We start from the raw sequence: 72,089 nt of genomic DNA on the forward strand, positions 1-72,089 counted from the left end.
ATTCATCTCCATAAGAGGTTAAATGCCACTATTGCCAATGCAAATCTCTGTGTATGTTTGACTTGGGAATTAGCTGTCTAACATTGTTTCAGCTTTCATGTGTAGTTTCATCTTATGCCAGCATATTCAGCTAGCTTAAAGATCAAATGCAAGATCTGTGCAGGGATTTCCATTCATGGCTGCCTGGGACGTGCATTTCCATCCCTGAATTAGGCTGTGGGATTATCACTTCCTCAGGGATTCCTTCAAGGCTGCTATGAAATTCATAGTTTGTATCTTGCCACATAAACCCAGAAAGCTTTCTGGTGTCATATCCTACTGCAGCATTGTTAACAGCAGGCTAAAACACACCAAAATACTTCCAGATTAAAACAGTGGGGAAAACAACTGGCAGATATTCAACCTTCAAATTGTTTCTGTCTTTACTGCTAGGGTGAATCACTTCACTGAGTAAAAAATTCACTCTAGTTTCAGCTGACAGCACCAAACAAGACTGCAGAGCCAGGTCAAATATGCCATTAAACTCAAGGAATTGTATTTTGTCTATGGTCAAGATAGATCTTTCAAGTAATTTTGCGAGCAAAATATAATTTAAGTGCATGATTGTGCTAATACTGTATCCCCACATGGCCCCATAACAAGACACCACAAGACTTGTAAATTTTATGCAGGCAGAAAGAGCTCATTCTTAAACTGAAATGTTGAGAAAACTTCCTGAATGGTTAGCAAGACAGAGAAACATAACAGACAGTATATGGAAGAGAAGTGTTCTCAGCCAGAAATTAGAGCACAATTCTACTAATTCAAAAAAATTTTTTTTTTTTCAAAAAAACATTCTGTCTCTCTGCAGAGCCTGTGGTGGTTAAAAGCACCATCTTCTCAAACTTCAAATTAAATAATTGTGCAAAATTTCTTTTTCCTCAGTACTTAGTTTTTTTCAATAAAATACTGAAAACTTTTACTTGAAATAGAAGAAGAAGCAAAAAAGTCTCAGTCTTCCAGTATCTTGGTGTTGATGTTCATTTACTTGCCAAAGAACCTTTCCCTCAGAGGAGGAGAACTGGGATCTTCTTAATCACTTCCCATGTGTACTGGCAAATTCTCTTTTTTACTTTTATTTTTTTTCTCCACACAAAAGACGTGAACTACATTCATTTTCATTACAAAATTTTATAAAATCATATTGTATTTTATTAATGACTAATCATTAGACTCAAAGGAAGGAAAAGCTACATAATGCTCTGAGACTTGATTTATTCCATAAATTTGTGTTGGACTGTGACAGTGCATGACATCTTTGTATGACATCTGCATAAGGTTCCCTTTCCAAGGGAGAGCTGTAGATGTTTCCTTTCATTTGGTAATATTGATCCCATCCCATTTGTACTAAACTTCATCCTTATGCTGTCAGAGAGATGTGGGATGACTGCTCTACTCTCTGTATATAATGCTAATTGGGTGAGAACACTGAAGGCAGCATCCTATCAGTGGCTACATTACTTATGGTTTATTTCCTAGGGAAGGGAAGAACAATTTAAATATAGGAATTGAAATGTATTTACACATTCCATAGTAAATTTAATCTGTTATAAATCAGCTCAGCTACAGAAAAGAGCTGCTTGTCACACAGCTGTGGCTGCTTCTCCCTGCCTTCTGTTTCTGCCAGTCCTAGTGTTCATCTGGTAAATCACATCAGGGAACAAATCCAGCAGAAAACTGTTGTTTTGGTTTTTTTTCCCCAAATCTGAGTTTTCATTCAGATAAACTCCCTATTTCAGCTCATTCATGGCTGCACAAACAGCAGTGATGGCATGAGGGAGTGAGGCAGTACAAAAAACCCATGGTGTAAGACAAAGTGGGACTCACCCTTTTAGCAGCAGCAGCCATTTATCCTGCTTAAGTTCATCACGGACCTGTGGCACCACCAGTTAAGTGGTGCCAGTCACAATATGGATTATCTAACTTTCCTGCTATTACTTTCCCAAGTCAATTAGTGGCCAATTCCAACTAAGCCAATGTAAGCCATTCTTAACAGGGAAAAAAAAGCTGTTTGGGTAATTTATGCTGTTCACTCAAACATGCATGCATACACAGAAATGCAGAGGCAGCAACAGCAACATCTACATGATCCTATAGGAAATTCCTGACAGTAATAACAGCTGGTCTGACCAGCCTCTGTTGAGAAAGTTCTGTAATATTGTAAAAATCATTCAGTTCAACTGTGTTGAAATTTTACATAGCCTTTGGAAAGAAAAACCACTTGGGTAGATGTCAAAAACCTAAGTAGCAAGCCAAAGAGCATAAAAAAATAAACAACTCTCAGGCTGGCTAGTATTAGGTCTTTCTGCCCAGTATGCTCAACATTTAATGAATTAAACACACTCTGAGACATCCCAGTCTAGATTGCCCAGGGTCTTCCCTTTCCTCAGAGAAATGTAGGTCACCCTGACTGAGAGTTTTCCTTCACAGAAGTCTATAATTCCAAGATTTCAATAAATGTTCATGGAGGTTCATTGTTTTTCATTATTTTCCATAATATTCTGCCTAGCTGATTTAACATTGCCCAACATGGTTAGAGATCTAGTCTTAACCCAAAGCTGGAATTTTGGAATCCAAAGATTTCCAGTCAGCAGATATTTTGGCTGCACTGACCAGAGTTGAGCAGACCCTGAGCAGGTTTTCGAAGTGCTCCCAGGAGTACTCAGATTTTCTTCAACCTTGCTTCTGATTGTTCCAATGTTACATCCAGTCTCTAGGCATTTATTTATTCTGAAGATTTTAGAAATACAGAGTATCTACAGAGCAACACAATTGGTATGAAACACTAATATACCAAAACCCAGCATATTTTATCCACACTTCAGCTCTCAGTGTAGTAGTTCACTTGCATTTTGGGAGAGTGCCATAAGATACAGGCCACCGACCTATAGTTCCTGGCATGAGCACAAGAGGAATTCTGTGCATCAATAAAGTAGCGCCACATTTTCCTACCACACTTACCCATATAGGCTACCTGATCTGTTGTCAGAACTAACTGCGCTGAACACCCCTAACTAATGGTTATCCATCTCCTCTGTTTGCAGGGCTTGATTGAAATGCTCAGGACCAGCGCTTTGGTTGGCTCCACTCTTATCTTACTTGAAGCTGATAAAAGGAGTGTGTCTACCCTTACTGCCGCTCCTCACAAATCCCTGGACAGAAGCAATTACTCTCTGGCAGATTCTGTCAACAACAAACAGCAGCACTTTTCTGCAGTGTCACACCAATCTCACCTCTGGTGCAGTCAGGCAACAGCAGCATCTGAGCAGTTTTCTCTGTCCCCATCCCTCTTCATGCCTTGGTGGTGAGGCTATAGGGAGAAGGAAGAAACAAGGCATCAAAAGCAAGAAATGTTTACCAACTGCTTTACAATTCTTCCAGGTTGTTGGCTCTTGCAGTTACAGGAATGGCTTCTGATTTAAGCATAGTGCAGAGAATGTGAAAATTAATAAAAATTTCTTCACCAGCAGCTGCATTTTGAATGTTACTACTAGGATAGGGCTGGGAATTTGGTAATCAAAAAACTCTTCAGGAAAACTACACTGACACTGCATTTTAGTAAAAAAAAAAAACTTTATGTGATGTTCCTGTATTTACGTATCTCTGTTTATGTTTTTTCTGCCTTCCATCTGTGGAATGGGGAAACAGGAAGCTAAATAGTAAATATAGTAAATGACAGCATTTAAGCATCTAAATATTGTAACTTAAAGTGATAGTACCAGTTAGACCCAAACAAAAATAATGTTTTTTTCCTAATGCACTAGCAAATAAACCCTAGAACAAATGTAACTACTGCTCGTCTTTTTAAAGTCTAAACACTAGCCCCATTATACATTTAGAGAATTCAAATGAAAACAAAAGTTGTTCAAATTGTAAGTATTTTCCAAAACCAAATATTTTTCAAGTGTGGATAATACATATATGTTTTCTGAATTCATGCAAAAATGACATCTCTTTCATTTGTGTGAAATATTTTATAGTCTTAATTCAGAACAGTATCTGTTGTTATGACAGTACTTTAAAATATGATAGGTTTTAAATAAGCACCTAAACTTTAATATGTTTTGTTTAGAAGTCCTTGTCAATCACAGCAGGTAGGGGCAGACAGCATAATGGTGAGAGTAATCTGTCTATTCAAAGTTGCTGCTATTTAAGATAGGAAAACCAAAATCTCTTCCTGAATTAACATGTTGTGATTTTTATCATAACAGACTTTCTGTGAAAATCTTACCTACAAATGTTAGGATAAAAGCTCTGGTGCTGATTTAGATGAATTGCATACAAATGTACATCACAGACTCTCAGTTCTGAAAGGCATGATACTTCAATACAAGTCTGGAACAAGAATATAAATCCGTTTAAGTTAGTAGCATAAAACACATCATGAAACAAGATGCCATGAAGCTAGAGGGTTAGCTTGTATCTACAAGAAAATGGTTGAGTTTAGAACAATTGGAGCAAATTATTGTAGCAGCATAGGGAATGTCTTATCCCCTAAGACATGTGTAGCAGGTATTCCCTGCAGAAACAGCCATTTTAATTCTTCAGCAATTCTCTTCTGTCCTCTTGTTGAAGACCAGTGTACCCACAGGAGACACAAAGGAGCGTATCATCATAAAATCATAGAATGTGCTGGAGCTGGAAGGGACCCCCAAAGATCATTGAGTTCCAACACCCCTGCCATAGTCAGGGACACTTACCACTAGATGAGGTTGCTAAGGGCCTCATCCAGCCTATCCTTGAATACCACCAGGGATAGGTAATCCACAACTTCTCTGGGCAATCTGTGTCAGGGCCTCTACATCATCACAGTAAAGAATATCTTCGTAATAGCTAATCTAAATCTGCCCTTTTTCAGTTTAAAACCATTGTCTTTTGTCCTGTCAGTATCTCACCATATTAAAAGGTCCTCACCTTCCTTTTTTTTCCAGTTCCTTTAAGGTATTGGAAGATCATAATGAGGGCTTTCCAGAGCCTTCTCTTCTCCAGACAGAACTGCCCCAAATTTCTCTGCCAGTCTTCATAGGAGAGAGGCTCTATTCCTCAGAACACGTTGTGGCTTTCTCTGGACCTACTCTAACAGGTCCACATCCCTCCTGTGCTGGGGACCCCGGAGTTGGATGCAGTGCTCCAAGTGGGGTCTCAGAAGGGCAGAGCAGAGGGGCAGAATCCCCTCCCTCAATCTCTAGTACACAAATTGATGCAGACTAGGATGGTTTTGGCTTTCTGGTATGCAAGCACATGATGTTGGATCATGTCCAGCTTTTATCTTCTAGAATCCCCAACTCCACAAGTATGGTCTCAGTAAGTTCTTCTCCCCACTTGTTCTCATGTCTGGGATTGCCCCAGCCCACATGCAGCTCCTTGCACATGGACTAGTTGAGCTTCATAAGGTTCTCATGGGCCTTATTCTCAAGCATGTCCAGGTCCCTTTGGATGGCATCCCATCCTTCTGTTGTGTCAACTGCACTGCTCAATTTGTGACATTTGCAGACTTGCTGAGATTGCACTCAATCCCACTGTCTGTGTCATTGAGGTAAACACTGCAGAACAGTGGTCCCAAAACAGAACATGAGAGACATCACTCATCACCAGCCTCCACCTCAACACGGAGGAATCGACCACAACTCTCTGCACCCAGCCAGCCAGCCAGCCAGCCAGCTCTTTATCCATTGAATTGTCCATCCATCAAATCCAGATGTCTCCAATTTGGAGATAAAGAGCTTCTAAATAGTTTCTAGCTCTTGATTGCAGCGTTCCAGTTGTATGACTTTTCCCAGTGTTTCCATGATAGCAATTACAGCATAGTTTTCTAATTTCACAATAGTTTCCATATTTTCTTGTTTGTTACCCATGCTGTGTACAGTTGTGTAAAAGCTCGTGTCTTAAAAACACTCTCCATCTGCTTTAGTGACAGGAGAGTTGACTTTAATTAGGACAGCTATCTTTGTAAATCAAGCCAGCCTTAGTACCAAATTGGATGAGAAGTTATCACAGCTTCCAAACCATTAGTTCAGATGGGGCAAATCAGACAAGTGACAGCCACAGGGACATAGAAAACTGTCTTTAGTCAGTGCAGTCATTTCTTCAGTGAGGTCTGACCCATACTTCTGATGTGATCTTGTATCTAGCCACGGTGAAATTTGTACTAGCTTGGTTTGCAGTAACACAGTGAAAACATCTCTCTTCTAACACCCCTCCAAAACAGACCAAGTTGTATTGCTTCAGTTTCCTGTCACAACTTAACTAAAGGCCATGTGCACTCGGTGGTATAAAATGTGGGAATGTGATGAGAGCTGTTTTTTTAGCACTGCCCAGCTGCAGGTCTTTTTGCTCATGATACTGAGCCATGGCAAAGCCATGTGAGTGGTCCTAACCCATTTCAGTACACACAGTAAATTATATACAGGTATCTGCTGATACTGCATGAACTCAGACGAGGAATACCCATTAATGGGCCTAATTTTACTAACAGTAAACATTTTCAGAAAATGTTTCAAAAGGTTATTAACAGCTCTGGTGGGACAACAATCCTCCCTCAAGGACCTTATACTGCTTTTTCCAGTATTTTTAGTAGAAATCTCAAAAGCAGGTTTTAAGGATCTCTGCTGCAAAGTAGTACAATCTCATAAAGCCAATGCCTAGTGGAAAACCCTGACAGAGACAAGGCATGTAGAGCTGGGGCTTTGTAACCTTCCTTATATATCCCTGCTCCAGTTTATGATATACCTATTGCAGTTCTGTAGAACGTTTGTTTGTTTGTTTGATTGTTTGCTTATTTATTTGTTTTTCCTATGCACTAGTACAAAGTTTTCAGTCTTAATAAATATACTGGACCTGAGATCTTCCTGCCTTGGGCTTTTGGTTGTGCTCATGGGCTCTTAAGTCTCCCCCCAGCAGTAGGTGCCCCCACCTTGCTCCACCCTTCAGCAGTGCGTGTAAATCGGGGGCTGGCCAGGGAGTCCCAGCCCGGAGGGATGTTCCCGGCTCCCGGCCAGGGCTCAGCCAGCGGTACGGCTGGCGCCTAAGTCTTGCTGTAAACTGGACAGCAGGAAGAAAGTTTCGTCAGTCCTGCTTTCTCTTTCCATCAGTGTCTGCGGTGTGAAGACTGCTACAATTAGCGCAACAGCCTGAAGTAGAGGGCTCTAGACATCTTTCTTCTGCTCAAGCAGAAGTAGCCGGAGGACCTCACGGCTACTTCAGGCTGCAGAAAAATGTACTGGGGAAATCATATCAGGTAAGTTCGCTTGAGATGTCGGGACTTTCTCTAGCTAGGGATGCTTATTCCTTTTAAAAGTTCACACGCTCACCATTCGTTTTAGTGTTTGTGTCTTATTAGCACAAATTTATCTCTGGTTTGATTTTTTTTTCTCCTTTTTTTTTTTTTTTTTAATTTTTTTACAGAATTCTTTTCACTGTGACTCTGGTCTGGCAGGCTGTTCATTTAGAAAAAGGTTAGGGAAACTTCATGTTTCTCCCCGCCCCGCTGTGTTTTTCTACAATTACAGTGTGCATTTCTTCATTACAAACTACCCTTCCTTTACACATTTGCACTTCTTGTCAAGGCCCTGAAAAAGAAGAATGGAAAGAAGATGTGAAAAGTCTCAATGCTACAGCACAAAAGCAGCAGCCCAAGAACGAAGGGACTTTTATAAATGCGCTCAGTGATATGAATCATAGTTATGAAAGTAGAAAGCAACAGAGTTCCAGGTCTTTCGTACCTTTCACTGGAATTACAGAGAGTAAGTAACATTATTTTTGTAAACAATGACATAAAATTACTTTTGAAAAATATAATATAGTGATGCTTTAACTGTTGTCCTGGAAGATTCCAGCCTGTTGGTTTTCTGTGACCACCCATTTAAATTACACCCACGGCCACTTAGTAATGGTGATAAAAATTTAAGGTAGAACTGAAAATCTCTCACTTGCAAAATGCGTTAAGGAAAAACAAGGAAGAATACTAAGAATGAAGAAATGTTTGGCACTTCGTTTTTACAAGAGCATCTGTAAAATTTTGTAACATTCTGTTCATTTTTTAGAATTCACGATATTTAATGACTATAAAAATGTTAATTTTATGAAAAAGGTTTGAGCTACCTGAAAGCAACAGTACTAACAGGGGAAAAAAATAAAAGTATTCTGTTTCCTCCCATATATATAAAGTTTTAGATTGGTGTTCAATCCCAGGACTCTGAGAAAGGCTTAAAGGAGCATTCCCCCCACTTCAAAACCAAGTAACTTCCCAGTTTTTATTCAAAAATAAGTATCACTTCCCAATAAAAATGCCCCATTTCTTAGTGAGCTTTTAACCTGCATCTGTCAAAGTGAAATATTTCACTTGAACACATCCTGCTGCTACAGAATTTGCCAGGCGTTGTTTCTTCACCATGCTGTAATCCCTAGTAGCTTGTTTCTAATCCTTAACTAAACAAACTGGGCTTAGCTGAACAAACACTCCTAACAGGCATATAATTTTATTGTCTCTAAAGACAATAAAACTAGATATCCTTAAGAGACTTTGGGAACTGGAGAGACCTGAGAGAACAAGTGAGGGAAAAGGTGAGGTTCAGTGCCCCTGAGATGCTTGTTAACCTCTGTAATATTGTCTTGCAGGTAAAAAACTGAACAGACGCTGCTGCCAGAATGGAGGGACTTGTATCCTGGGGACCTTCTGTGCCTGCCTAAAGCACTTCAGTGGCAGATACTGTGAATATGATGAGCGGCAAAGGTGAAAAAAAAAAAGCCAGACCAAAACCAGAGGGAATGAGTGTGGTGCTCTGGATGGTTATTTTCTGTGGTCGGGTCAGGGATATACCAAATGTCTCCCTTGTCATTGACAGCAACTGCGGCAGCATTCCCCACGGCGTCTGGGTGCTGAAGGACTGTTGGCTTTGTCGGTGTGGCTATGGTACACTGCACTGTCTCTCAGAAATAAGGCAGAGTAACTGCGGTAAGAAATGGCATTACGTCGAACATTTTTATCCCGTGGGTGACAGAATTGCCTTCTGCAGTGGTGGGGCACTTGGAGGATGCAGTGTGTTCACTAGTTGGACTTCTACAGTGGATTGCTCTGCTTTAGAGAATGCATTAGTGAGACAGTAAAAAACACAGGTCTTGACAGTATAGTACATCACATAAGACACTTTTGGATACTAAACTAAACTAAATTAAATCCAAGCACAAAACATGTTTCCTAGATAGAGAAAAACCAGTAGTGTATATGCGTGTGGAGGAAGCAGAAACTGGTATTTCACTAGAGAAAAAAGTTGTGTCTACTTAATACACAGAATCATCAATCATCATGCTTAAATGACACAAAACTAATCTGAATCTTTTTTTTAAGATCTGTATCTCAGTCTTCAGAATATTCTTGTATGAGTTTTAAGTCTGAACACACTGCTCACAAAAAAATATGTAACCATTATCCTGATCAGTGTAAAGTAGTGCCACCTCAAAAGAACTATATAATTTTAAGTCAAGTCTTGTTATGTCAGCCTGTGAAATTCCCTGAATAAATGGTTGAATATTTTTGAAAACAGTGTATCAACTAGCATAAGGATTTAAAGAATTGTTATACTGGTATTATTTTCCATGGAGAACTGACTGATCCAGACTATTCTCAATACTCTTGAGATCACTAATAAGGATATAATAATATTTTCTCTTCAGTGGCAAAATCAGTGTAAAATATTCTTGCCCTTTCCACCTATAATATCTCAATCACATCTTGTGCTTTCCTTCAGTTGTGCCAACATCACTCCTTAGCAGGGTAAGAAAACAACAAACCTAAAGGGTTTCAAGATTCATTTGCACCCCAAGCAGTCTCTTGTTTCCTGACCAGATTCCTACCTGAGTAGCTGTGCCTTGAAGCTGTGACTTCTAAGTTGTAGCACCAACTCAGATGTAAATCAAAGCATTAAAAAGGTGACATTCCTACCTTTGTAACCCTAAAAAGAAGAAAAAAAAAATCTACCAGAACCACTTTTTCCTTGAAGCCTTCTGTATTGAGCAGTTATATGTGTCACACAACTTGCTCATTAAACTCTTTACATGTTCACCTTTGAATCAGCCCTATTGTTCCTTATTACAGGGGCGAAAGACATAATGGGCCTCCCTATGCTCAGTAAAAGCAGTCAACTGCTTACTACTTTTAAACTCAGCTTAAGAAAGACAATAAAGTTCTCAGCGGAGAATCCTCTGAGCAAAAACTCTGTGGCTTTCACGGATATGAGGGTATGGCTTCTCTGCTAAAAGCAAAGTCCCTAGTTAAAGGAAGGGTTAAAAGTCGACATTCAGGCTTGAGTGCTTACGTCTTGTGAAGTTCTTCCTCTTGCTTTTGCGTGGTATTTACTTTTGATTATTCTGAGATTAATTCCTGCAAGAGCTGATAAGTGCTATCAGTTGCTCCTCAAACGATCATTGATGGGACATCTATTTACATCTCTCCCCTGAGAATAGTCCCTTTGATTGGCTTTAACAGCTGATACCTTTAACTTAAGTACCTGTGAGATGTCAGAGGACTTTTCAAGTATGTTGAAAAACCTATGTTTTCAAATTTACGTATTTACTCATTAACCATTTTATTTTCTTGATTTTATTTCTTTTAAGAACTGACAACGGAAACAGAGGAAATTATCAGACTGTATTCTAATGGTTTAAGATTACAGCAAACAGTGTTCTCAGTCACTTGCCTGCTCGCCATCCTCCTGGAGTTCTGCTAGCTGGCAGTTGTGAAACTGGACAAGGGGAAATACTCAGGGTTGATATAACCCTCACCATGAATCATACATTTCTTCTATGAGCTACAGAAGACTTCTACCTGCATGTTGGAGGCAGATTAAGATGTATTAGTTAATGTTGAAATATCTGGGTTATTATAAATTCAGATTATATGAACGTGAAGTATTTATTATTATATTATTATATTAATACTGCTATCAATGTCTGATTCTAACGATTCTTTATTTTCAAAATACTGCTCTTCCAGTGGAAGCAAACCCCCCCCCCAATATTTTATGCCTGAAGTATTGTAAGTTATAGTAATTTTTTTTGTACACAGTACAACTCTTATAACAAATAAAACTGATTTAATTTCTGAAAACTTTATGTTTAACTTTATTTAAACTTGAAAATTCTTATCTACCATTTGTTATTATATTTTTTCTTGTAAGAAAAGTTCAGGGTAGAATGAGCAAACAGAAATTTGATACCATAAGGAGGGATTTAAGAGTAGATATCTTTCAAGCCCTAATATAGAGAATTGTAAAAGTTACATCATTTTTCTTATTTATTACAGCAAAATTGTACATATGCATAATCTGCACGGCAGGAATCATATGTCTATTAAGAACACAGAAGTGATGGTTATTTGTCTTTTGGGTGTTTACTTCATATTCTAGAAATATGAGTGTCTCTTTTTTAAAAAATTACAGTAAAGAGCAACTTTAACTTTTTCCACAGTAATGTTGTCTTGATTTATATATAATTTTAAAATTAGTATATCTAGGCTGTAAAATATAAAATGTTTGTAAGTGCATTTTAATGTAAATTTATAAAGCAGAAACAGGTTTGTTTTGGAAAAAAATTGTATCTCTATCCTTTTGGAGTGGAGATACCACATAGAAACAATCAGATTCATAATTTTATAGACTAAAAAGACATTACTGATAAAGAAAATTCTTAAGGTCTTTTAAAAGTTAAATATATTTAATCTTTATATTTTTTTATTTATTTGGTGCTGCAAATCGAGACAATCCAGTTCTTAAGCAGAAAAGGATGCAATACCAACAAATGACATAATGTAGTGCTTGCCTTTAAATACATGACTACTCAGAATCAGACTTTTATAGGGAGTCATTGTGTAAAAACATATTCATGTTCAATACTGCAAGTATTTAGACTACTCCTTTCCAAACTGTAGACTTGAGAGACAAGGCTTCTCACTCTTCACATAAGATACACTAGACTAGAAATGGTCCTTTTCCCTTTATTTCACACAAACTGGTCTGTACCCATTAGTCTGGGTTTCCACAGACCATCTTGGGATAATTAAATATCAAAGAGAACAGCTGGAGGAAAATAGTTGTCCCTTTATTTAACAGATGCTGAAATTTCAGGAATGCTATTATGAAATCATCTTGGCTTGCCATAAAGCATACCTGAGAAGTCTGTAAGCAATACAGCTTGTAATGTGCTTCAATAGTCTTTACTTTTTAAAGGAAAATACATAGTACAGTAAAAATACATCTGAATTAATTTTTTTTAATCCCTGCAGAAAATATACAGAGGCATTAAAGATTGCAATTAACAAAAGAAAAAAGTGTTTTAATACAGGTTTTACAACAGAGCAGCTATTTCTGTTTCAATAATACCCACAGCAGATTTAATCATGAAAAACTGAACTGGAATAACTCTGTATGTAGATGAGCCTATGTACCTGCAAAAGTCATCCCGATGAGATTATTCATTTTGGGGTTGGTCTGATTTGCAGGATTAGACCAACTGAAATGTCTAGAAAAAAAAATATTTTCCTGCCAAACCAAAACATTAGTACAGGGCACCAGATTAGATGCATGGTTCTGTTTCTACAGTCTCAAAGCATTGCATGGGGAACTTAAGTAGTTTTAATCATGTCAGTGCAATTTTTTACTGACTCTGAATGCCAAATTTGAGAGACTTTTTCTGTTTGATTTTAAGAAAACACTTCCCTTTCTCTCTACCTTATTCCATTGCATTCTGTTACTGGAAAATCTGAAAATTCTGCTTCAGGATGGTTTTATATCAACCATACTATGGCAAAACTACTCCCTCAGTGTCAGTTAGTTGTGGATGAGATTCATCTTATCTTGGTGTCAGAGCTCTAGAGATTGGTGAGGCATAAGTAGAAGTTCAGTCTGTGTTCCTCACATGCTTCTGAAGCAGAGGCAGCTATAGGAGTTGAGTTAGAAGAAAAAACTATCTCCTTAAGTTAAAGAAAAACAAGAAGAATGGAAAAAGAAAAAACATGCAGAAGCTGTCCCATGCATAGTTCTCATTTGCAAATAAAAATGTAACTTAGAAGGGAGGAAAACAGAAAGCACTGAGGAACAAAGGAAAGCATGCAGTCACAATCTTTGCTTAGGTTAAAACTGTCTCCGCTTTTATCTGTCTCCAGCTGTCTGCAAGAACAGATAAAAGACAGCATTATTTTCCTCCCCTGTTACCATCTAGGCCTGGCCAACCTCCTAACAGTGCAATTACAGGCACTTTGCTAAGGTTTGTTTATAGCAAACAGCAATGCTTACTCTTCAGCCTCATGCTAACTTACAAACCACTCTGTCAAACATGGCACATACCAGCAAAGTAGACATCTGTCGCTACAAGATCATGCCTGTGCCTTCTCTATATGCAGCCACATTTGGGCAGGGGGAAGACCCCCAAAGAGAAGTATTTATCGGATGATCCACAGGGTCCCAGAGCCCAAGATCTTTTCCTCCTCACAGTTGACTCCAAAACTAAAACAAATGGTGCTGCCTGCAGCTGGCCTCAGTGACTTCGCCCTTCCAATTGCTCCAGCCTCCATCACTCCTAGGGACATGCCACAGCTGATAAGAGCCCAAACTGGGTAAGACTGTGGTGGAGAGGCTGCCTTCTCTGTGGCCAAGAGCCCTGGAGCTGGAGCTCTGCTGCTAGGCACAGCAAGGGGATGCTGCCATCTGCCCTTAACACACTGCCCATTTAAAGGGACTAATTTTGCATAAGGCCACGTAGTGCACCAAGGTGCACACACAAACCTGTAAAAGCTAACTTTCAGGTACCAGATACTGAGGAAGTGTCACTTATGTGTCTCTCTCAGTATCTGAAGGTTATCTCTTGAGATGACTTTATTCCCATCAAGGAGATAGGGGTTCCTGTTGCCCCTGAGAAGTGTTAATGGTACCTATAGGTGCCAATCGCCTTCTCTCACCTAGATAGAAGCCAGCCAAAACAAAATTAGAAGTAATTTCCCACTCTTATTTATCCAGATTTATTTGGGGGTCCTTTGTGGTTTTAATCGGCGTATTTGAGATTGCTAAGGTTGTATTTTGCAATTCATGTTTTATTAACTCTTATAGTGTGTCAGGCTATACATCTGGGTTATTACACCCACAAATTTCATATACCTGAGTAAACATACAGCAACTTTATATTTCGTCTTCCATCAGCTGGAAGGGTAATACAATACAGCAGGCTGGCTCACGTGTTGAGCAGCCCTGTGAATTAGAATCATACAATATTCTGAGTTGGAAGGTACCCATAAGGATCATCAAGTCCAACTCCTGTATCCATACAGAAGAACCTAAAAGTTAAAGCATATATTTAGGAGCATTTTCCAAAGTTATAGGTGTATTTCTCATGGAGGCCTATCTAGCTACCCTGCAATCATCATCTGTAATTCACCGTCTGCCTTATCTTTTACAGCACAGTCATGTACAAGCATGGGAGACTTAATGACAACACAGCAGCTGTATACTTGCCCTCTCCAAAATTACCTAGCTTTGTGAGTACTCCTTCTGATTGCAAAGCACCTTCTTGGTCAGAGAAAATACTAAAACCTGTAATTCCCTCCACATTTGGCTGATTGACCTTGCCCTTGGCTTATGTTGCTGTATGGGTGACTTCTTCATAAGGTTGTGAAGCTGCTATATGTCACTGGAATAAAACCAGATGCCTTGTGCATGCTGGATCTAGCACTTGTCTTCAGGTACGTGTTAGTACAGAAATAGCCTTAATTAGCAGCTGTCTTCATCTGCTGCAACCCAACTATATCTTTACAAAACAATAATTTATAATCCAGCCGGTGAGACTTCGGTTCAGATATTATTTGTTTGATAACATTTGGATGAAATGCTGGGAAAGTACTATGAGGACAGAAGCACTGGTAAAGTCTCAAAAGCAAACAGCCAGAAAGGCACTGGCATTACAGTTAAACGAAGCACACTGTCCAGCTGAGCCTCCAGCAGCTGGTCCCAAGGACTCAGATCTCTTTCTCTGACAGCTGAGATACTTCCCTGAGCTTCACACTTTGTCTGGGGCATAGCTTGTCACCTTTCACGGGCTTTCTGTGAGCAGAAATAGACATACAACCTGTGAAGTTCCAAATCAAAGGAGTGGGTCTGGCAGGACTATGACAGTAATTTTCAACCTATCCACAAAGAGTTTGTCACTGGACAGCAAATAGTGATGAACATTAAATTCCTTTGTAGGAACAGCACATAACATCCTGCATCTCTTACCAGCAATGCATCTTTCTGCCTGTTCTCTACAATACTATGTTTGTATCTTCCAAATAAACAGGAAGATTCCTGTGATCCATCCTACTTATAAATCATTGCACAAGGTTATAAACAAGAATAAATCTCATACATATATGAGAAACAAAGAAACAGATAGTTCTGTCTCCTGTGCTGACATTAAAGCTCTTGTCAAATTCTAGAAAGTTTTGTAGGGAAAACTGTGCTTAACTTCTTTCAAAAAGTATGAAAAGGACTATCAGGAAAAAAATTAATTAAAGATAAAGAAGTGGTACAATGCTGAAAAGACAATATTTGCAAGAGCACCTTTATGCACAACAAGCAGACAGTCAGGATCAGAAAGAAAAATTGGTGTTGAAGAACCTTCCTACCTGACTCTGTACTCTTTTAAAGAGTGTTTCTTGGATGAAAAGCTTTTTAAAAAAACTCAAAAGATTATCAGGCTTGTCAAGTCCCATGCTTATGTGTCGGTCTTGTTCTTCCAGTCCCAGCATTATATTTTCTCACCTCAAATTTGTTTAATACAGTACCAGTACTGAAGCTACTTCTCGCATAAGAAGGAAATCTCTCCTGGAAAGCAAAGTGTCTGTACACCTCAATTAGCTTTGAAGGTATGTTATGGAGGCCATGTAATGTTAAAATGGATTGAGCTCTGTTTTCCTGTCTGTCAGGCTGGTGTTGGTTTGCTAAATTGTGCCAATAACATTTATGATGCATTTTGGTAACAGAGACAGAAATTTCTTATTGTTTTTAACATCAGTCTTTAGTGGAAATAAGAAATACTGCAGCATGCTCCTTGCTCTGTGTCTCTGCCTTCCACTGTTCTTCACAGAGGCTGTACCCAAGTACTCTCTGTGTGGACACTCTCTGTGTGGAAAAAGACTTGTGCAGCTACGCTCTACAGTACATCTCCAACAGTGCAATAACCTGAAACAAAGGTCAATTAAGTACATTCTTACGTGTGTTCACCTTTTATCTGAGCACGCATGATATGCCTATCACTAGCTATGCTAACCAAAAACAACTGCAAAAGTTCAACAGTGGTAAAATATATGGTCCAACAGCTCAGAGAATCACAGAAAAGGGAATCACCCATGCAGGTACAACTAAGTAGCAAATATGAATTCCAGGAGCCAAGTGTATATACCCAATGTTGCAACTTTCTCAAGTAGTTTGAGTAGACAACAAGACCACAGAGGCATGTGTCTATTGTCATCTTTGTAGTTGTATCATCCACTGTCAGATAGGTCCACTCACTTATCCATCCAAAACATTCTTTTCTCATTCTATTGGCTTAATTCCCAGATAGACAATCTTTGCTGACATAGGGATGTAACAGAGACATGCAGCAAAAGTGAAGGGGAGCCCACAGTTATGCAACTACTGCTTTAATGTTAACAGCTTAGTTAGAAAGATTGTCAGTGTTAGCTTCAAAAGAAGACATCAACATGCAGAGACAATGTAAATACTAAATGCCAATGGGCAAAAAATCTGCTCCTGAATTTCCATTATAGTATCTAAGCTGTACAAAATCCCATGAGAACAAGAGAAAAATATCATTATTTACTTGGCAGTAGTGACACCATTAATGGAATATTACATCCATTTTATCATCTTCTCTTTGTAAATTATACTGAAATTTATAGACGTTTTAGGGAAAAAATTAGACAGTTATGATTTAACATATAAAAATAGACACTCCAAAGGAAAATGTAACAAATTCAGTTAATTATGAAAGTAAGAATTATGAGTAACTTGTTCTCCCAGAGCATCACATGGGAAGATACTCAAGCCCATAAGTTTATTGAACTGACGAGCCATTTTCATTGTTTTACACAGAAGTACCCCAATGCAGACAGTGTAGCTTTCACCAGGAGACAAACATGCCAGTGTTAACATCAGTCTTAAGAATTTAGATTCACTTAGTATTTGCAGAAAGACTGCATGTTAGAAGTCTATCAAGCCAATCAACTGGCACTGTGGCATGAATGTTGGGGTGTGTGTATGTGTCCAGCAAACGAGTGCTTGGAGCAGGCTTTTGTGGCAGCAAGGTCTCTGGCCACAGGCTTTGATGTCACAATCAATGGAGGTTCCACAAGTGAAGAAAGAGAAATCTTGAAGAAAACAAGAGAAGATGAGACATTATTAGGTAGCTATGGGCTGATTCATAGTAAACAGTAACATTAAAAGCCATGTACATGAATTGCAATCAGCACTTTAGTGTGCCTACAAACCCTGACCGAGGGTGAGATTTTTCTGTGCCGGGCGCTGTATAAGTGTATAAGTGTATAAGTGTATAAGTGAGGAATGAACCTGTCCTCAGCAACTGATGCACTGAGGGATTTGTTTCCTACAGTTTCCTACAGTTAACAAAGTATCTGCCACTGCAGTCTGGCTCCATCCTCCCAGGCAAAATCCTTAGCATGCACACACTCCTATTTCAGTCATGTTTCATCAGTCCTGTTGGTTTTACTGTTTATTTTCCATCTCCTCTATACTGCACCTCAGTAACATCAGTATAGGCACCAGTCACCAGGAGATGGCATCATTAGAAGTTAACAACACAGACTCTTAAACTTTGCAGTTAGATACAAGTGTGAGACTGAATGTAGCACTAACGACTGAATTCCTGAGCCTCACAGTACTGCTAAAAACTAACATTCCCAAAGCAAACCATAGCAAGTATTTGAATGCAAGGTGTGAATTTCTAAAATGTAATTTTCAAAAGATGAAGCTGCTATTATCTGGTGCTTTGGCTACTAACCATGTATCTCTCTGTATGAATTAAAACTAAGCATATTGTCAACACTTAGCAAAGACTATTCTTACTATGGAATCCATGAGAGATAACTTTTCCTAGGTGACTAAAAAAAAAGAAAAATCTTGGTCTGGTAAAAGGAGCATACAATTACATAAATGCTTTCACAGACAACATTTATAAAAGTTATGGGAAATAATATAAAATTGTTCGAGTGTTTTTCATATCACCATTCTACTCATGTTAAATCAAACTTGCAGAAAGTGAATAAGCGTGATCTGACCTACTGCAGGGATGAATAGTGATTCTTGTATCACTGTGCAAAGTCTCAGAGAAAGTGAAATAATTGCCTTTAATCTTACTGTTCTATCAAAGAGAATAAGGAACCCACTTGCTGGGTTAAGTGTGTCAGAAAGACAAATTATACCAGCTCTGTGTGCATGGATTCTGAGGTGTTGAATACTAATTTTGAAGGAATTTTATCAGATAGCCAGATGAAAAGAAGTAACAGGGACTTGTTACTTTTCAAGAGTATATGCTTTCCCTGCCTGCTGGCAATTAAAGTTTGACAGCTTTTCAAGATAAACATATAAAATAGGCTTGAACATATTTGTTTGTAAAATATTCTGGTCTTAGGAAATTTTATAGAGTGGAGGTAGAAAAAAGAAACTATTGTATTTTGATAACATCAGGTAGAGACATCATAAATAAGTATATGATGATAGCTTAATTAAAGTACTTCACAGAACTCAGTCTTATAGATTGATGATAAAGAGGAAAATGTGTCAGTGTGTGAAATAACATTCCTGAGAGATAAATTAGTTATCTGTGGCATTTATTGTTTTTCCTCAACATTCTCATGCACTGATCTTGATATTCTGCATATGTAATTATCTTATATATAATAAACATATTTCTTTAATAATTCAAAATATACTGAAACAGGCACTGTCACATTGGCTGCCTGGTCTCTTTTACTGTATCTTTCTGCTCCTAAATACTGATGAGAACTGCTGCTAGGCAAACTAAAGGGTTGCTTTAAATTGATAAAAAGCTATGAGTAAATAGCTCTGCCTGTGATAACACTTTCAGGAACTAAGAGTAAAATAGTTATGTCAGTTAAAAGAGTATGTTAGTTATACCAGTGTATCTCAAATCACAGAATTATTAAGGTGAGGAAAGAACATATGATGCTCTGGGTGGTGAACTTTCTTTTAGTGAGTTGATGCAGAGTTTGTGCTGGATGTCCATTTTCCAACTTCACACAATATCTTTAAGGGTACAGCTAGGCTAACACCATACCTGTGCACCCATTTAAAAGCAGGCAGCACAAAAACCTACAGGTTTTTATCTGTTCTTCCAAGCATCTTTCACATATTGCTATAATAGTATCTCACTACCTATTTGTTCTCTCCTTGCCACAGTCTGCCTACAAACCCACATACATCCCACAAGTGCCACCCATTCATTTCTAAACAGCACAGTCCACTCATCTTCAATTTTGATATGTGAAAGTGTTTTCTGCCCAAAATGCTTCTAGCTGTCTCATGGAGCTGACATGCTTACAGGTCTATGAAGGATCATCTCTCACAGAGTCTGCCCTCTCCTACAAATTTAGATTAAGCTTAAAAGATCCAAGATCTGATTCCTACTCATTCCATAAAGAAAAGGCACTAAGAAGAGCCAAGGGAGCTGAGTTTCAGGAGCAGCCTGACGATAAAGTAGGCAAAGATCAGCTCTAGAAGCCAAAAAGCCAGCTCTAAGAGTTGATCAAACAAGACATTTGAGTAACTCTTCTTTTAAGGTCAGGTTTAAGAGGCAATTTAGGAAAGAAAAAGTGCAGAAGTAATAATATACTTCTAAACCTAGTAAATGCTACTCATCATCCTTAATCTAATCAACAGAAACGTAACATAACAGAAAGGAATTTTTCAGTTATGGCTGAAAATTGCAACACATTATTTTATAGATTGTGGGTAGGATGGATTCATTCTGGTTGAAGGGTCTATGTTTCCCCACAGACTGTCTTGCAGGATATTTCTTTGGTCCCCTTTTTATTCTTCACCAGCATTTGTATTTCAGGAAGGAAAAACAACCCAGAATATACAACTAATATGGTTTTAAACCAATTTTAGTAACCTAGCTAACAAAATCACCCAAATTTCTCCTTGCATAAGTGGTTGTGGTGACCACGAGCATGGAAACTCATTGCAAAGATAAATCTGGACAGGAGAGGTCAGTTCATATCTACCTGGTACATATAGTATGTGGTAGAATCCTGAAACATCCCTTCTTCTTGTTTAGTGAGGCCTAAAAATGTTGAGATATGTACAAAACACACAGGAATATATTATGGCTACAGGGTTGAGGTCACAGGGAACAGGGCCTATGTTACTTGAAGAAGGAGTCATTAACCTGTGTGTTAGGTTTGCACATTTTTTTATTACTTCGTGTTTTTTGCCTTGGTGCATGCAGTCACCTGGTGCAGCCAGTTAGAGGAGCAGCTCAAGGACACAGGCTCACAAGCTGTTGGTAGATAACTTCAGCTCCAGCTAATGATGAAACCATGGCAGAAAAGGAGGAAGTGGTCATATAAGAGTAGCCACTTTGCAGAAATGTAACAGGAGCTCATCGTTGTAAAGAGGAGGTACTGCCTATCAAATTCCCCGAAAGTCTCAATGTCCTTGCAAATAAATGGTGAACTCTCTTAAAATCTTAAAAAATTAAGTTTCAAAATAATGGCACTATTGAAAATAAGTTTCAAAATAATGGACTATTGAAAAATACCTACAAATGATGAACATAAACAAGATCTGGTTTTGTGATGAGAATCACAGATGTCTTTCAACTGCCTACACAAGATCATGAGTATGAAGTCAAATGGGGGAGTAACAAGGGATTCAAGCTGCACCCTTAGCACTGCCAGCCTTCTTGTCAGGATGGTACTGATTTCATGGGGCTTACTTTATATTGAAGGAGGTTTCTATTTCAGGCCTATTCAGGCCTATTTCTTTTATAGGGTCATTGGTTTATGTAGTTACCTTAACACCAGTATGTAAGAGGGATGTTTTGACTCTGCATCAGCAGTCTCCTTGGTCCATATGGCTTTTCATTTTCAGAGCTCTCATGACTCACCAATGTGTGTTCTGGTTGCTGACCCCAAGGTTCCAAGTATATTTCCACAACTTGTGGCACAATTTGGAAAAAGGATAGATGCAACAGGAGAACAAACCACTTAAAGACTTCTCAAAGATTTCCACACTTTCTTGTTTTCACCCTACTAGTCTAAAGCACTCAAGCTGATGCTCTTCCACTAGGAATTTCTACAATCATCCAATACCTTCTTCCATGAGGTAGCTCTCTGATAAGAAAGTCAGGGACTGATTCAGATGCCTGACATCTACTTGAAGGACATGTACAGCAAATGTACAGCATTAATGGTAGCCAGAAGGCAACAGATACGTTATACTGTCCAATAGGGTCAGGTTCTCTCATCCCATTAAAATAGGTATTTTCCCAGAAATTATTGATCTGGTAAATTTTTATATACATGTACAACATAATGGCTAGAAACTTTGAGCATTTAGCTTATAGGAAGGACTGGAGAGAGAGAGAAGAAGAAAGAAAAACATACTTGCTTTGAACATAAAATAGTATAGCAAATGTATTTGCTGAGTGGTGAAGCCCTGTGGGTACTATGTTGTCCTGATCAGAAGTGACAGTGACACAAATGCTGACAAGAACAATCTTCCCTTCAAGATAAAAAAATTCAAAACACAGGTGGAAAACAAAAAGTATATTTTCTCCTGCTGCTTGTAGGTCTTGTTTCAGACATAAATAACCTATAAATATTTAGAAGTTCCTAATTTTGCTGGTTCATTTAATGAAGTTGTTAATTTTTCTGCAAACCTAGCAGAAGAAGATTGTCCTTATCCTCTCTTGTTCGATGGAGTCATAGAATCTTAGTGTCTTTGTGTTGGAAGGGATGTTCAAAGCCATCTAATCCTATGCCCCTGCCATAAGCACTAATACCTTTCACTAGATCAGGTCCCTTAGAGCCCTGTCCAGCATGATATTGAATGTTTCCAGGGATAGGTCACCTACCATGTACTTGGGCAATCTGTTCCAGTATTTCACTAGCCTCATCATAAAAATAATCTTCCTGTATTTTGAATATTGAATATACTGGGTTTGAAGTTTGAATATACTGGGTTTCATTCTAAAACCATTAGCCCTTGTTCTTCTACAACAGGTCCTACTAAAAAGACGTTAAGCTAGCCATGACCCTTCCCTTGTCCACTGATGTAGTCACTCCATCACAGAAGGCCACTGGTCAGTTAGGAAGGACTTGCCCTTAGTGAAGTCATGCTAGTTGTCTTGATTCACCTCCCCATTCTCCATGTGCATAAGCACAGCTTCTTGGAGGATCTGTTCCATGATCTTCCCAGACACAGAGGTGATGCTGACGGGTCAGTAGGTTCCAGGATCTTCCTTTTTATCCATTTTAAAGACCAGGTGCATTGTCTCCCTTCTTCCAGTTACCTGGAACTCCACTAGACTGCCATGACTTTTCAAATATCATGGAGAGTGGCTTGGTGGCTACATCAGCCAGTTTCCTCAGGGATTTTCTGAGATACATCATGTGAGGTCCCAAAAACTAATGTACGTTCAGGTTCCTCAGGTGAACGTGAACCAGAGCCTTACTTACAATGGGAAGGACTTTGCTCCTACAGTCCCTCTCTTGAAGTCCACTGGTGGCAGAGGTGTAGGAAGAGAGAAGGCCATTGAAAACTGAGGCAAAAATGTTGTTGAATACCTCAGCTGTCTCTTCATCCATTGTTGCCCATCTGCCAGTCATACCAGTCCCATCAGGATCGGATCCATCCAGACTTGTAGTTAGAATAATAAAAGGCAGATTGGCATCTTCTGTCAAAGCTTTTCTTAAGCCACCTCTTGGTGACTTTCCCCATATCTGATCTGTGTGCTTCATCCATCAAGATCCATTAATCTACACTATGCAGACAACAAAGTGCTCAGCTGCAGAATAGCAGTTGACACAAGTAGGATATAAGCACAGGCCAGGAACAGGACATTTAGTGACCACCACCATACCTCTCCACTAACATTTCTGTGTACACAAGGAAGGAAGACAAGATGATAGTCCAGGAAGCAAAGGTAAGTATGGGGATGTACTTTGACAATACACCTAAACAGACACAGCTCTGAAGAATTTTCTAATATTTAATCTTGCACTCAGTTCCTGGAAGAAGTTATTTCTGGGTAAATCAGCACTATAACAACTTTAGCATAGGTCAAACTTGTACTGAAGAAATTTTCTCTTCAAGTTAAAGACTTTATAAAATACATTCTGTGAAGGTTCTTGTAGTAAACACTAGGGATATAATAACTCCTTATATGAATTTGATTGATATGTCTGACACAGTAAACATTTTAAAATTTTATCATCAGTACCTGTGTATACAACAGACAAAGAAAGAATTTATTCTGTTCATGTTCAGAAAAATGTTTGTAGCTGATGCAACGTATCATTTCCTTTTTTTGTTGCATTTAAAGTTACTGTGGTACTCTTTCAACAACTATGAACAAAAGGTTCAACTTCTGATACAAAATATTGGGCATTTAAATCCATACTTAGGAAGAGGCCTAAATGGTCTAATTTGCCATAGCAGTCACACTTAAAATTATCTATCATCTAATTTAGTTTGCATTAGCTATATACATTAATGCAAAGGAAAAAAAAAACAAAAAACAAAAAAAAAACAGCATTTCTACTGGCTTTCATCCCTCCTTAAAGTCATCTGTTTCACAGATGACATATCTATGTCTCCAAGCTGGTTGACTAAAGGAGCAGAACTTCTGCAGTGCTGGGGTTGCCAGGGTCTGCTACAGTGTGATGGCCCAGGCAACTCCTTGCTGTAGTGTAGTTTAATGATCTTAGGTTTTACTTAACACATACCTGGTGCCTTTGTAATCTTGTCAGCAATCTTTGCTCAATGAGCAAAATGACTTTTATAATGGCAGCTTCTGGCAGCTAATGGTCGTTTCAGGTCTGTGTTTAAAAGAAACATGTTGGTCATAGCCTTTCATATTCGAATTACTTTTCATTGCTGGATTGAGTGCAAGAGTTAAACCAGATTTCTTTCCAGGAAGCACACAAAAGGCAGAATGGGTCCTCAGATCCCACATTCATGCTCAAACTCTTTGGCCAACCAGAATAAAGTCTGGTCTGCTTTTTTAATGCAGATACAGTCCTAACTGGAGCCAAGAAGCAGCAAAAGGCAGCCTGCTTATCATCTCATTTAGCTGACATGGTGAAGCCCTGAGACACACATCTATGATACATTGGTAGAAGCAAAGTAAGTACATCTGTGCTTGGTTCTAAGTAGAGTTTGAGTTAAAACTGGGATTCAGCTCGTGCACAGCAAGGGTACAGCTACATTATCCTTGAGGTACTGACAAAGAAACTGCAACCACAAATTTGTCCACAACCATGCAAATCAGTTTCAAAAGCTTCTATCATCCTTTTTCTTAGCTTACTTTACCTTCTTCCCAAGTAAAATAGTTCAAACTCATCCAAAGATGTCTTGAGCTTCCACAGAGAAAACAGTGAAGTAACATTTGCCTCTATAAGAGGTACAGAGTGCTCAAATATTTAAGTTCTATGGGATATTAAAAGATGACAAAAAGTCATGCAATCAATACACTGCCCTAAATTTCTACTCCCCTGTCATCAAAGTATCTGACATCATCACATGGAAACTAGTACCAACAGCAAAATCCCTCTGAACTTTCGTTAATTTGTTAGCAGTAAGTTTGATGTCTTGAACAGCTCCAGTTCAACCCATTCAACTATTTCTAACTGAAGCACCTAAAATTTGGCTGTATATGAACTATAATGTTATTAAAAAACCCTTAAGATGCTGTTTACTCCACTGAGATATTGTTCCTCTCCACAATTTTTCTGCCCCAACTCCAGCTCAACCAATATGTGCACTGGAGCAGGATCTGCATTGGCTGATTTTAACAGATGATCAAAAATCTCTTTCTTACACTCATTAAACTGATGCCTAAGGGTGTCTAGAACAATTTTTTTCCTAACTCCTGTGTCATAATAAGATGGAAAATCATCCATGTCAAAATTGCAGGCAAATTCAACACATCATAGAAGCCTTTCTGGACAGGTCACTATAGAATTTCGTTTGGACTGGAAGGTAGGGTCAAACACATAGAAATGCTAGGACAGAGCAGGTGACGCCGGCAGCCTTTTCCTTCCTTTGCAGTAAACTTCTCCCCTGCAGAGCACAAAGTCAGGCTAATTACACTTCCATAGGGAGCATCTGTGTATCTAGCAGCTCCAGTGTCTAAATTTCAGCTTGATACAATTTAAACTGCTTGAAAATTTTACAGTTCTGGAAAAAATAGAAGCATGGAAAAGCTTCAGGCAGGCAACTAATAAGAGCATTACGAAAAGCTACTAGTGGATCTTACATATCTAATTTTTCTGATTGCACAAAGGCAATATCATGATCACAATAAACATTAAGCAGCCTCTCTAAATGTTTCAGGTGTCATGTAACTGGTGCCAGTAAGAAGTTTCATTCAGCTAATAAAACATGTAAGCTCTTCATTCTGCCACTTTACTGACCTTGAGACTATCCTCTAAGAGGTATTTATAAAGAAAACAATTGTGTGTCATCAGCATGGATGATATGATGTACACACCATTGAGAATGCACTCAGAGGAAAAATCCTGTTTAGATGAAAGGTATTCTTGCATACGAAGTGGAATTCCAGCTCCTACGTAATTCTGATTTTATTTGATGTTATTTAAACAAGTCCCAACCACCAAATCCAAGGCTTGTCCCAAGAGAGGAAAAATGAGTTTATAAACCCCAGTGAAATTAAGTGACCTTTTCAGTTATCCAGTCATGACAATTTTTAGTCCAACACTAAGTGTCATACCCAGCAGGCAGAGCACTGTCATACCCAGCAGGCTTTTAAGCAGGTGTGTTTTCTCCAGATGTACTCTCAGATATGCCAACACAACATAGCAGGGCTCAAACCAATTCATGTGCTACAGGGGGACAGGGAAACATCATGTCAACAGCATGATATTGGCTGCAGGGCAGTCCATCAAAAATTATCCTGCCTGCTTTTTCACTCTGGAGTACTAGACCTGGTAAAGGACTTCTGGTGATTTTCCAAGGCAGGTTTTAATGAACTCACACTGCAAGTATTTACAGAAGCATGAAAATCAGTTAACAATCAGCTTTCTTGGGAAGGTAGTGTGTTGGGTTTGTGTGGCCAGGTTTTAGTATCAGCAAGGGACACAAGGGTAGCTTCTATGAGAAATTCTGTATCAAGTAGAGCCAATTCCTGGCAGCTTCAAAGATGAATGTGCCACTGGCCAAGGCTGGGTCAATTAGAAATGGTGGTAACACCTCTGGAATAACATATTTAATGGAAAGAGAAGTTATTGTGCAGATGTAAGTGCAGCCAGAGAAGAGCAGAGTGAGAATATGTAAGAACAACCCTGTAGACAGCATGGTCAGTGCAGAAAGAGAGGGAGGACCTTGCTCCAGCACCAGAGTTGAAATTCCTCTGTGGCCCCTGGTGTAGCCCATGGTGAGGCAGTTGTGTCCCATCAGCCCATGGAGATCCATGGGGATGCAGGGATGCAGAGATCCACCTGCAGCCCATGAAGGAGATCTACCTCAGGGCAGGTGGGTGCCTGAGAGGAGGCTGTGAACCTTTAGAAGGCACTTGCTGGAGCAGGCTGCTGGCAGACCTGTGGAGAGAGCAGCTCAGACTGGAGCAGGTTTTCTAGTAGGTGTGTGGCCCTGTGGCCTGTCCTCGTAAGACTGCACCATGTGATCCAGGTTGGAGCAGTTTGTGGTTGACAGTTTCCCATGGGAGGGATTCACATTGGAGAAGTTTGTGGAGAACTCTCTCCTGTGGTACGGAGCCCACTCTGGGGCAGGGGAACAACTACTCTCCCTGAAAAGGGGCACAAACATGTGATGAACTCATTGTAACCCCCATTCCCCATCTCCCCATGCTCCCTGGAGGGGAGGAAGTAGAGTTCATGAAGAAGGGAGGAGTAGGGGAAAGGTGATTTTAAGATTTACTTTACTTCTCATTATCCTGCTCTGATTTTGTGAGTAATAAATTCAATTAATATCCCCTATCCCACAGGTCTGTTTTACCTGTGACGCTATGTGGTGAGTGATCTCTCCCAGTCTTTATCTCAGCTCATGAACCTTCATTATATTTTGTCTGCCCTGTCCTTTTATGAAGGAGAGAGATAGAGAGGCTTTAATGGGTGTCTGGAATCCATTCAGGGTCCAGCCACTACAGAAAGACACCTAAACTGATCAGACTCCTACTTTCCATCTCAGTAATCAGCTCCATTCTAGAAATTGTGAAGTTTGAAGAGGACTGCTAAAATTTCTGTGACCTGTACTGCTCCTGGACCAACGACAACATGGTCCAGTAGTGACAGAAATCCCTCTTCTCAAAATGCTAGCTGCCATTGCATCAATCCAGAACAAGAAGGATGCAAATACCAGGTGCACAGTGAATACAAAAGGAAGTTACCCCAACAACATGGTACAGTATCTGCTTAAAAAACTTACCTCTCCTGATTTTATTTCCTCTAGCACCAAAAAGAAAAGAAGCATGAGATTACTTAATTGGCAAGACTCTGTGAAATGTCTTTTCCTTTCACCTCCTCTCCTTTAGCATCAAGTCCAAGAATACCCATAGAGTGAAGGGCCCAAGGTGGCAAAATACAGACTAAATGTACCAGGATTACTTGTGCAAAAGTAAGAGCTGACTGCTACTTTTATTTCCAGTTCTCCCACACATGAACAACAGCACACAGTCAGAACACTAAGACAGGATTTGATTCTTGCAGATAAGTAACATCTCAAATGCCCCAAAGGTCTACATTCCATCCATTATTTTGCAGATTCTTCTGTGGTCTCTGCTAAGCAGGTGCTTACAAGAACTTTTGCATACTAGAGATGAGAGCTGTTATCCAAGAAGTTTCTGGTAAGCAGCTCTAAGATATGCTTAAGAAATAAACAAGGGCTGAGGTGCAAAACAGCCTAAATAGTTTTCAGCCTATATATAAAAGCTGCCCTGCTTTTGAGAGTGAACTATGTTTTTCCAGTCACCTGTCACCTGAACTTTTTTCACATATGGGTATGTCCAGCAGAGTACTAGTTCTGTCCAGGATTTCTGGATGCACCATTTGTCTTCCATAAGAAGTCACTGTGAATGCACAGATGAAATGTTCATTGTAAATGCAATCAGCAAGTATAATAAACAATGTACCTAATCTACTGCAGATGACCAGAGCATGTGCAATGTCTTATCACATTTTGGCTGTCCTTTACACAGGGCATCTAAACTGTGCAAATGTCAATGCTTCTAGAGAATATCTGACCAGAAACACATGTTCTGGTCTGATGAAGCCTGGACACTGAAGTTCACTCCTGAAATTTGATCTTTGCAAACGTTTATGGAAGGTATTGACTACATTAGAAACAAAACAAACCCTCAAATTCATTGCAAATTTAGCAAGATGTGTTTAGTAAAAAGGAAATGTTATTCAAGTTCTGAGTCAAATAGCAAGGAAGCAGTTCTGTTGGTCTGCAGCACCATGGTGGTTAGCACTTCTCCTTCAAGTCTCGGCTTTAATTTCTTCCTATAATACCATATTATTTTAATATTCCCCCACCAGATTGTATTTGTTTGTGATTTCTAAAGCCAGCTAGAATTTATGCTATTTTTCCAAAAATAGAGCAATCAGCTTTACCTATGATATGCTGTTGTTTTCTTTTTTCAGTGCCACAATGTATAATGGTCCTAAAGCTCTGAGACCACTCTACCATTGTTATCACATGTGTGGAGGGACAAGCTGATTTCTGTATTCTCATATGATATGAGGTGGAATGACAGAGTGGAGAAAGTTAATAGGTGCTGTTTCTAAGGAGTTAGAAACAGTATTTCTATTTCCAAACATCTATTTCCAAAACCTGGTCAAAATGTATTGACCAGGTTTTGGAAACAGATTAAATATTCCTTTACAGAGAAAGACTGTAGCTGCTAGGTTTTGCACAGAGTTTTTGTGCTGTACAGGAAACTGCAGAAAAAATAAATAAGGAAATATGAACTACATAAAGCATCCATCTAATGGCTGCTGCTTTGTTACTTGGGGTCTGAAAAATTACAACAAAGGAAGGTAAGGTTAAAATAATCAGCAGTTGTATAAGAACTTCTTAAGCCAGCATCACATATGGTACATTAGCAATGTAGATGGATTTAATGAAAACTGAGATAAGTGCATGCATCTGTCATCAGCCAAACCTACAAAATGTTTTCCTCAGAAAATGAAATGCAATGATATAAGCATTCATCTGTAATAGACTTATAACAACTCTAAATGGTAAAAGTAGTGCTGCTTTAATGCATTTCATGAGTTAACACTAAACATACAGGCAATTCCTATGACAATTGCCCTGAAGAGAACAGATTTTGTCATAGGTCATAATTAAGCACACATCCTTAGATTAAACAACACCAAAGTAGTGCATACTTCTGTGAGTCACCCTGTAATGCAAAACTGAGTGTGGTTTGTCACACCATTTCAGCCTCCATTACAGCTAAGACGGTAGTGTGGAATTTTTCAAGCTTCATAGGAAGATTATTAAAATGGATAACACTAGCAGGCATTCTAAAGAATATTCTCATCACTTGCCAAGTCATGCTCTTTGAGGTATCTGCCAGTGTGGGAGGGATGCATGGTCTCAAGGGGGCCTGTGTTTCACGGTCATCTCAGGCAGGGGGCTGCAAAGTTCATTAAATGATCTTATCTCACTGTTGGTTCTGTTCAAAATAGCCTTGATATGATGAAGGATTTATGTTACCCACACTTCAAATAAAAAGTACCAAGGGATGCATTTCATTACTGCCCTGTGACACTGGAGAAGCCACGGCTGCAGTGGTAATATTCCTCGTTTGTGTCACACAGAGAATTTATTTGCAAGAAGAGTCCTGCTCCAAAGGTAAGAAAGTATTTGTTTTTTTGTAGTGAGTTTTCCCTAATAATGTCAAAAAGAAATGTTTTTGTTCTCTAACTTTAATTCTCACAAGTATATTCTAGGAAAGATGAGAGTGTGAGGAAAATGCCAGGGAAGAGTGCCCAGTTTAGCAGAATTCTATGGAAGCTGAGGAGCATTGATACAGAAAAAATATTTACAGATAATTTCCATGTCACAATCCTGAATAAAACACCAAGAGATATAGCTGTACATTCTCAACTGATGGGCTAATGCTAGCCAAGGTTATACACACACACACACACACACACACACACACACTCACTCATCTCTCAAAGGCTTTTTAACTATGATCTTCTGCCTTGAGGCATTTTAATTCAATGGTAGACACCTTCATAGGAATCAGGAAAGGTTTCTCTTGCATGTTTTCTCTGAACTGGATGATCTAATAAAGGACATGAGCCCTGGGCAAAATTTATCTTCTTTGATCCTACACCGAGTCTTTCTGTACTCAAAAATCAAACAACAAAGCAAAGTGCATTCAAAATCCTTAACCAATAAATATTAATTTATGCTATATACTTGATACTATGAATTCAGCAGTACGTAGGAGCAGGCTTCAAATGTATCCAGCAGTGGAGAAAGTCTAATGATCAGAAACAACATTTGATCTCACGAGCAAACCACAGCCACTTTAAATATGCCTTAGATACTGAAAATTAAAGGTCAGTAAAAGTCAAATGAATATATAGAAAGCTCAGGAAAGGCACTTGGACATTTATTTATTGCATACCAGTTTTGAATACCTGTTTGCTTATTGCTCACCTCTGTGCAACTGCCACCACAGCCCTGTTTGTGTGTGCTGGTGGCAGGATGTATTGGAAGGCAGGCAGCCGCCACAGAGAGCAGATGCAGGGAGTAGGAAAACCTGGGTAGTAGAGGGGTGAAGAAAAGTTTATCCAGGGATCATTTAGTAATACCTGCATGAGTGCAGTTTCGGGCATCACAATGTGAAAAAGACATTAAACTATTAAAGAGCATCCAAAGGAGGGCAACAAGGATGGTGAAGGGTCTGAAGGAGAAGCCTTATGAGAAGCAGATGAGGTCGCTTTATTTGCTCAGTCTGGAGAAGAGGAGACTGACGACAGAACTCATTGCAGTTACAACTTCCTCATGAGGGGAGGAGGAGGGACTGACACTGATCTCTTCACTCTTGTGACCAGTGACAGGACACAGGGAATGGTATGAAGCTGTGCCAGGAGAAGTTTAAATTGGATATCAGGAGAAGGTTCTTCAAGTGGAGGGTGTTTGGACACTGGAACAGGCTCCCCAGGGAAGTGGTCACAGAACCAGCCTGACAGAGTTCAATAAGGATTTGGACAAGTCTCTCAGGCACATGGTGTGACTCTTGGGGTTGGTCCTGTGAAGGGTTGGGAGCTGGACTTGATGACCCTTGTGCATCCCTTCCAACTCCACTTACTCTATCACTCTATCAAATGCAGCTTCAGCAAGAAGTGGAAAGAGATTTTCCAGATGGAACAACAGAGGTGAGGAAACCAGCCAGAAAGGTGTTTGAAAGCACAGGTCCAAATCAGTCAGGTTCGGTGGGAGGGCTGGCATGGGAGATGGAGAGGATGTGAGGAGAAACACAATAGACATGATGCCAGAGAAGGGAAAAACAAAGGGACCTTTCACAGAATCCCTTGGCTGCACGCTGAGGGAGAAGAGACAGTGCAGAATGAAAGGCAGCAAGTAGCAAAATATAAAAAGCCAGGCATGGGAGCAGAACTAGGATAATAATAAATAAATGGGTTACCTAGAGGAAAATGAAAGTATTGATTGCTCAAATGTTTTATTCAAAAGATTTTAAGAACTTTAATCTTCAGCCAGAGGACTGCTGAGCCCTCTAGTACAGAAAATCAAGGCACAGAATCAGTTCCCTCCAGTTTGATATTTCCATTGTTCAGATGTCTGATATCCAGAGAAAAGTGAAAGCAGATGAAAAGGACTGAAGCCCATCAGATGAAAAGGACAGAATAAAACATAGTGCATGGCATTCAAAGGCATTGATATTGACACTGTGGCAGTATGAAATGCAAAATTCATGTAGCTGCCACAAGCCTTCTCTTAATAGGTTTGTTTGTCCAAATTTTCTACCAGTGCAAAACATTTGAAGAATAACTATTCTCCTTTTTAGAAAGAATAGGCTCAGATCCATCACTTCTCACAGAAAAGCAATAAAGGATTGTGGGAATTAGGAGAAAGGATAATGGTTAACTAGAGATTGCTACATACTGCTTAAGAGAAAACATTTTCAAATATTAAAACTGTTTAATGCACCTGTTAGAAATAATTTGCTAGATGCACACCTGTAACTCCTACTAGCATTGCTCAGTCATGTGTCAGTATGGTTGTCATTTTCATACACAGAAAATTCAAAATATGTGGAGAAATCCAATTAAATTGATTGAAATTTATACCCAGAGAATAACTCCCTGACTGAACACACACTGGTAAGAGCATGTATTTCAAATTTTGCCAAACTAGGAAATACCGGTGGCAGAATAAATAACATACCTAGAATTCCCTCATTTCATAGCAAACTCCAGACAACACTGTTTGCAAAGGAAAAGCATAGATTGGTAGCAATGCCAAACTGCAAATGAAAATAAAATCATACAGTACACATGGAAAGTCACAGATCTTTGCTGATGAGATACATTCGTGAATTTTTGGAAGAGACTGGGACAGTTAGGGACTTGTGTGCAGCAGACTATAGCAGCCTTCCACATCCTCAGGCTGATGCTCCAGATCATCTCCTCCCATAACTGCTCATAAACGAGGCAGAATGGAAGAGGAAGCTGTGAGAGCAAGCTGTGAGAAACCTCTCTCACAAGTTGCTCATGAGCGGCACTCATAAGATAAACTGCACTGTGCAACATGCCACACAAACCAAAGGGTACAGAACATTAAACTAAAGTACTCTCTTCTGCCTCTGAAGAGTTCTAACCAGAGTTTGGAGACCCAAGTTAGACTTGAAACCAATATGCTTCCCTAGGCAGGATCTCAAAGGAAGCATCAGTCAGCCCTTTGAGATGTGAACTACTGCCAGCTGCAGAAGCAGAAGATAAATTGCATATCCTAGACCCAAGGAAAAAGAGGGAAATAATGAAAATTATCACTAGTCCTCTTTTCCAAAATCAAAACAGATTTCTGATTGGTTTTACATCAAACAGTACCATTAGCCTAGATGGTATTCTTTCCTATATATATAATTCAATTTTTATCATTCAATACATATATAATAACCAGTCACAAAGCATGGTCCAAGTAAAGTCAGAACAATAAAATATTATATTACTTCTAGGGAAATGCATAAGACCTTGAAAACTCTGACTTACTGTGCTTTGTAAGAAACACAAGAAGGAGGAAAATAGCTCTCCTGACTCATTAAAAGTTCTATAAATTTTAAAAATACATTTCATATAACAATGTGTGCTACTAGAGGAAGAAAATCCACACTTTTCTTTACATTATTCTGGCTAAGAAACTTTTGACTTCCAATTCTCTATATGAAAAAGTGTTTCTGGTGGTGGTAGTATTTTCTCACAAAAATAGTGAATTTTAGCCTCAAACTATTGATTATTTTTTCTTTTACATAGAAGTCGAGATGTTCTTACATTCCTTTTTTGTTCCACCAATATGATTTCTGAGTTCCAGCTAATAGTGCTAGTGTCACAGCTTCCCTAACTTTGTAAGACGTCCTTTAACAAATTGAGGCTAGATGATAAAAACCTGCTCTAAAATTATTAAATCTAAAAATAAGCAGTCATTGTTATCATGTGGTGGATAAAGCCTTCCTAGAGTTTATCATGTTATTCCTTTCATTTGAGAGTGCCTACATGTGTCCATTGGCTTGCAACCATGCCTCTGTCAGAGAAGAGTAACAGAAAGAGCCTCTCATTATTGTTCTCTTGAGGGATTGTCACTAGAGGCTTAAAAAAGCTTATTTAGTCCTAGCTGTGGCAGGGCAGTTTAAGTCAGAACTAACTGCAAGGTCTATAAAAGTGCATCACAACTGCCTGTGTGCTTTAATAGTATATTTCTGCTCACCTGTTGCATCATACTGAGATTATTTGTTCAGGCTGCTTTGAAGGCCACTTCCATTAAATCTTTTCCATTCTTCTCTTTCCCTGTTAAATGAGGCCCCTTATCCTAACAACTCTGAATGAGGCTTCAAGGCATGAAAGTAAACTGTTTCCAGGTGATAACTGCTGCTGCAAAGTCATGATACAGGCTTAAGTCCTGTTACACTCCTCTGAAAACAGCTGAAGTAGGAGAGAAAAATATGAGAGGTAGAGAAATAGTGATAGACTAAGTCTGATATCCCTGACTGCTCATATGCACTGAAAGTTTATGGTTTATAAAATGGATGGCAGGACAGAGGTGAATTCAAAATCTATGCATGTGATGCATAAAGGCAAAAGAAACCATGTGAGTTATTTCAGTGGAGCTATTGTGCAGTTCCTACAATCACCATGAACAGGCTCAAACAGATAATTCAAAATAGAGGTAATTTAGGATAAGGATACAGTTCAGAGAAGCAAATACTGGCATATTTACAAATACTGGCATATTGTGTTTATCAAGGACATACAAGGATCACTAATGATGCAGAAATTCTGATGTGTTCAGTAACTTTGATCCTACTTGTACATATTTGAGAGTTCTCCAGCCACAGGGGAAATGAAAACAAATAATATTAAGAACTGAGGAAGAGAAAATTTGGCACCAATACAACCATCTTTTAGGGCAATATAAAAGGTTAGGAAAGAAGAATGACTTGGACAATGGTGTGCCTGATGATCAAATACACACAAAGAAAATACCACAGATCACAGTCAGAGAAAACTACTAATTCCTGTTCCTGTCCCACCTCACACAACTGCAAAAAAAAAAAAAAAAAGGGGGGAAAAAAAAAAAGATGTCCCCAAAGCTGTAATGGGTAGTATTACACACACTTTGTAGCCTCAACAGAGTTCTAACATTCTTGTAAATACTGTCAGCACCAGAGGTAAAGTGAATAGCAATGGAAAGTACTTCTGAATACCTCTTTTAGTGGCTTTAAATTTTTTCTTTGTGATTTTTTTGCTGTGGGGGGAGGTGTTAGAAAGACACATCTATGAAATGTATTAAACCCAGTACCAAGAACATATACAATCAAATCAGGAGGCATAACATTAAAAACCAGTAAAGGATATGAGTATTCTGAAAGTACATGCTTGGGCTCAATTACACCTTATAGCAATGAGTTCCATAATTTTACCTTATTCAGGAATGATATTTCATATATATATATATATACACATATATATATATATATATATATATATATATATATATATATAAAAGATGCATCCACAGTATATTAGACAGAAATTCATAATAATTCAGAAGGATGAAGCTATTATGCTTTGCTATCTCTTCTGATAAAGAAACCTGAAGACATTATTTCCTAGCAGTTTATGTTGGAGCTCCAAGTATATAGGGGAATTTTTCTTCCTGCACTCCAGAAAGAGTTATTCTTAGAGATTAACTCCTAGGGTGGAAAGTCTATTAGTTTTACTTAGATCGCTTTTACCATATCTTTCTCATACCTTTGAAGATTGCTCCTAGTACAAAAACGTTTAAAAGGGTAGTAACTGCCACCTGGGAAGAAATATTTGCGTTGACATTGATATATATGTGGATATTTATAGAAGACACATATTTTATGAAAACATACACATGTATTAAGTGAACTTTTTGACCGGAAATTGGTTATGCCCTAGCACAGCTGTAGGTGTTCAGCAACACTTGCAATTCACATTACAGACTAATGTCAACAATTATATATCCAGCTATATTTTGTTCAGGACTGGGAAATATGCTCAGTAATTCCTTTCTGCAAGAGTCGGGCTCAAGCATCATGCTTCTATTATTTGGAGGGCATGAGCTAACATATGAAGTCTTTACAGGGAACCACAGGGGAGTTACAGGGAAATCCTAGTAAAAAGGAGACCTCTTCAAAAGACCTGATTTTGTCCTCTGCTCACAGAGTCTTTATAATGTGTCTGTCAATATTTCACAAAACAGCCAATTATATAAGGATTATCAATTCCCAGTTTTGTGTTTTCCTATGATGCCTGGCAGGGGAATGGCAGCAGTTTCTTCAAGCTTTTCCAAGCTAGTCTTGAGGGGCTTGTTTACTATCTCTCTATGGCTCTGATTAAAATAAATTACAAATAATTTCCATGAATGCAATCAATGCATGAGAGAGCCCTAAATACTTGTTAAAAAATTAAATTATCTGGAAAACATTATAATGGCATGTTCATGCAAAAGCACATAGCAATTTGAAAGACAGCATGGATATACTAATTTCATATTTAATGAAGTTTTGAATGTAATGATACAATTTTCTAGCTGCAATGTAGTATACAGGGAATTTACTGTTAGCCCACAAAGAGTCATCCTGAGGCAAATATTCTTTCCCTAGGATAAGATTCACTCCAGAATTTATTTTAAGATGACATTAACTAAAGCTGAAAGTATGGAATCCTCACAATACAAGAATATATTCAATAAGTTGGAATCTATTTGAAGAAGAGGGTAAAATAATTAGTAAACAAAGTGGATTTTGCAAGTCAGCATCTTATGACATTATGTACATACTTTTATAGATATTAATTTTCTACATTTCCAAAAAAACGCTAAGGGCCAGAATGATTAAAGGCAAATCATCAGAACAATAGTTACTTTAAAATTTTAGAGACTTGAAAATAATGGGGCCAAAAAATCCTATTTGATATAGCAGTTTGTTTGTTTGTGGGTACAGTAAAAAGTATCCTAATTGCTAAATTACAGAATACAAGAGCACTGTCCTGATTGTGAACATAAACACCATAGTCAGATGGAGGTGAGAGATATTTTAGGTACACAAGTAAGAATTCAAATCACTGTAGACAGTATATCCTCAAGTGTCAGAGCTAGGAAAGAAAAGCTTAAATAATGAGTCATGCCCACAGTTATCCTGATCCTGCAAAAAAAAGGACTGTGTGACCCTAATGATGAACATCAAAAATCTGCTTCCACAGATGTGGAACCTGTAACTTATCATACAGTTGTTTCAAATTTTTCCTTTAGAGAAAATGAATAGCCAATATATGCGTCATGAAGTGCGAGGCTGTGAAACCAGCGACCTGAGGAACTTCTGGGAAAAGACCATCGAACAGCAAACTCAGTATCTGCAAAATGAGAAAGAACGTCAGCGAAGAAGCGCTCTGACAAAGTGGGTAGTCTGCATCCAGAAAGCTTACTTGAGTTTGCATTGTAGTTATTTTTCTTTAAAAAGTAATACCAATACTTAAGTCGTGCAATGAAATCTGAAAGTAATTTAGATTTATAGAAAATAATAAAGCTTCCCAAATTAGGATGTAATACTAATGTGTTTAAGCTATGACTTCATACAACAGGAGAATAATTCACTCTTGTTCCATAAATGAGTCTAAAGCATTGAACTTTCTGAAATTACCAGGACAATATTTAACAGTGCAGTCTTGAACATAAAGACTTCTGTTCAGAGCAAATCTAGCACAGATGTTTACCTGGCCCACATTCTTACTCTGCGGCCTTGCTTTCACAAGCAAATATTTTGAATTATTTAAGATTGTTTAAATTGTGTATGGTAAATCCATTATAAAGCAGATGATCCAAGCATCCTGACCGAGGCAACCACCATTCATAGCCATATCTACCTTATTCATCACATTTGCCTTGATCAGTCACTGCGAGAAAGAGCAGTCTGCAGCAAGATCAGCACAGTTTTACTTCACATCAACTCTCCATAAGTTGAAGGCACATGCAAAGATATATGCTTTTGTTATTTATTACATTTTGTTATGAGGTCATCCAGTGAGAAAGCAATTTTCCAAAGCCTTCCTCATAGCTCTCCTTGCATTGATACTTGAAAAATTAAGAGCAAGGATTACCTTGTAAAGCAAGCAAGCCTTACATTACTAACCCTGGATGAAGGAACTCTAGAATTATTCTCCAGCATGTTTTATCCATTTGTGACTAACCTAATCTCAATGTTGCAACTCCTCAACTGGGCTCTCTTTTCTAAGTTTTTCTGTGGTACCTAGACACTATCAAAGAGAAAATAAAGGACCACATATTACTGAAAGCTACCTGCTATGGATCTAACAGAAGCTTCAGGATCTGCAGTGTCTCCAAGCTGAGCAGGACAGAGAAGGAGGGAGGCTGGGGAAGTGCTGGGTGATGTGACCCAGCAGGTGGCAGCAGGCAATCTCCAGTGCAGGTAACAAATCACTCGGGTACAGGCACTCGAGAGAGGGCACACTGGAGATGGAGATGAACCACAAAGCTCAGGTGATCCCTCACTGGGATTTAAGAGCTTGTCCTCAACTACCATCCAGCAAAGAGCTCTAAAGGGGAAGGAAAATTTGCATGACAATTGGGAAAAAGCACCAAAGAATATCGTCAGTGGAAAAGATGAAGAGTATAAATCCATTCTGTGTAAAATTATGGGGACAAGCTGATCCGTGTTTCTGTCCCTAGGCTCAGAAATGAATGGATGGAAAGGCTGGAAAAACGGATAAAGATGTTGAGGACCCAATCTGAAGACTCATCCAGCTGAAGAGCCCACACTCATTATACGTTTGGGGGAAAATAAATCTGTTTTGTAGGAAAGCGTGATGTAAAAGCTGAAATCAGTTTTACTCTGTAGCTTAAATGAGCTATAATTAATTAGCTGTCATTGTTTGAAGTTTCATATGTGAAATGTCAATTGTTGCTTTTAAGACCATGCATCTGTCCCTTCATTTGATAGATGGAGAATGTAACACTCTGAAATATTTAACCCTAATAAATCATGGTTCACTGAGATGTAGATGCCTGGGAAAAGAGTTTAGTTACACAGTTGTGCTCTGCAAAAGTATTTCCTCAATATTTTAGGTTTCTGTATAGACTGACTGTAATATAATGAATTTAGATGATTTAATGAATAGTAGAGGTTTTAAATTTTTACACAACACAGCCCAATGCAGACTAAGGAATACGGGACATACACAATGCCGCCACATCCCACACCACTAGTGAAGCCCAGCTGGTGGGAGCTACAGATCCTAGCTGCCATGTTAGAAGTCACCTGTTAACTTGTTACCATGTATGTATTGATAAACAGGTCTGTGGGACAGCAGTAAGAGCTGCCTGATTAACCCACATTAACTTAGTCAACCCATATTAGATAACTTGACACACTATCAGCATTGGTAGAATGATTTTAAGTTCTGGCACTGTTTCTGGTACCTGATCCGGCTTGTCCAGAGGTGGATTGATACCTCTGTTTCACAGAGTAGCTTGGTGCACTTTCACAGCTTTCAGTCATTATGAGAGACAAGCAAGTTCTTTCTTCTAGCACCTTTTCCCTCTAAGACCCAGTATTTATTCCTTAAAGACCAGTACTTTCAGAATTTAGCCATTTTCCTCTTCCACGTTTGTCATTAGCCAAAAAATAGGTTTTGTTCCCTTCCTAATGCTTCATTAGGAAATGTGGCTTTTCTTCCAACAATATGAAAACATTTCAGGCGCTGGTGTAATCAAATCACTTCCTTTTTAAGGTGACTCCCTCATTGCCACCAAATGATTAGGGTACTGTACTGTAAGGTGGGTTGTTTTGAGCATGCTACAAAGCTCTTCCCTGAATCACTTAACATTTTAGTCCCTTTTTATAAGACTGTTTCATTACCACTCTGGTAATTCATATTGCTTCAAAGCAAAGAAGATTTGAATTGTCAGTGAAGCAAGAAGAGAACAATAGAAGGGCTTGGAGTTTTAAAATATTTAGAAAATCTGTTCTTCTTAAATCAAAACAAAAATTTGAAGTGCTATTTTTTCCCTCTATCACCTTTTAAATCCACTTCTGTGCATTCCAAGGCCAAACAAAATATATTATGGAATTTGAACATGTAAATAATGTTTGGAAAGCCTGAGGAATTCACAAAATCATGAAAAAGCAATATGACCTTGGAGCACTAATTCAGAAATCAAGGTGTTAGCAGTCATGTCCCCAAATTTAAGAGCAGAGTTTGCCAAACACCAGAGAAAAGCTGCTAAGCCCATGATCTTTGGTTTATTTTTATTCTTAAGCAGTTTTAAAAGTAACATCAACTGTGAATATGAAGGATCACAGCATAGTTACATTAAAGCTGTGCTTAAGAAAACAATCACCAGATAGCGCCACAACTTAATATTAGGCTTTAGTAAAAGAGTCGATTTCTGTAAAACTGTCAGTTAAGACGTTTCCCCATCTCCTGCCTATGCCTGGTGCTTACTGAAGCTCTAGTCCAACTCCATCATGAAACAGTTTGGGGGTTTATATGATTTTGGCTGAAATTAGAGCTTGAACTGAGCTCAAGGAAACACTTTCCAGTCTCTCATTCATTGCTAAGTTATGGCACAAACGGGGAGATGCAAAACAGGGAGTCAGAGTTGGCACATTTTAAAAATTAAAGCCATAGCCCTGGAATAAGCTTTTGTTTGCTTCTTACATAGTTTAGATCCTTCTTACTATTCCTCTCATAAAGCAAATCAGAATGAGGAAAAGCCATAGAGAGCTGGGAATAAAATGTGCCAGGAAGTGACTTCCATCCCAGTTCCTCATTGTGTATGCATGGTTATGTGGTCACTTAATAAGTCCCTTAATAATGGAATAAGTCCCTATCAAGCTAGAACACCCTAAAATCATCTCTTAAAAATAATGAAAGGGAACTTATTTTTTACTGAACATGTCTATTCCAGCTCAAAGCCAGGAGGAATTCTGAAAATATTTTCCAGAATTAAGCTACTTTCCTTTGAGCTTTATAATTCCACCTCCAGTGTTTAATTATTTCAGGCTCAGTTTCCACAGTGCTAGATCCAGGACTTTGGGCCATGTAATCTTCATTTATTTGAATACTAACAACATGTTCTGATACAAAATCCACCAGAGTAATGTAGGGGTAATCTACTTAAGAGTTTTGTAAGTTACCACACAAAAAACAATACATATTCAGGAAATAAATATAATCTAGAGTTAATGAGGAAAAATAAAGAGTGTGAAAGCATGAAAATTTAAATCTAAATGTCAAGTAGAAGTCTTAGCAGAAGCTGGAGCAGACTCCATGATAAAAGTGGTTCTGGCAATTTCAAAACAAAAATATTAATCTTTTCTCTACCTTCTAGGTCACAAGAGAAATTAAAAGGATGCAAAAAACAAAACAAAACAAAAAATCCCAAACCACTGCAATATCTGTGAGACTTGGAAATAAGTCACGACATTATAAAAAGGACTAGAGAAACATCACTGTGGGACTGGAAAAGTCATAAACTAAAACCTGATAAAATCAGCTGAGTTTTACAAAATCATTATGCCTAGAGAGAATGCTTAAGTGCTCTTCAGACAATTTTCCACCAATATGCAGTTTAAGAGCAGTGCATTATTCCACTAAACAGTTTAAACTTAACTCAAATGTTTATAAAATATCTTCTTGAATACACACTTCATGTCTTTTGATTTTGCTTTTTTTTCTATACAGATTTTCACATTGCTTTTGAGTGTAACAGCAAGAGATTTTGAGTTATACCAACCTGATTTTATTAGCTTTGCAATTAAAATGTGGTAGATACTTGCTTATCTCCCTAGCTTTTTTATTTTGCCACTCCTTTGCTTCATCCTGACATTAAGTAGCAAGAAAATGCATGTCACTTTCTCATTACAAATGCATGATACAGAACATTTTGGAAAAGCTTGCAACAGTGACAAAAATTAAAAGTAGTAAAACTTTACTATTCTCTGAAGCAAACACTAAACACTCACCACCCAGCTCCCTTTAAATAGAATTTATGGTAAGTATGCTCTGTGTTAGCACAAGAGTGACAGATGCTCCATTTTAGTCATATTAATGATCCTCCTAGTGTATGGATAAGGGCTGACAGCTGTGAAAAATGACTCTGTCAGTAACTTAACAGACTTCTTAGCAGTTTACCCCAACTGAGACAGCTTAAATATAATTCTTCACTCAGGAATCCTTTTTGCTCAATGTCTTCCTTTAACCAAGGATCTCCTCTCTGTAGGTCTCTAATTAAGGAGCAAAGAAGCATGACACACCCACTGCAACCAGATTTTGATTTTGAACAATTGTCACAGGTCAGGTAAAAGAGAGATGGTCCTACAGACCAATGCAGCATCACCCAGCAGGCTGTCTTCAGCATGACACCCACAGGTTTGGTGCTTCCTATTACACAGCCGCTTCACATCTGTGCAGCTATGCCTCTTTGGGCTTCTAGACACATTCATTGGAGAGGAAACTGATGTATTGCCCAGTTCTGAGGCGCCTGAAGTGGCCAGCAGTGAAATAAATCCACCATACAATACCAAGTTCACCTCCAGTATTACGTGTTTAGTGTAAATTAAGTTCAGCCGAGTTGTTTTGCACTCTAGAAAAGTCTACAGGTTACCTCAGAGACTTTGATCCCATACACAAGCAATGTGAAAGATAATCCCAGGCACATAGAGCTCACTGTGTAAACAGTACAGAAACAGTGGAGAGTGAGTGGAAAGATGGGCCAGAGCCAGGGGTCAGGAAAGAGCCATGGTACCCGTGTCAGGTACAAAGTCAAGGCCCAGTTGCTCTACACAGATAACATGATCCACTATGCAGCACAGTAGCCCCATGCTTTAGCTGGAACTGAAATCCATAAATAATTTCTTCTAACAAACAGATCTGAAAAACAGAAGCATCTTGCAGTGGTCCAGGAAAGATGCCAGAGCTGTGGTAATATATACTGCATGTCAAGGGAATCGCTATTCATGTAACTGGATTCTCACCTCAAAAGTTTGGAGGAGAACGATAGATATCATTGGGAAAAGAAGTTAAAGACTAAGAGGTGATGTCTTAAAAGGTTTTGAGGAGATTTGGTGATGGCCTAATGTTGATTACAGCTCTTATTGCTTCAAACTCATCTCTCACCTTTCCAGGTTACACATGGAGCCTCTCCCAGGCATCACTGCTGGTGTCAGCCAACTCATGTGCATGTTAACCACACATGATCTGCAGTCACTGCTCCACAGAAGTTACTTTAGAGATGCGTGTGGACCCTAAGTCAGAGCATTGTGTGTGTTTCCCTATACTCACATAAGACATTTCCACATGATAAAAACTGCAGCCTCTTCTTGCATGAAGACAACTCAGTTTGGGTCAAACTGACTTAACAGCCTACAAGTAGGACTGATTATGGAGTTGTGAAGTTTCAAGGTTGATGAGAAATACTCATGTCCATTACAATATATGTCAAAATATAGATAGTTTTTTGAATGGCCTTTGGATTTATAGGTCTGACTTGACTGCCCCTTCAGATGAGAATCCCATCATTCTGAGAACTGCCCTGTGTGTCAGGGCAACCCCTGTATCAATACAGGCTGGGGGGTGTTGTGCTTGAGAGAGGCCCAGCCAAGAAGAATTTGGGGATACTGGAGGATGGAAAAATGGACATGAGTCAGGAATGTGCGTTTGCAATCCAGAAAGTCAGCTGCACCAAAAACAGCATGGTCAGCAGGGCAAGGGAGGGGATTCTGCCACTCTCCTCATTCTAGTGCGAGCCTACCTGGAGCCCTGCATCCAGCTCTGGGGCCCCAGCACAGGAAAATATGTTAGAGTGGGTCTAGATGAGGCCACAAAGGTGGCCACAGGAGTGGAGCACCTCTCCTATGAAAAGAGGTTGAGAAAGTTGGATCTGTTCAGCCTGGAGAACACTCCAGAAAGAGCATGTTGCAGCTTTTTAGTATTTAAAATTATTTTATTTTCTTATGAGAAAGATGGAAGGAGACTTCCTACCATGGTCTGTAGTGACAGGACAAGGGGCAATAGTTTCTAACTGAAAGAAGGTAGATTTGGATTGTACATGATAATTACTTTTTTTTTTTAGTGAGGGTCATGAGGTACCAAAACACGTTGCCCAGAGTGATGGTGGATACCTTACCTCATCACAGAAAAAGTGTTCAAGGTTAGGTTGAATGGGGCTTTTAATGGAAGATGTCCTGCCTGTGAGAAAGGAGTTGGAACAGATGATCCTTAGAGATCAATCCAGCCAATCTATGCATCTATGATTCTGTGATTTTCCGATTCTATAATTAGAGCAAAGACAGCACAGTGCTTGCACTAAGAAGGGAAAATCAAATTACAGTATCCAAAGACGTGCTCTGTTGGTGAGCCTCCAGAAAAGACAGCTGTGCTACACTTACCTCACAGCTCTTTATGTTTAAGCTTGCATTTTCAGGGCCATTCTCTGTTGACAACCTGCGGTCTATAGCTGCTGGTAGCCATTTGGAGAGTTAGCCCTTTACAGAAAGGGTATATAAAATGCTGTCACAAGATACCCTACTTACATTTCATAACTTACTCTGCTGCCAACACAATTATTTACTAATGAATAAGTATGATATCCTCAACCAGCCCTACACAATTCATCCTAGAAAATTCATCCAACTTTTAGGCTACATGCTACTAATGTGAGCTACCAGAGCATTACTCACAAGTGAAAAACTCCCTCAGCCTTTCATCCTCTTCTTGTAACCATTTTCTTTTTAGTGCATACAGTGCACAAGATCTGTGTAGCTGCTTTAAAAGCATTGAACCTTTCCCAGAGGTTTGTTTTTATTCCCATCTCACTCCTTTCACATATTCCTTTTTACAATCTCATCACTGTTCTGTGTCAGAGGATTCAGTGCAGTAGCCCTGATGTCAGAGGTCACTGGCAAGGTTTACTCTGAGATTTGAGTGCTTTGTATTTGTGACCCTTTGTCCCTTCTCTGCTTCAGGAAGGAGAATGAACAAATCCACCAAGCAGACTAATAGCAACCTGCCGACATTCATTGTAGGAAATAGAGCTGGTTTTGAATTGCAAAACTGGTAGAGACTTTTCAGACACTGACTGACTGCTTTAAAATGCGCATGCTATCTCTAAAAGCAGGAAGCAGACACCAAGTGTTTAAACAGTTTTTCTTCTCTTTATCCTAGGATGAGAGGTTAATACTAAATTCTATCCAAGAACAAATTTTTATGGAGGAGTAATAAAATCTTTTGAAATTATGGGATTATAATAGAAATGCTGACTCAGCCTTACCCATGGACAGGAAAGAACACTGCTGGTGTAATTATTGAACACAAGCTATAATCTTCATGGTGCTCTAGGTCAAAAGGAAAATGAGAAGTTTTGCATAATTCTGAAAATCTATAAGGCTTTGCTGTTACTCTAATCCTACACTAACTAATAGTTCATTTAATGTCCAAGTGATGTGAATGAAGCTTCATAAGGTGTTTAAGGTTATTATAATTAGAAAGTTGAGAGCAGAAGCCAGGTGGGGAAAAATGCTATCTCTATTTGACTTGATTTACCTAGATTAAAACCTGTTGTCAGAATATTTAAGCAGTGTTTAATGATTTAGATATTCTTTTAAAGCAAAAGCATGGGCAGTCTATTGAAAAAGAAATGTGAACTGAAATCAGCCTATAAAATCCTCATCTTGTTTGCAGGTTATTAATAGGCAGTGAAACACTGAAGGCCAAATCTTGGGATAGTGTCTTTGCCTACAGTGAGCAGCTTCAAAGATGAGGATCAACTGAGTCAAAAGCAAGATCAGTGGGACTCAGTGGGTTGTGGAACGGTCCCATGAACTATATCATCTGCCCACCCAAAAAGGAGCTCTGCAAAGGGTTCTTCAGTGTTCACTAGAGCTACACATGTACACTTTTGCATACTGAAATGGTACCAAAAGCCCTGGGCACCTGCATTTGGAATTATATCTAACACAACAGCTCAAAGTCTGTCAGATTAACGAGGATGGATGAGTTAGAAATACAAAGGCTTTTTTACAGCTCTTGGGGACCTCCTGACCTGAGAGAATACAGAGACCTTTTATCCCAACTGATATACAGTGTGAAAAGGAGCAGCTGGACTCATGACGATGCTATACAGCACAGCCCCTCAACAAGACAGCCTGTTTGCTCCATGAATGTCTCTCAGTTCCCAGTCATTTGTTTATTGCAGGATTCTCAAGGAGAGCTTTGCTTTGATTCTTAAGGTTTCACTTCACTGAATGGAAATCTTGGAGAGCCAGAAGAACAGTCTTTTCCTGAAAATTCCTCAAAGCAAACTCACAGGGTGATCCATGGACTGCAATTTAACAAGTAAGTGAGCAGGCAACCACTACTTGACATGAGTCTTGCCCTCCTTTCTAGTCTACTCACCTCCCTCCTTGTGCTGGCAGAGCTGCTGGGGAGGCTGTGCACAGAAGCAAGCCAGAGAACACATCCAGCTGAAAAAAACAGATATACATATATTTTTGCTCAGGTGCTTTATGGCAGATCTGCTCCCTGATGCTATTCTCTCCCTGGTCACGTACTTGCACAGGAGACAAAAGAGTGTCAACAGCATGGCTGATGAAGACCAGAACTGTAAAGTAAATCCTGGCTAGTCAGCACAGACTCTGATCTGCCCATGCTCAACCTATTTAACATGCTAACTCACCAGTCTGTTTCAATAAAAAGTACTTCATTAATAACTGTTTCAGGTACTCAAAAAAAAAAAAAAATCATGCTACTAAACAGTAACACACCTATAATACAGATAATGATTTGTAATTATAGGTCTCAAAGCATTTACAAATGAGAATTGTTATCTCATTCTTTCACTGATAGGAAAAATAAGGCAGGGAATAGTTGTGTTTAGGGCACATAACCAGCCAGGGGTGTAGCTTGGTTATAGTTGAAGCTCTGCACAGCACACCAGCCTTCTATCCACCACAAAACAGAGCCTGTTTGCTAAACACAATCAAAATACATGCAAAATGGCCAAAACATTGCAAAAGTATAGCATGTATGGCTTTGGCTCATTTCTAAATCACATGTCCCAGAACTACAGTTTACTCTATTCATTGTTTCCCAGCAAATCTGTCCTGGACAAGTTCTTTAGTTCTCTTTAAACCTATGTTTCATTCCCATGCTTAGATGGGAAATAAACAGCATCTTCCCATTATTGTTTTGCAATCTAAGCCCTCCAGATTTTGGGGGGCAAAACAACTAAAAAATCAAATCCAGCATATATACAACATAGAGCTAACAATTCTTTGTGAAAATTGATACATGGTGAATTTTTTGAAGACTGTCTATGGAACAGCTTAGTTGGAAGCTCATAGTTTTGGGAACCTTCTGTATGAAGCATTTATTCATCCAACACCTGTTTGCATCAAAATTCAAGAAAGTAGCCATCAAGTCAGAAACTATTATATTAAACCAAATAATCCTTCTTTACATAAAAGTTATGAACACCACACATTATTTTTATTATTATGATGGCATTGATCCTTTCTTCTACATTTTATTTTGGTTCAAGAGCAATATTTTTTCAAGAAAATGGAAATAAAGCTTCTCAGCTTCACAGTAGAAATTATCTGAAATAGTCTTTGCTTTACCTGAGTAGCTTGCCTCTCGGGAGCAAAAAATTGTCTCATAGTGCAATATTGATGTAAGGGTTTTCTACTTTCGTAGCTTCAGCTGAGCTGGAAAAATTATTTAGCTAAATATGGTGCTACTAGTTTTTCCTCAGAACACCAAATGCTGAAACTCATCTTGGACTTGTGTCTCATTAAATTTGATCTTTTTTCTTCCAAAGGCTCAGGAGACCCAACATGCTGAACCAAAAAAGATTAGATTAAGACGTGATAAAACACAGCAGTTACATGACCTGAGCAGTCTCCAAAACCTCTGTCATTTTAGCCTAAATGTTCCCCTAGATGTCCAAAGCTCTTCTAATGGACTGCTCAGAATTGGCACTTCACTCATGAATATAGGCAACGCAGTAAACAGGATAACTGTGGGCAGGGTATTTCTCATATATGCCAGAAAGAGCCTGTTCTGGTTTGAAAGCAAAACCAGTGAGAGACTCCAAGTCAGAAATACAATTTATTGGGAAAAGGGAAAACAAAAGACAAAAATACACACAATGATACAAAAGGAAAACCACTGGCAAAGCCAGAATACAACCTGGCACCCGCTTTGGCCAGCGTGCTGGTAGCAGTCCAAATTGGAGTGGCTGCAGTCCTCTTGGGGTGGCAGATGTGGCTGCTGTGTCTTCTTGGAAAGCTGTGGAAAGGCTGCCTTTCAATTGCAGCGTGGGTTTTTGCTCTCCCCGGCTGCACGCGGCTCTTGGGAGCCCGGCTGTGGCGTAGCTTCCACGTGCTGCCGGGGTTTGCTGCCGCGGGTTCCCGGACACGGCTCCGTGTCTCGGGCGCGTGGGCTGGCCAGCCTCTGTTACTGTGTGCTAGGGACCCGGCAAAGAGGTAAGGAATTTGTCCATTTACTCCATGCTTGGCAGGAACGGTTTATTGGTCACGTGGCGCGGTTCGATGGAAAGACGCGACCGCTCCCGGCACTCGCATGGGAGCAAATGGCGTCTGACTGCCGGCGGGATAGGGCTTTATAGAGGGGCGGGGCGAGAGGATCCACGGCCTGCTGGCCAATAGGGGCGGCTGCCGTGGCGGTGACGCCAGCAACAGTGACCAACCAGAGAACCCCGCAGGGGCGGGCACCGAGCCAGAGCGGGCTGAGCAGGACCGTGTGGCTCGGGGCGGCCAGCACGGGGTTTCCCGGGGCCGGACGGCAGGGTGGTTACAGGAGCGGCAGAGGGGGAAGATCCGGCAGCGGGCAGCATGGGGGCAGAAACCGCGGGGGGGAACAACACGGGGGAAACGCGGGATTACAGAACTTGGCTTATTTTAACATAAATTAAAAACCCTAATCTAAACCCAAACTCCGGGATGCAACATCTCCCCGCTTAATAAAATATAAAAAGAAAGCAGTGGTGTTGATTCAGTCTCTCAAGCGGTGGCCTCTTCTCCCAGCTTCTCCTGCTGCTGCAACTGCAGTGACTGCTACGCAGGTGGAGAGGGTCTGGAGATGGTGCTGATGTTGGTTCTTCTCAGGGTGTTTAGGGATAGGGAAACTGGGACAACTTTATTACAAACACAGGACCTGGGGGTATAACTGGGCTGAGGTAGCTGTAAGGGAAGCATTGGTTAGAGAGGTAGAATCTTTTCCTTCTTTGCGGCGTCTGCGATTGGATGCAACCCCTAGGTTGGTGGGATCACAGGTTGCATCCACTGGCACTGTATCACTCTGACTCACTGACTGCTCTGCTGTGTAGGGTTTAACATGCCTCCTCGGGATCCACTTGACTCCTGAAGGCGTGGACACGCAGGCGTATCCCCGTCCCCAAGTCAAAAGTGGAAATGGACCCTGGATTTCCTTAGAGTCTGGATCCCTCACTAACACTGGAGGCTGCTCCTCTGGCTGGAGCTCCTGATGTTGTTTGAAATGTCTCAGGGCTGGCGGTTCTGGTCTGTCAAAGGAACAGTTTAGGAAATTGATGGTAAACAATGCTTTACAGAGCCTCTCGTGCGGTGACAGCACTCGCACATCCTTTCGCTGCTTTTTGAGGACTTGCTTTAGAGTCTGGTGGGTTCTCTCTATTATGGCCTGGCCAGTGGGGGAGTGGGGAATCCCGGTCTTATGCTGAACCCCCAATCTTGCAGGAAGTTGCAGAACACCTTGGAAGTATAGGCTGGACCATTGTCGGTTTTAATCGTGGTTGGGACCCCTAAGGTGGCAAAGGCCTGGACAAGATGTTTCCTGACGTCTGTGGCCCTTTCCCCTATGTGTGCTGAAGCAAAAACTGCCCCCGAGAAGGTGTCCACAGTTACATGGACATTCTTGAGCTTACCGAACTCAGGGACCTTGGTGACATCTATTTGCCATACCTCACAACTGCGGAGACCTCTGGGATTCACACCTGCTCCCAGTGTTGGTAAAGCTGCCTCCTGACAGCTGGCGCATGAGGCCACAATTTCTCTGGCTTGGTCACGCTGCAGATTAAACTGGCGTACCAGCCCCGGGGCATTCTGATGGAACTGCTGGTGGCTCAGCTTGGCCTGCTCAACTATGCTCGGCTGGCCCCCTAGTTGTACAGGGGCTGCTAAGGCGTCTGCTCTGCGGTTTCCCTCGGCAATAAAGCCTGGGAGATCCGTGTGTGATCTCACATGTACCACATAAAAGGGATGCTCACGGTTAGAAACCAGGTGTACTAATTTTGAGAGCAACCCAAAGATGACCTGATTTGGCACCTCTTTTACAACTGCATGTTCAGCTCTAGACACTGCTCCAGCTACATATGCCGAATCTGTTACCAAATTAAACAGTTGTTCAAACCTCTCAAAAGCTCTCACTACAGCATCCAATTCAGCCACCTGTGGGGAACCTTCTACTACCTTAATATCTGATTCCCACACCTGAGTCTCTGGGTCCCTCCAAGTCACCGCTGACTTGTGTGACTTCCCTGACCCGTCCGTGAATACTGTTAGTGCTCGGAGGGGTTTTTTGCTCTGTAGTTCTTTGGGTAACAATTTGAATTCAGTATTGAACAAATAATGGCCAGGATGTCCGATCTTAATTTGGCCTGAGAAACTGTCTAGAGCGAACTGCAAGTTCTCATTCTGCCTTAGCAGGTGTTCAAAAGCCTCTTTGGTCATCTTCCCCGTGGATGTTTTGATGGGGAGATGGATACATGTAAAGTCACAGCCAGCTAGTACTTGCAGACGAGCCCTGGCCCGTATTATGAGCTGCGCCATCAGCTCCTGTGGCCTGGTGATACTCTTGGACTGCCTGTGGCCAAGGAACACCCACTCTATTATTAAGAGGGGGTCCCGTTGACCCTTGTCCCACTGGAATATCACACCATACAAATGGGGCAACTCACCTAAGACGATGAATCTGAAAGGCAGCCCTGGTTGGCAACGGTGGGCCTGTCTGCTCGTGATGGCTTTCTGGACCTTCTCGAGCGCTGCTCTGGCCTCTCGGGTCAGGACTCTCGGGGAACCTAAACCCTCATCCCCCTCCCTTTCTGCTAACAAATCAAAGAGGGGGGATAATTCCCCCGTGGTGAGTCCTAGCCATGGCCTGATCCAATTTAATGATCTGCACAGGCGCTGGAGATCATTCAGCGTCTTGGGGTTATCATTTATCTGTATCTGTTGGGGTCTGATTGTCCGGTTGTTAATTTCCAAGCCCAGATACTTCCAGGGTGGCAGCAACTGTACCTTTTCTTTCTGTAACTCAAATCCGGCCATCGACAAGGCCCTAACAGTGTCCTCCAGTGCTACTTGCAGGATCTCGCTGTCAGGGGCACAAATCAGCACATCATCCATGTAATGATAGAAAATACAGGATGTCCACTTGGCACACATTGGGGATAGAACCCTAGCGACATACCACTGGCATATAGTAGGGGAACATTTGTAACCCTGTGGTAGTACCGTCCAGTGGTAGCGCTTCATTGGGGCTTCTCTGTTGATGGAAGGCACAGAGAATGCGAAACGGGGAGCATCATCCGGATGGAGTGGGATTTGGAAGAAACAATCTTTAATGTCAATTATGGCCAAATTGTAATTCTGGGGTAGCATAGATGGAGATGGCATACCCGGTTGGAGGGAACCCATATCTTGCACTGCCTCATTAATTTTTCTCAAATCGTGGAGGAGTCGCCACTTGTCTCTCCCCGTTTTTTTTATTACAAACACAGGAGAGTTCCAGGGGCTGTTTGTTTCTACAAGGTGTCCTTTTTCTAACTCTTCGTTAACTAATTTGGTGAGCGCCTGCAGCTTTTGCTTACTCAGCGGCCACTGCTCCACCCAGATAGGCTTATCTGTGAGCCATGTTACTTTCTGTGTGGGGCGCTCTTCAGTGGCCGCACCAAAAAATGCTGGGGGACTGGAAATTCCAATTTGGCTCCCCACTGCGACATGGCATCCCTCCCCCATAATGTAAATTTGCAGTCGATCACGAACGGACGCACTGAGGCCAGCAGCCCATTCGGACCCTGAATTTGGACAATGTTTTTGGATTGTCTTGCCGGCTGTGGCCCGCCTAGTCCTAAGACTGGTGTGGCCACGCTTTGCAGCTTCCAGTGTGACGGCCACTTGTGTGGTGAGATGACTGTCACGTCTGCCCCTGTGTCCAACATCCCCTGTAGGTGTACAGATCGCCCCTCGCATTTGAGTTTGCACCATACCAGGGGCTTTTCCCCAAACTCCAGGATGCAACACCTTTCTGTCTAGAAATTCCTGGATTTATCCAGGTGGGAATGCCTAGCTTCTCCCCCTGGGCGGAGCATCTCACAATGGGCTGATGTTATTTTGAGTCACAAGGTGTGTTCTTAATCACCTGTTAAACAGAACTGGCTCTTGGAGAGTGTTATCTCTGAGTCATGAGGCGAGACATTGATGGGCCTATTAACAGGAGATAAGGAAAACTGTCCAAATGCAACTGCTGCTAGGATGGTAATAGGAAACATCTTGGTGCTCAGTCTTGGACATTATCCACCCCTTTTCCTATTTCCATCTGCATCATGATGAAACCTTACACATAGTCATCACATAGTCATAGAAACTTAAGACTAAGTTTCCTTGTGGTACACATCGGGTTTCCCCATCCTTCTGCATTACCCACCAAGTATAACTGGGTCCTTGAGCAAAAACAATCCCACGGGTGGGTTTGTCTTTGCCTGGGGTGGGATTAATCCAAACAGTCTTTCCTAAAATACCTTTCATATGTACCACAGGGACTTTATCTCCATCCACTGTGTGCAAGCGTTCAGACTGGGCAGGACCAGCTCGATTGATGGACCCTCAGGTGTTGACCATCCAGGTAGCTTTTGCTAAGTTCAATTCCCAATTCCTGAAGTTTCCCCCACCAAGTGCCTTCAGGGTGGTCTTAAGCAGTCCATTGCATCATTCAACTTTCCCAGCAGCTGGTGCATGATAGGGGATATGATATATCCACTCAATGCTATGTTCTCTGGCCCAGGTGTTTATAAGGCTGTTCTTGAAATGGGTCCCATTGTCCGACTCAGTTCTCTCAGGGGTGCCGTGTCTCCAGAAGACCTGCTTTTCTAGGCCTAAGATGGTGTTCCGGGCAGTGGCATGAGGCACAGGGTAGGTTTCCAACCATCCTGTGGTTGCTTCCACCATGGTCAGTACATAGCGCTTGCCTTGGCGGGTTTGGGGAAGCATGATATAGTCAATTTGCCAGGCTTCCCCATACCTGTATTTCAGCCATCGCCCACCGTACCACAGAGGCTTCATCCGCTTGGCCTGCTTGATTGCAGCGCAGGTCTCGCAGTCGTGCATGACCTGTGAGATGTTGTCCATAGTAAGGTCCACCCCTCGGTCACGGGCCCATCGGTATGTTGCGTCTCTCCCCTGATGACCAGAAGCATCATGGGCCCAACGAGCTAGGAATAATTCTCCCTTACACTGCCAATCTAGGTCTACTTGTGATATTTTCACCTTGGCAGCTCGGTCTACCTGTTTGTTGTTGTGATACTCTTCAGTAGCCCGACTCTTGGGTATGTGTGCATCCACGTGTCGGATCTTCATGGTCAGCTTCTCTACTCGGGTGGCAATGTCCTGCCAGATCTCAGCGGCCCAGATGGGTTTCCCTCTGCACTGCCAGTTGGCCTTTTTCCAGCGACTCAGCCATCCCCACAGAGCATGAGCTACCATCCATGAGTTGGTGTAGAGATAGAGCCTCGGCTACTTCTCTCACTCAGCAATATCTAAAGCCAGCTGGACAGCTTTAAGCTCTGCAAGCTGACTTGATCCACCTTGTCCCTCAGTAGCTTGTGCCACTTGTCGTGTGGGGCTCCACACTGCAGCTTTCCATTTCCGACTAGTGCCTATGACTCGGCAGGAACTATCCGTAAAAAGGGCATATTGTCTTTCAGTTTCCGGTAGCTCATTATATGGTGGGGCCTCCTCGGCACGTGCCACTTGCTCTTCTTCTTCAGAAGACAATCCAAAAGTCTCCCCCTCAGGCCAGTTTGTTATAATTTCCAGAATCCCAGGGCAATTCGGATTTCCAATACAGGCACACTGAGTGATGAGGGCAATCCATTTACTCCATGTGGTGTCTGTGGCATGATGTGTGGAAGGAACCTTTCCTTTAAACATCCACCCCAGCACTGGTAGCCGGGGTGCCAGAAGCAGCTGCGTTTCAGTGCCAATTACTTCTGAGGCAGCTTGAACTCCTTCATAGGCAGCCAAGATTTCCTTCTCTGTGGGAGTGTAGTTTGCTTCAGAGCCTTTGTAGCTCCGGCTCCAGAATCCCAGTGGTCGACCCCAAGTCTCCCCAGGCACCTTCTGCCAAAGGCTCCAGGACAGACCATGGTTCCCAGCTGCAGAGTAGAGCACATTCTTTACCTCTGGTCCTGTCCTGACTGGGCCAAGGGCTACCGCATGAGCGATTTCCTGCTTGATCTGGGTGAAAGCTTGTTGCTGCTCAGGGCCCCAGTGGAAATCATTCTTCTTGCGGGTGACCAGGTAGAGAGGTCTCACAATCTGGCTATACTCGGGAATGTGCATCCTCCAAAAGCCTATGGCACCTAGGAAAGCTTGTGCCTCCTTCTTGTTGGTAGGTGGAGACATAGCGGTGATCTTGTCGATTACTTCTGTTGGGATCTGACGACGTCCATCTTGCCACTTGACTCCTAGAAACTGAATTTCTCGAGCTGGTCCCTTAACCTTGCTTCGCTTAATGGTAAAACCAGCTTTCAGCAGAATCTGGATAATTTTTTCTCCTTTTTCGAAGACTTCCCCTGCTATGCTCCCCCACACAATGATGTCATCAATATACTGTAGATGTTCCCGAGCCTCATTCTTTTCCAGTGCAGCCTGGATCAGTCCATGGCAGATGGTGGGACTGTGCTTCCACCCCTGGGGCAGTCAGTTCCAGGTGTACTGCACTCCCTTCCAGGTGAAGGCAAACTGAGGTCTGCATTCTGCTGCCAAAGGAATGGAGAAGAAGGCGTTCGCAATATTGATGGTCGCATACCACTTTGCTGCCTTGGACTCTAGCTCATACTGAAGTTCCAACATGTCTGGCATGGCAGTGCTCAGTGGTGGTGTGACCTCATTCAGGCCACGGTAATCCACCGTCAGTCTCCATTCCCCACTGGACTTGCGCACTGGCCATATCGGGCTGTTGAAAGGTGAATGGGCCTTGCTGACCACCCCTTGGCTCTCGAGTTTACGAATCATCTCATGGATGGGGATCACAGAGTCTCTGCTGGTACGATATTGCTGACAGTGTACTGTTGCTGTGGCAATTGGTACATGTTATTCTTCAACTTTCAGCAGTCCCACAGCAGAGGGGTCGTCTGAGAGATCAGGTAAAGTATTCAGCTTTCTGATGTCTTCTGCCTCTACAGCAGCTATTCCGAAAGCCCAGCGATGTCCTTTCGGGTCTTTGAAATATCCATTTCTGAGATAGTCTATGCCAAGGATGCATGGGGCCTCTGGGCCAGTCACGATGGGGTGTTTCTGCCACCCATTCCCAGTTAAACTCACTTCAGCCTCCAATACAGTAAGCTGCTGGGATCCTCCTGTTACCCCAGAAATAGAAATGGATTCTGCTCCTACATATCTTGATGGCATCAGGGTACATTGGGCACCGGTGTCAACCAAAGCTGTATATTTCTGTGGTTCAGATGTGCCAGGCCATCGAATCCACACAGTCCAATAGATCCGATTGTCCCTGTCCTCTACCCAGCTAGAGGCAGGGCCCCTCTATTCCTGGTCATGGTACACGTTGCTCTCCTCCTGTAAATAGGTTCTTGAGGTTCCTTCAAGAGGATCAGTTATATCATCATTCCTATATTGTCTGGAATTCTGTGTGAGAGACTGGAGCAGCATTGACTCTAGATGAGCTTTTTGTGTTAGGTGTTCTTTTTAGTTCACGTACTCGGGCTGCTAAGGAAGAGGTGGGTTTTCCATCCCACTTCCTCATGTCTTCTCCATGCTCCTGAAGAAAAAAACAGAGGTTTCCTCATGGAGTGTATCCTTTCTCCTTGGCTTGGGAACACTGGCTCCTAATGGCAGAGACTCTTGTTGGTTCTGGTGAAATATGGTAGACTTCTTCCTTAAGTTCCTTTTTTAGTTTCTGATGACTCTCTTCAATCAAGCCCCGGACTTGCTCAGCCAACCTTGTTTCCACAGACGAGACATGGGTACGAAATGGGGCGGTGACTGTATCCTCATAAATTCTTAATTTATTGGCTAAGACGCCCACCCTCTCCTCGCCTTCCCTCCACTGCAGTGTTGCCAGGTAACGGGAGTACATCTCTGGTCCAAGCTGTGCAAATCTCAACCACATTTGCGATGTGCACTGGACACAGTCTGGACTCTCAGGAAATCTCTCGTCTTCTGAGAAAATTATCTCCAACACAGCCAATTCCCTCAGGCATCAGATACCTTGTTACATGGTGTTCCATTTTCCTTGGTGCACCTGGAGGTCTTCTTTACAAAGGTATCTGTCCCTCACACTTGCAAGCAGTCACCGCCAGAGGCTGAGAGTTTCTTGGGTTCTCCCGATCCCCTGGTCAATGACCACATCCCGGGACAGTGATCCCAGTTGCCTGGCCTCACTTCCATCCAGAATGATGTCATTGGCTGCAGCATCCCAGATGCGGAGCAGCCAGGTCAGGATGGACCCGTTTGTCTGGCGGGTGAATTCCCTCCGCAGGTCACGCAGCTCACCCAGGGATAGAGAGCGAGTGATGATCTCTGGTTCTGTTTCTTTTGCTGGGTACGAAGGTCCTGCAGCATCCTCATCAGTCACTATGCGGACTGATTTGCTCCTTGATTTCTTCTTCTGAACGGGGGCAACTACTATTGGTTCAGGCTGCTCTGGTTTGGTGATGGTTTGTGTGGAGATGCTGATGGCGCTTTCGGTTCCTTCCTCCTCTGTGTCGGTCTGTGTAGGCATAGACACCCTTGCTTTGCTTTTGGTTTCCTCCTCCGTGACAGTCTGCGTAGACACAGACACTGTTGTTTTGCTTTCGCTTCCTTCCTCCTCTGTGACAGTCTGTGTCGACATGGATGCTGTTGTGGCATTTTGTACGGACACGGACATTGCTGCTTTGCTCCTTGTTTCTTCTTCCTCAAGAAGACGCTGCATCACACTATGTATGTTTTGCTGCATCACACTATGTAGTGTTTTGTTTCTAAGCATGTTGCAGACTGTGCAGAGAAGACAAAGCAGAACTAACAACAACATTATGCTGTCCTTAGCATCTAGAGGGAACTTAACATTTTCAAAAACTGCTGTGTCAAGCCTGAAAGGTTGGAAAAAATCAATCTTTACCCCTCCCCCCAGGGGCTGGGTGTGGTTGCCGAGGTCCCAGATGTAGCAGCCTAGATTAGGACAAGCAAACAGAATTGAGTACATATTCCAAATCATGTTCATTGCCTCAGGTTGTAATGCAATAGACATAATAGATCAATAAAGCAATTCTCATACCATACCCTGGTTTACACATGAGCATTACAACTGCCAGATAATTCCCCACATTTGGGAAAATATAGAGAGCTAGGTATAAGACCCAAAAAAACATGTTAAGCATCATAATGAATAGGTACACTCTACAATACAAAATTGTAATTCTGACTTCTCTCAGTACCTTCTTGCCCCACACTGGGCACCAAAAATATGTTCTGGTTTGAAAGCAAAACCAGTGAGAGACTCCAAGTCAGAAATACAATTTATTGGGAAAAGGGAAAACAAAAGACAAAAATACACACAATGATACAAAAGGAAGACCACTGGCAAAGTCAGAATACAACCTGACACCCGCTTTGGCCAGCGTGCTGGTAGCAGTCCAAATTGGAGTGGCTGCAGTCCTCTTGGGGTGGCAGATGTGGTTGCTGTGTCTTCTTGGAAAGCTGTGGAAAGGCTGCCTTTCTGTCTAGAAATTCCTGGATTTATCCAGGTGGGAATGCCTAGCTTCTCCCCCTGGGCGGAGCATCTCACAATGGGCTGATGTTATTTTGAGTCACAAGGTGTGTTCTTAATCACCTGTTAAACAGAACTGGCTCTTGGAGAGTGTTATCTCTGAGTCATGAGGCGAGACATTGATGGGCCTATTAACAGGAGATAAGGAAAATTGTCCAGATGCAACTGCTGCTAGGATGGTAATAGGAAACATCTTGGTGCTCAGTCTTGGACAGAGCCCTACTCCTGGAGAACATTGTAAAGACACAATACCAGCTTGGATAGAAGGGATTCTGAACAAACATACAAAGAAAAACCTGTCTATTTCATTAGTTGAGAGACTATGCACAAAAGTTATGGCAAATTCTCTGATATGAGAAGATACAGATTTTCCTCACAAGATTCCTGACTACCTCCCTGTCGGGGAAAAAAAAATGCTCAGCTGTTTCATGGCATTTGATTTCAGTCTTGAAAAAACAGATTCACTGCCATGAGACTGAGCATATGTATATCTAAGCAATATGTGGAGGGAAACAAGCTTTCCTAAACCTATCAGCTGCATTAAAAAATCTTTATATCATTATAATATACATACTAGGAAATTGATGGAAAAGGACTTCCAGGATCTCCTAGAAGTCTCACAGTTTCATTTTGAAATGGGTCACAGCAATTTTATGTCCCTTACAGGCAAGAGTCTACCCTACCCTTCTTCCATTCCAAGCACAATCCTGCCAATAGTGCTATGACAAAACCCCAAAGAGAGGTTTAAGCTGTTTCAAAAGTCCAGGCTGAGATCACAAAGTATTAGTATTAACAATCTATAGTGGTAGTGTTTCATGTTTCAGAGGTCATTTTCTTTGATTTTGTCCCCTCTTCATACAGGTTTGGTTTTCAGCTTACTTGTAACAGCTGTTTTTCATTAATGGGTAAACAGCAACTTTTAATCAAACAATTAAGGTACAATGTACTACTTCCCATGATAGCTTAGTAATAAGGATGGTGACCCAGTAATGGTCAAAAGGACAATGACAATGTTCTGACATATACTGCGTCCTTAGAAGACTCTAGTCCCCATTAATTGCCATGTTTAAAAATTACTCCAAACTCACTCTGAAGCAATTAGTAAAGAACACTACAAATTAATGGCTAGAAGCTTCCTAATATTACTGTCCAAATTACACTAACCCCCCACTGTCAGTTTCTCCTCAGAGAGAGGACCTGCTTCTGATGTAGGATGAAGAGGAACAGATTAAACTGAACATATCCTGATTAAAGACAGAGAACAGTAACTGTGGCTTATGCATTTGAGTCATTGAGCCTCTTACACAATTTCTTTTTGTGAGTTTCTGCACAGTTGTCTCCTTTAGCTTGTGACTACCTGGCTCTCCTCACTAAATTACAGTCCTTTTTTCCTCTTCATGAGAGGTCATGAAGATGAATTCCCATCTTCCAGCAAGTCTTTGAACTACAATCTTCTGAATTTGAGATGAAAATTAGGTGAAATCCTCAGCAAGGTCAAGCTCACCCTGCCTCAGTCCTTTGGTGGCCATCCTCTCTCCTTTATACTTCTGAAAGTTTATGCTGTATGGAGACAGGATGATGATTTACCAATCCATTTGATACTGAGATAGTGTCATTAAGGCCATGGCTCCATGGCAATTCTATATAAATCTACTTTCCTCACTTGCAGGAAAAAATTGAATGATTAAGCATAGTAGCATCCACCATACCTTATCTTACTATACAAAGTGTTCCTAGTAAATCATTTGCCTCTTTCAAGTTCTACCTTTGTTCATATTAACTGGTCTGGACTACAGGCAGAATTCTCAGGTGGGAAAGCCTCCTCTTACCATCTCTCTCTCCTCATGATTGTAGCACATCTACAAAAAATATAAAAATTTTATGAGAAGTAAAACTAACACATTCCTCTGATTAGCTTCTTGGGATTCATTATTTTTCCAGTGCCATTTCTGCACAGCTTCTTTGGCAGCAAAGTCCCAGTTCTGGATGATGTAAATTTGACAACCTTTAATAAGAAACAGATGGTAAATATATTTGCAGTGATGCAGGTGGCTGGCTTTGACTCAGCTGTTTCATAAGGATGCAGATGCTACTCTGACTCAATGAATGGAAGAAGAAGAGGAGCAGGGGATTTAAATTTAATATTTACTTTGGCAAACTGTATATCTGGACCAATCTGTCTTGGAAAGTAGCACATTAGGACCCTGTCATCTAGAACCTATTTACACAAAAGGGTAGGGTAGTGATGAAGAGCTGGAAGAGTTGCATAAACAGAAGAACTTCTAGGTTACAAAGGCCAAATGGAAATGTATACCAGGTTCAGCCCAGAGATGTAGCAGCAGGACACTTCTCATGAAACCTCTCCTTAAATTAAACAAACACAAGGACAACCTTCTGCCTGTGTGTCAAAGTAGTGCAAACTGGCTGCAGCTGCACTATAGAGAGCTCAGCCCCTTTCTCATGTACTGTTTATCTTAAGACATAATAATTGTTGTAAGGTGGGGGATAGGAGGGAGGGATTGAGCCCCTCATTTCTCTATTAAAGATCACTCTTTGCAGCCACTTGAAGGGAGGTTTTCCTCACTTGTCAGAAGTCATGTATTTGCCTGTTCTGAAAAGGGCACAAGAGTAGTGTGGGAGTATCTGGAGACACGTAGTCTTTATAGACAATGCTGAAAAGTTTTAACCTTAAAAGAGATAAATTTACAGGCACCTTGTCAAAACATTGAAAAATCCTGAAGATGGGTAAGATTGCTCTGGAAGAGTAGTCTGTGTCCTCAGTATGGGTAAGAGGACCAGAAGAAAAAGTGGCTGTATATTCACTCCCAAAGAAAAGATTTTCTTTCACAGTTATGAAAATACAGACCATCCTTGTTATCAGCATTAATAAGCAGAATTCCTTGATCATTTTTCAAAGCTGAAAATACCTGTAACAATATTGACTTCAGAATTTTTTCATGGAATCTTAACCACTCTTAAACACTCTGTGCATTAGTCATATTTGGGTCCATTCGATGGCATTATTAGCATTTAAGATCTTTCTCTATGTCTGCATGTTCTTTGATAATGTCAAGAGATATTGTCAGGCCCACTAATACACATTTTCTGCACACATGTGGTCAGGGATTCAGTGCATAGAGTGGAGGGGTCAGAACAGAAAGAGCAAGCAAAGGCCGCAAGTATAAACAAGGCCAATTAAATATACCAGGGAAATAGGTATAAAACTTCAAGACAATGATGGAGATTCTACTGGGGTTTATACAGTGAGAGTTGAGACAAATGTTCTTACTGCCGTCTCCTATAGCAGAGTATAATTAATCCCTGAAGGAAAAGTCTGAAAACCTCGATTTTACTTGAACTGTAACACTGCACAAAGCACTTGGAGGAAAAAGTTCCTACTGTAATATTTTCACACAGGCTGTGAGTCAGACCTCCTCTACATTCTCTTCTTTCAGAGTATGTGTTAGATTTTTGTGCACGATCACTGTGTCACGTCCTATAGCCCTGGAGAGATACATTTACACATTTCTGCCAGTCATCCTCACAGACGGAGATGAAGGTGTTAGCAGCTTATATCAGACATGTAGCTATTCTTCTGCATTCTTCTGTCCTTCCTGTTTATTTGTGAGAGAAGACCCTGCTTAGGATGGCAAAGGCTCTGCACAGTAGTATCAGGAGGGGCCATTTATGGTGTGGAGCTGCAGAGTATGGGCTGGTGTCCGGATCTTTTCAGATTACCAACAAAAATTTGTGGGATCGAATTGTAACACAGATCACAGAAAAAAATCTGTATTAAAACATTTCAAAAAAAAAGTCCTTTTATCTATATTTTCAAAAAACAAATTATTTGTTCTAGAAACAGCATGTGGGAGCCCAAAAGACTTCAAAAATTCATTGACATTTCTGTGATAAAACATGATCGGGTAGGGAAAAAACTGATTGCTCTTCACTCTCATCTGCTTCTACAGAGACATAATTGAGCCCTAAAGCTTTGTTCATTTGACATCTTTGACAAGAAATTAACTCTCACTTTACTTGTGTCAGTACCATGCATGACCTCTCCTTGAAATAGGCAGCTCTTGAAAAATAAGTCATTATATTCTCATTCTGAACTTGACCAGGAAATGTATTTTTCTAAACACCAGCTAGTAAGTTTCAATTCATATTTGTTTGAATGGACAATGCCAGTAATCTACTGCGGTAGTGTGGTACAAAACAATGAAACACCTGTGTTTTACCTGCATTAATAACAGATATACTCCAAGAAGAAATCACAGAAACACCCATGTTCAGTTTTACAAAGTGAGGCCTTGTACAGGTTGAATGTATCTGTTTTTTTCATTGAATCTGTTCTTTGGTCTAATCATAAAGTCCTGTTGGATGAAACACAGTGACTGGCTGAGCAGTGTTGATAGAAACTTGCAGTATGAGCCAAACCTGAAAAAAAAAAAAGTGAGATTCCTAAGTATGCACTTAGTAATTCTTAGAAAGAATCTTAAAAAGATTCTTAGAAATAATCTCTCCCTAATTAACCCCTCTGAAGGGAGATTTTTCCAGTTCATCTAAAAAAGTTTGACAACAGGAAGATTCATAAGGATAAGTATTAACACCAAAAGTATTAACACCTAAAGTATTAACACCATTTCCACATACAATTTTACCTTTACCTGTCAATTTTAACCTTAACATTTTGGGGGTTTGTTGCTGTTTTCTTTTGCTTACCTCCTCCATGAACTTATCCAGCACAAAAAATTTGCATTTAGACAACTCCAGCCTTTTAGAATTTTTTATACTCCCTCTCTTGAACCCCAAATGATTTCAGCATCCTATGAGCCTTCACCACCTTCAAAAAACACATGTAGAAATGCCTAGATAATGGTGCCACTGGGCTGCACAAAATGCACTGCAGGTCTGCAAATTATCTCTAGCCAAATACAGAACATGAATTGGTATTTAACATCAGACACCCAGGTAAAATTTCCATCAGCTTATGGAGGAGAGAATTACGCATGATCTTTACAAGGCCCATACAGATGCATTTTCCTGGTGTAATATGTGTATCAAAAAGATGAAAAACATAATCCTAGAAACCATTTTGAAAATGGTTTTATCCATTAGGTAGCAGTCCCATTATTCTGAAGCCATTTATAACACTACTTTCTTAGCAATATGTTTATGAAAATCTTTATGTAACTCATCGTATTTATGAATGAATATAGGCTCATAACATTTTTCTGTTGCAAAGTGCAAGGAAACACTTTCATCTGTTTTTCATAAAAGGTAAACTGAACCACAGACAGACGTATGGAACAACATGCAGGTAAGAGAACGTAACACTTTCTGAATTATGTCTTTGGAAGAGGCGCAATTTACCAGCTTTTCTCACCTTACTTATGCTGTTCTGGTTAGAATGCAACTGAGGGATTTCAATCACTACCAAGCTACAGGAACACCAGATTTGGTCATACCCTTGGCATACAAATGCACCAACAGCAGAGAAGCTGCAAAATTCATGTAAGAATGAAGCAAGTTAAAGAAATTTATGATTTATATGGATAAAACTGGAAAAATAATATGTTTATCCTGTATTCTAAAGTTCTTGATATTTAATCTGTGGTCCTGAGAAACCATGCTGATAAAGCTTAAAAATAAACTTTATTTTAAAATAAATCTTAATTGCACCTATCCAAAATCACAGCCTTTCTATTTTGCCTTGCTGAAAAATAAAAAATAATCAAAAGAGTGAGCAGGAAATAATTATTTTTATTTTAACATGAAATCAGAAAAAAACCCACCAACTTATCTTTGAGATTTGCTGCTACTTTTTGTTTATTAAAAAAAAAAAAAAAAAAAAAAAAAAAAAAAAAAAAAAAAAAGAAGGAGAGTTTAAGACAGTGAGACAGTGGTTAATATTGCAAAACAGTATTCAATATCATGATCTTACATGAAGTTTTCTAAGAAAATAACTGGTCAATACAAATTTTTTACTAACGCACCTTAGGAAAAATCAAAATAAATTATAGATATTAGAGAAAAATTTAATTCAATTAGTGTATCAAGGGCTTTGAATTTCTTCATAATGGCTGGTAACTACACAAGCTCATTTTGCACTTAGCATTCCTGTGGTATCCATAAACTCCTCAGGGTTCACTGCAGCAACTGCATATTTATCCTAACTTTTAATTAAATATTAAAAATAGACAGATGTTGCAAAGAATCAAAAAGGAAATTCATTTGTCTATCAAACATGCTGCCAGAATTTTCATCTTGAGAGTTGAAATGGTGAAACAGTAATTAACACAAGAGAAGTGTGATAAGAGGGCATAGAATCACTTCCAGGGATTATTCAAGGCATGCAAAAGGCCCTGGATTTCAGCCACAAATCCTGCTTATTTGCCTTGGAATAGGTGACACTGTTCAACTAAACGACCTAGATGTGCTGTAATCACTGGGGAGTTTTCAATGATAATGTGTTCAAATACCAGCTACTAATTATTATTTGCAATCATTGAACTAAATCAAAGTTGACAGAAATGACTACTATTTCAATTTGCAAGCCCTATTCTCCTTAAATTGTTCCAGGATGTTAAGGATGGTAATTGCTTCAAAGTCCTTTGTATGTGTGTATGCAGAAGGTATGGTGGGAAGAGATAGCATCAGTTTTGGAGAGCAAACCCTTAGAGGAACAAGGAATTGCTCAGGGAGATTATTCCAATAGAGCAAAGATAGTCTGTGCTCATTATGTGTCTTAAATAGGTGCTCTTTACTGATTGAACTCCAACGGCAAAACCAAACAATCAGTAGGGCTGTTATCCTGGTTCCCTCTCTGGTCAAGTTTCCAGAGTCCATCCAAAAAAGAGTCTTTTTTATGTAGTTCATAAAACCTGTATGTAAAGCTCAGGCGCCTTCTTCCTGGGTATGTCAATCTAAACTCCTAGTATCACATGGTCATGTAGCAAACCTGTTCTGCACTGAGTAAAAATTCGGTGACTTGTTTTTCTGTGAGTACAGAGCAATCTTTGGAAAAGTGAAAAAGAAAAGGAAAAAAAAAAAGGAGTATCAAGAATCAGAATTCAAACAAAATTAAGATGGACGCTCAGGCCTAACTCAGCTGCTTGAAGAAGGTTTTGGCTTCAGAAAATGGAGATTTTTCATTACTGCAGGTGATACCTGAAAGACATGCACTTTGAGGCATGCAGATATCCAGGAAGGTAACAGTTTTCATTGTGTTCCTTTCCACAAAAACGTCCACCAGCTTAGAGACATTTGTTTAGCAAAAGCATAGCAAGTCCGGGGACATAATAATGCCATTTTGATTTAGATTAGATCACAATAGACTAGGTTCAAAATTCCTTTTCAAACCTCCCAGGACAGTAATATTCAGACCCTAATATCATAAAGCAAAAATAAATAATCCTAAAAATACTTCAGTAACATAAAAAATATACTCTAAACCAAGAAGCCATATGGAAAATAGAAATTTTAAAAATAGAATCTAATGTATAATATTACCTTTCAAATAAATTCATTATTTATTCTAGATATCATAGTACGTTGACCATCTAGCTATGTCGTTAACCAGATCTGAGTCATGGCAATGATATTACATTTTAAGACAAGAGAAAAAAAAAAAGGGAAAAAAGAAAAATGTATTTTCACACTAGAAATTCAATTTACTTTAGGCTCCGTTGCTGCCACAGACCAATTTGGAGCGGGTCCTGTGATAAATCCACCACCCAGTGCCATTGCAAATTGCTGGGTTAATGAAGGGAGTTCAAGTAGGGAAATGAGAGGCGAGAGTAGCAAGGTGATGATCATCTGTAAATTACTTGCTACAGGGCATACAATGTTAAAGCTCAGAGAGTGAAATACATCATTTTTTCTTAGATGATAAGAGGATTTACTTCACTTTCATTACTACATTTCACCAAAACTTCCCTGTCAAACTAATTCATTTTTGTGTACCCAGCAGTGTAAGGTTATGGCAGAAGAATTTCATGTGCAAAAAAAGGAGTGAAATACAGGTAGATCAGAGAGAAAACATATGAAGCTTTTTAGGTAAGAAAATGCTTTTCTAAAATAATGAAAGTGCAATTTTTAAAATGTTTGATACTGTTTACAGGTTAAAAAAAAAAAAAAAAACAGGTCTGGTAATTTTCTTTAGTAAATTCTTGTATATTTTACCTTCACATTTCCTCTCCTTGTAGTTACTTAAAACTGGTGGAGGGAATCACTTTTCTCATAATACTTATGCCTTCTATAGAGAATGATTTACTTCCCTTCCCCACATGCTCCAAAACCATACTTATAATTATCTTTCACTAACTTCAAAAGGTAATTTCATATTTTTTGTGAATTCATTTTTCCTGTAACTTTATGTTCACAGTGCAGAATTTTATAAAGTACACCAATATGTTTTCAAGTGCACCAATTTGAAACTAGTGAGACATAATCTTTATTTCTTGATTTGGTTTTTTGGAGGTGGGGGGGGTGTTTCTTTTATTTGTTGTTGGTTTTGTTACTGGTTTTTATCGGTGATAATTCTATCAAGCACAGAAAATAGTAAAGACTGTTCCCTCATCTCCTCCTAATATCAAGCATTAAATTCACTACTGTCTTCTAGCCTCAACTTTCAGGCACCTTCATGCATTAACGGAGTTACTTTTCTGAGTGGCATTACCCTCATGTTCATAGGGTTAGTATTTTCTCTAATGTTGTTCTCTTTGGCTTTTTCAGGGAGCCAGGCTCCTTTACATGAAGAAGGATGCAGGATTTCCACAATAAGCTTCAGAGTGAGCAGAATCTGGTTATGGTATCTCTCTGTTGCCTGTTTAGGAGCCACAGTGTGTGTCTTGACCCCTTGTGACTCTCTTCTTGCAAATAAAAAAAAAATGTAAGAATCTAGACATTTCAGTGTTTTTTATTTTACCATTCTACCTTCTGAACCAATAGAACAGTGCTGGTTTGAACTGTGAAGAAAAAAGCTAATGTACGATATAAACAGACATAAGCTTCTCTATCACTTTCTAAAATTTCAGCTTTGGTGCTCATTACTTTTTAGAAATAATTTTATGTTGTCAGTTTTTCTAAGTAGTGTCATATGTGAATTTTGAGTCTTAGTCATTCCCAAGAACATTGCTGTACTCTTTTATTTTATGTATTTAAAGGATGTAAAGGGGAAAGCTGTAACAATTCCCCAAACCAAGAAAATCACAACACACTTTTAAACAATCTTAAGGAAAATTCCTCCGTTCCAAGAGGAAAAGAAGAAATCCTTCTGACATCTTATATTTTATTGAGTTAACTATAGTAAATTGTTCATCATGAGTATGCAAGTTGATTTTTCATGTCCACTGTGAAGATGTTTCTAGCAGGAAAAAAAGGCTTGAAGGCCATAATAGGCTGGCATTGGTACATACTGATAGCTGTATCAGCCAAAACCCAATAGACAAAGAAAAGCCATACATGTTAATGAAAACATGCAGACCCCGTGCAAAGGACCTTGACACCACAGTGCACCTTCTTTAGCAAATAACAGGGAGTCCTTGAAGCCTGATAAGAGTGCAAGCAGCCATCAGCATCATAGTTAGCAAGTCCTTTCATGAACAGAAGGGCACTCTTCTGCGCCCGTGATGTCATCGCTAATGCCAGCTAAAACATCCACAGAATTACTTGCAATATGTTGGTCCTATGGAAAAGATGGGAGATGAAGCATCATGATTTTCTTATTTTTGAAAATTGGTGAAGAAAGTTAGAAAGGGCTGACGATTTTGTTAAAAACCAGGAAGCAAAAACAGAGTTCAGAAACTTGCGTCAAATACTCCCTACTTCACAGGTGATGCAACAGCCTCAGGTTGCATGGTCAACAAAACCAGATCTAAAAAAGTATACCTGATGAAAAAACCTGTACCTGATGAAAAAACCACTTTTGACCTCGTGGTTCTGTTTTGAGATGTGAGGGCAGCTTCAGACTCTAGAAACTGCTAAAGAACTATTGCTTGTTTTTCATACACAGGGCCCAAAATGCCAGTCTCAGAATCCCCCTGGGTCAGGGCTTATTGCATTGGTACATGTGCCAGCAGCATTGGTTATCACCACCTATAAAATCTCTTCTTCCCCTCACATGGAGAGAAGACAATTTCTAAAATTCTAAGTTTTTGATTCTAAATTTCCAGAAGAAAAAAGAAAATTGCAGTAATAGAGATTCTACCATGCCTGCTCTCTCTCCTATTACCGTAGGTGAGCCCTTTGCCGTTGGACTATGAAAGGATCTATGCTGAAAGCTATTGTCCTGCTTCCGAGAGAGCTATTTCATTCCATTTTTCCTAAGATTTCCCCCAGCTCCCATGGAGAGTGTAAAGAACTGATGCTTTTATACCCGAAGTAAGATATGTGTTACCAGGTTCAGCTGCAGATGTATGCACAGTGCCTGCTCCCCAGATACATATGACTTTTGTCTCTCTTCGCTATCTGAAAGCATCTTCTAAATCATTTTTGAAAAGACACACTAGTAAAGAGAGTTGCTAGTCCAGAATGGATATAATTGAGTGCTATAGCCATCTGTTCAGACACCAGGGTTTGTATGTCTTTTTCAGACTTGGTAGCCAGAAATCTGGATCAAAGAAAGTAACTCCTTCTGTGTTTTTAGAGAACATATAAAAGGTCAGGTCCTTGAATGAGTGCCTCTACAAGCTTTAATCTCTGATTAAGCTCAGGAACAACAAAAGCCTGAAGGCAATTGTATTTCTTACTGAAAGATTAATTAAAACTTATCGGAATGCTGGTTAATTTAGTCTTTGACCTTTTGAATGTGCTAACAAGTCAGAATAACTGTGTAGAATCTTTGCCATAGACAACCAAAACAAATTGTAAAAGCATCAAGCTTAAATTGCTGGCATGTCTGTCTGCAGCTAAAGTGGGTACCTTATTTGCTCAGCAAATTTTCTGCAATAACTTCTAATTTTTGGCTGTAGCTCTTAAGCAAGAATGCTGCCAAAATGGAGGAACCAGTTTCCTGGGAACTTGTAGCAAACGTCCAAAATATTTGACTGGTAGTCATTGGGAACATGAAAAACATTTGAAGTGAGCAAAATGTGGAGGGGTTTTTCCCTCAGAAATAGTAACAAGCTTACTTTTGAGACATGTAATTCCACTTTCTAGGCTATTATTATTACTCTCATCTTCATTATTTTTGTTATTGCTCTAATTTCCTAACCCTAGGAAATAATCCTAATCCTAGATTCTGGCATGGTGAGGCTTGAGGAGTAGACCAAGGGCAGCTGCCTCCTTTGTCAGTGTGCCCAAGGGGTGTTTGCTGTTTTCTTCATGGTCTGAGAGATGGTTGTGGTGAGAGACACAGAACACCTGTGTATGATGGAAATCCTTAAACCAGCACCCAGCAGTCCATTCATGTTATTCATGATTGAGTACCTCTGAGTCAATTCACCTGCCTAAAACAATGACAGACTGTTTGTGGAGATTCCTTCACGTCAAAACATTACATGGATTTAAATTCCTTCTACCCCCACCCCATACCCAGGTGCCTCTGACACTGACCACCAATATGATAGAAAGCTATAATTCCTACAAAAGTAGCACTTACTTCTCCTCACAGAAGAGCTTGAATATGGCTTGGGGCAAATTAGAGTGGGGCAGATGGGTTTCGGGGCTTTTGAGTGTGGGTGGCAGAGAGCTTCTCAGGGGTGTGAGGACAGGCTCTACTAGCTAGCATCAGTCCCATTAAAGACCAGCTTGTCACTAGTTGCTTTAGGTTTTACGAGTTGCCAAAACTTTTCTACAATGTACAAATTTTTTTCTACAAAAGTGTGACCCATCACAGTAGTGTTGAGAAAAGAAGTAGAGGTTTGGGGGATTTTTAGTGGGTTGTTTCCACATTAAATTCACTGTGAAGTTTGAAAGGCTTGGGTAAATCACATAATGAGTTTGTAGATTTGTCCAAAGTTTGAAACTTTGAATCCTTTGATGGAAAGAAAGTGGAAAATGCTTCCATTTTCCCATGTTCATTAGTGAATAATTCTAATTTATCTGGCCTACCAGAAATTTGAGAATGAGATCTGATGAGTATATGTTTGTGTTCATACAAACACATAAATATGAAAAAGAAAAATACATACATATGCAGACACATGCATACAAAGTTAGTTTATATTTACTTCAGTAGATTGTGTGTATATATACACAATATACTGAAATACAAAACAACTGACTTACTATATCCCAACATAGTGATGTTGAACAAATTTGATTCATGATCAGCATAGTAAGCTTCTTTCAGAGGCTCTTCAATTTAAACAAAAGTCTTCTAAATGCATGAACTTATTTAAGTGTGACAAAGAGGGCTCTTCTTTGTTGAACATGTACCATGTTAAGCTATTAATGCAAGAATTAAGCAAACAAAAAACCCCAACAACATTCTGATTACTAAATTTGCTAATTTACTTAATGATTTTACCACGTTAATTCTATTTTGTTAATCTCTCTAGAATTAATTTTTCTATCCATGTTCCCTTGAGAATTTTCCTTGCAAAGGAAGAAAAAAGCCTGAGTGCTTTAGTACTCCCACATTTTTGTTTCACATTAAAACAAATTTCAGAGTCTCTGGAGGGAACATTACCTCCAGCTACTTAGTCTATATGCACTTGCAGAGAAAAATATGGCAGTACTTAAAATGCAACATTCTAGTGAACATCTGAGATTTACATATGAATACTCAGATATTTTCTCCCTTAAGCACCCTAAAATCTCATCAGTCATTTCTAAAACGTTCTGAGTGCTGCTGTTAGTTGCTCTTTCAAAATTGTGAACACTGTGTTTAAGGACCCTCCATCACTGCCTGTTCTGATTAAGTATTTTTTGTGAAGGCTGAAAGGAAGTAGTTTAGAGCAATGAAGAACTTGAAACAACACAGGCAATCATTCCTGTTCCTGCTTAATTTAAGCTATTTAAATTAAAGTTTTTTTTTTGTTTTTTCAGATCTCACAAAAAGAATCCTCTTGACTGGATGCAGGTTGGAAACAAGTTCGAAGGACTGAGCTTTCAGCAGAAAGCCTGTCTCCTGCTGCACCAGCTCCCACCCTTTGGCAGCCCCTCTAAGGAGTGACAGACAGAAGCAGAACCGTGGTCCTTGACCTGCAGAACACTTTGTATACAGAGCTTCAGAGAGTTGGCAGGTCCAAACCTGACTGATTATCTGTTGGTGGTGGGAGGATTGCAGGACACCTTCACGTCCATCTTCGCACTAATGGCAGGGTTGCAATACCAGAGGGCACATTTCCTGGAAACTGAAATAAAGGTGCAAACCGTGCCTCCCCGCCCCTATTCTGTGCACCTTGAAATGGCCTTATTGCATCCAAGAACTGGCATATTGTTCAGTATTGAAAGATCAGATCTTCCAGTGAAAGAAAAAAAAATCATATACTCGTTATTTATAATTTAGCTTTAATTGTTGCCTATTTCAGCCTCTGAAAAGATGAACTTGGAGATGTTTTCATAGTGTTTGTGTGAAGTTTTTGTTGTTAAAGATTATTGGCTTGTTTTGTTGGGAGATTTGGGGTTGAATTTTTGATTTTTTTTTCCCCAGAGGAAATTTTTATTTTGAGTCATGGTTTTTAAAGTTTGTATCTTAAATATTTATCAGACTTTTATGTCTGTATTTCACCTTTTAGTTACTTTTGACATGTGCAAAGAAATTTTTATTTTAAAACGGTTGTAAATGGAGACAAGCCAATCTGAATTAATTAATAGCATAAATTTATTTTGCGATCACATAACAATTTAGAGTTCGAATTTCCCCAGCCACAGCTCGGTTGGGTCAGCCCACAGTCTACAGAGCAGCTCTGGGTGCAAAACGGAGCCCGACAGAGTCAGTGCCTCCTTCGAGTTTTTGCACACCATTGTATTTCTGCAGAGGGTTTTT

The 72,089-nt window shown here is 40.1% G+C and overlaps 2 protein-coding genes across 10 annotated transcripts; both read left to right on the plus strand.

The window, feature by feature from the left end:
* Positions 1-7,016: 7,016 nt before the first annotated feature.
* On the plus strand, positions 7,017-10,763 carry LOC128781655 (cryptic protein-like). The gene is given in 8 exon segments (XM_053931390.1): positions 7,017-7,050; positions 7,161-7,216; positions 7,218-7,276; positions 7,444-7,493; positions 7,605-7,781; positions 8,656-8,770; positions 8,883-8,992; positions 10,651-10,763. Coding segments are annotated over 8 exon segments (714 nt in total).
* A 6,644-nt stretch (positions 10,764-17,407) lies between these two features.
* On the plus strand, positions 17,408-38,987 carry LOC128782054 (protein FAM240B-like). 9 transcript variants are annotated; one of them, XM_053932158.1, is made up of 7 exons: positions 22,497-22,541; positions 23,214-23,247; positions 24,337-24,449; positions 28,064-28,146; positions 29,999-30,164; positions 37,344-37,488; positions 38,778-38,987. In XM_053932158.1, the coding sequence occupies exons 5-7, from the start codon at positions 30,020-30,022 to the stop codon at positions 38,854-38,856; spliced, it is 369 nt and encodes a 122-aa protein (XP_053788133.1). In that variant the 5' UTR covers positions 22,497-22,541; positions 23,214-23,247; positions 24,337-24,449; positions 28,064-28,146; positions 29,999-30,019; the 3' UTR covers positions 38,857-38,987. The 9 variants fall into 9 exon arrangements, with proteins under 9 accessions (XP_053788132.1, XP_053788139.1, XP_053788136.1 ...); XM_053932159.1 differs by having other exon boundaries at positions 22,518-22,541; positions 23,218-23,247; XM_053932157.1 differs by lacking the exons at positions 22,497-22,541; positions 23,214-23,247 and adding an exon at positions 17,408-17,463.
* The last annotated feature ends 33,102 nt before the right edge of the window (positions 38,988-72,089 follow it).

The sequence above is a fragment of the Vidua chalybeata genome, chromosome Z (genome assembly GCF_026979565.1).
Source record: "Vidua chalybeata isolate OUT-0048 chromosome Z, bVidCha1 merged haplotype, whole genome shotgun sequence".
In the NCBI taxonomy this organism is placed as follows: domain Eukaryota; kingdom Metazoa; phylum Chordata; class Aves; order Passeriformes; family Viduidae; genus Vidua; species Vidua chalybeata.

What these genes read in the sequence shown, in the direction of transcription:
- LOC128782054 (XM_053932157.1), top strand. Translation starts at nt 30,020, where the DNA reads ATGTTACCCACACTTCAAATAAAAAGTACCAAGGGATGCATTTCATTA. An exon ending in AGAAGAGTCCTGCTCCAAAG is followed by an intron (nt 30,165 to 37,343) that starts GTAAGAAAGTAT and finishes TTTTTCCTTTAG; the next exon opens with AGAAAATGAATAGCCAATAT. An exon ending in CGAAGAAGCGCTCTGACAAA is followed by an intron (nt 37,489 to 38,777) that starts GTGGGTAGTCTG and finishes TTCTGTCCCTAG; the next exon opens with GCTCAGAAATGAATGGATGG.